The 72089-nt window shown below is 37.1% G+C and overlaps 1 protein-coding gene and 1 long non-coding RNA gene across 4 annotated transcripts; one reads left to right on the top strand and one right to left on the bottom strand.

Moving 5' to 3' along the window:
- Nucleotides 1–17374: 17374 nt before the first annotated feature.
- On the bottom strand, nucleotides 17375–19699 carry LOC139192372 (uncharacterized). Its single transcript, XR_011576507.1, has 2 exons — nucleotides 17842–19699; nucleotides 17375–17733 (listed from the first exon to the last, which is right to left on the bottom strand). It is a non-coding gene; the product is annotated as an uncharacterized lncRNA (long non-coding RNA).
- A 22159-nt stretch (nucleotides 19700–41858) lies between these two features.
- Nucleotides 41859–48393, top strand: LOC103401657 (uncharacterized). 3 transcript variants are annotated; one of them, XM_070813665.1, is made up of 5 exons: nucleotides 41878–42233; nucleotides 43823–44861; nucleotides 45132–46035; nucleotides 46783–46810; nucleotides 47848–48393. In XM_070813665.1, the coding sequence occupies exons 2-5, from the start codon at nucleotides 43893–43895 to the stop codon at nucleotides 47885–47887; spliced, it is 1941 nt and encodes a 646-aa protein (XP_070669766.1). In that variant the 5' UTR covers nucleotides 41878–42233; nucleotides 43823–43892; the 3' UTR covers nucleotides 47888–48393. The 3 variants fall into 3 exon arrangements, with proteins under 3 accessions (XP_008338593.3, XP_070669766.1, XP_008338592.3); XM_008340371.4 differs by lacking the exon at nucleotides 46783–46810 and having other exon boundaries at nucleotides 41859–42233; nucleotides 47874–48393; XM_008340370.4 differs by lacking the exon at nucleotides 46783–46810.
- The last annotated feature ends 23696 nt before the right edge of the window (nucleotides 48394–72089 follow it).

Here is a 72089-nt window from a genome sequence, read left to right as displayed (position 1 = left end):
CAAATTGAAACACATAACACTCAAGATTGAAGTCAAAGGTTGTAACGGGCTTGGGGTGTTGGCTAACAAATGAAGGATAGGGATAACAAACGTTCTTAAAGCAATAGCAAGAAAAGTAATGAAATCGAAACTTAGAATTCACTTAGATTGCAGTAATCAACTTTTAAACACGAAGGGAAGATTCAAGCAATATTTAGGGCCGAATTCAATGTTTTGGACCCTTTCTTCAACAAGCAACACTTTAAAACTCTTTTTCACATATTTTTCAACTCCTTTTCTTTTCACAGCTCTTCTTCTTTTCATTCTATTTTTCACGAATCTTTCTTTTCTACTCGTGCCTTATGAATGATTTTGGCATACACACACACACAAGAATCACTTCCCCCATACTTGTTTTCTGCCATACATTAATCAAAAGGAATTCAATTTGACTCATACTTCACTATGCTTCAAGAACAAGGGTGGATGGTCCTAAACTAGGATAGGTAAGGATAATGTGGTTTAACAAAGAATGTAGGCTATCAAGGCTCAATGGAGTTAACTTAAACATATAACGATATGGGATACATGGCAGTTTGGCTTTGGTGGTGGTAACTACACAACTTCATCTTGAATATGTGTTATGCAAATCAATAGCATGCTTTGAATGAAATAGGCATGAGTTCTAGCATTTGGAACTAAATGATGAAACGCCTTCTAAGTAATAACCAAGCAAAGAATAATGAGATCATGCAACGACTTTAGAAAACAATAATGCACAGATTTTAACTCTCCAAATAAACATTTAGGCTCAAGTCTCACAAGGTTGTAGCGTTAGTTTGAGTTCTTTCCTTCAAGCATGTTACAAAAAAAACTAATTTTTTTTTCTTTTATGATTACATGTGATTTCATAAGTTATAACCACAATCACGCATAAATAAAGAGTAAATCAAACTTTCATCCATGTTTATAACTCTCTTTAACAGTCATGCAATTACAAACTGAATCCTCATCATTGTGTTGGAAGGTACCCTAAGACACAAATAAGCACACAAAAACAACTCTTTTTGGGATTTTCAAAAACAATTTTTCAAATTTTTATGAATTTTCGGATTTTTATGTCAAAACACACTGAAATACTCCAAAACAGCTTAAAAAAAATACTTAAAACAGTAAGGAACAACACTAGAAGTAATGGGTGATAATTTTCTACGAATTTTATGCAAAACACTAGTTACCCCCCCCACACTTAAATCAAATATTGTCCTCAATGTTTCAAGCATATACTCACACCAAAAACAAGCAAATAACAAACGACAAATAAACATGACAAATATGGCAAAGTAAAAACCAGACAGAGTAGAGTTTAAGAACGCAAATCTGGTTTTGGAGATAGTTGATCTTGTTGACTTTCCACAGCTTTGATCTTGAACTGGTTTGGAATTCTGAGCGGGGAATATCAGAGTGCAGTCTGCATTCTTCTCTGCTTGTTTCTTCTGCACGGTGGGCAGGCACGAGGCAAAGGTGTTGGTCTGTTTCTTTCTTCAATCTTTCCAAGTGCCCCCACCTCTTGCTCTCTTTCTCCTTATCCCTAGTTGAGGATGAATCAGCACGTTGTCTCCACATGCTTCGAGGTATCATCTTCACTTCCCTTATGCGTGAGAGACGAAGCGGAAACATAAGATGATGAGTACTCGAGAGCAGGTGCTGGCTGGAGAAAGGACAGGGAGAAAGCATGATATGAGATACTCGTGCTCTCAACCTTTATGATATGAAATACTTGTGCTCTAGATGGGTTGTTTGCAGGGGTATCCCAGGGAATAAGGAACACTGAGTGACTCGAGAGGGTTTGTTGGAAAGCCATTTCAGATAGATGAAGAAGTGCTGAGAGGGTGTGCCTTTGCTGTGGAAGGCGAAGGTAGATACTTATAGGGCTTTTCTTCACAACCGGAACTATTATCTCACTCATTGTCGGCAGCCGGTGGATGGATGAATAGTACAAATTACGCGCTTTCTGACAAAGCTGCCCGTAATTTTCGCAAAGCTGCAAGTTGCATGTGACGAGTGACGACACGTCTGGACAAATTGATCTTTTGAAATCCGGGGTTCGGCTCGTGGTTTCTGAGCAAGCCCATTTTTTGAGAAATGAAACGCCTCTTTTGAGAAAAGAATCCGGCTTTTGAGAAAGGAGCCTCGACTCTTCGATTTGCGAGAGGACGCTTCTTCGATTTCTGAGGAGCGTCTCTTTGATTTCTTCTTTTTATAGAGGCGTTAATTTTGTTCCACAACACACTTGAGCTTCCTCCTGTAAACACTCCCTTCTTGCACTTCCAAAATCTTAATCAGTCCGACTCTCTTCTTTCTTCACCACCTCTGAAAAATGTCTGGCCCTTCCGATCGTCGTTTTGACTTGAACATTGGTGAAGAGGCAGCTCCGCCTTCACCAGACAACATATGGCGCCCATCCTTCATATCCCCTACCGGTCCTCTCACCGTTGGGGATTCGGTGATGAAAAATGACATGACCACTGCGGTGGTGGCCCGGAACCTTGTCACCCCCAGAGATAACAGACTGCTAGCTAGACGGTCTGACGAATTGGCGGTTAAAGAGTCTCTGGCTCTTAGCGTGCAGTGTGCGGGTTCTGTGTCCAACATGGCCCAACGCCTATTTGCTCGAACCCGTCATGTTGAATCGTTGGTGGCTGAAATACAGAGTCTCAAAGAGGAGATTAGAGGACTCAAGCATGAAAATAAACAATTGCATAAGCTTGCACACAGTTATGCCACAAACATGAAGAGGAAAATTGACCAGCTGCAGGAAACTGATGGTCAGATTTTACTTGATCACCGGAGGTTTGTGGGTTTGTTCCAACAGCATCTGCCTTCGTCTTCTGGGGCGGCACCGCGCAGTGAAGCTCCAACTGATCAACCTCTGATACCTCCTCCTTCCGTGGCCCCACCGACTGCTGAGACTCCGCCAACTACTGCAACTCCGCCGACTACTACGACCTCTTCCAAGCAGCCTTTGTGAAGGCTCTTCCTCTTGTATTATGCTATGTTTCTTTATTTCCCAGATTCCTATTCATTTCATGAAGTTTAATGTCAAAAATCCCTTGCATATTTGTTAATATTTCAAAATAGAAAATCATAACCAAAAATAATTAAACAAGTAATAAAATTGACAATCAGGCAGAATAAATGGGTTGCCTCCCTTAAAGCGCTTGCTTTAACGTCTTCCAGCCGGACGATGAACACCTTCACTTCTCCTTGGAACCCACGGCATGCAGTGGGATATCCTCCACAACATGCTCCACAAAGTTCTCGTAGATTACATCCTTGAACAGAAATGGATAGTGATGTTTGTTGATGGGTGCGTTGTGTTGCCTAAGGTTCATGTTCATACGCCCACCATCGGGGATTTGCTTGGGTACCTGCACCAAAGAAGGGAACCACCTATCAACTTTAAATGGCATTGGATTTGGATTAGGTGGCTTACCTATGTGATGTGATGAAGTGGCAGCAATGTGAACATTCTTCCCCATGGTGCTTTCGGCCACTTTGAGCATTTTGAGGGCAGTGGTCGTATGGTCCTTGTACTCCACTCCAATTCCCTCGTCTTGCATGGTTCTTGATGCATCCTTCGTGCTTGGTGCTGAATGGTCCAGTCTTATCTTTTCAATTTTACCAAGGGCACAACAAGAATGAACAATATTAGGAGTCTCAATGGATTCAGAAATTTTAAAACTAATCATGTCACCACCAAATGCCATAGTGACTAATCCTTTGGCCACGTCAATCTTCGTTTGAGCCGTTTTCATGAATGGCCTTCCAAGGAGGATGGGCAATGAAGGGGCATGGTCCGATTCATCCATTTCAAGGACATAGAAATCCGCTGGGAAGACTAAATGATCAACCTGCACTAAAACGTCTTCCAAAACTCCCTTTGGATAAGCGTTAGATCTATCGGCCAATTGTATGATTACACCATCATGTTTAAGTGCTCCTAGATTCATAGATGCATACACAGAATATGGCATAACATTAATAGATGCTCCTAAATCTAGCATGGCAGATTTGAAACGGGTATTACCAATGACACATGGAATTGTAAAACTTCCCGGGTCTTTGCATTTGGGGGGTAGTTTATGTTGCAAGATGGCGGAGACATTCTCACTTACATGTACCACCTCTTTCTCCCGGACACGTTTCTTTGTTGTACAAAGCTTCTTTAAACACTTGGCATACTTTGGGATTTGCTTTATGGCATCAAGGAGGGGAATGTTGACATGCACCTTTCTAAATGTCTCTAGAACATCTTTTTCCTACTCTTCGTTCTTTGATTGCAAAAATCTGCTAGGAAAGGGGACATTGGGCAGATTAGTGTTCGAAATCACAACATTTGGAACATTCTTACCTGAGGTGGACGGATGGGATGTCTTAGATGGCTGCGGCATGGGTGATGGTACCCTTGCCGTGGGGTAGGTGTTCTCATCTTCTTCGAGTTGTATCTTCTCATCTTCCTTGTTTCTCACCTCTTTTCCACTTCGTAATGTGATAGCCTTTGCAGATTCAAAGCCACCCTTTGGATTGACCACCGTAGTGCTTGGTAACTTACCATTTTCACGGAATTGCCCCAAAAATTCGGCCATTTGGCCCATTTGCTTCTTCAGCTCATTAACCTCCTTTGCTTGGTTCTGCATTCCCTGTGCCATGGTGGTTAGTAACTGATATGTTTTATCATCATTCATAGACGTACCTGTGTTAGTTTGGGAAGATTGTGCCTGAGGAGGTGGTTGTGGTTCCATTGGCCTTGGAAAGAAACCCGGGGGTTGTCGGAATCCACTTTGTTGGCCATATTGTGGTGCATCTCTCCATCTGAAATTGGGGTGGTCACGCCATCCCGGGTTGTATGTATTGGAGAAAGGATCATTCCTTGGTTGGTTTTGATTCCCATAACCCACAGCATTGGCCGATTCCCATCCTCCATTCTCAATTAATTGAGGGCATTGATCAGATTGGTGTCCTTGAATGGAGCATACACCACAGATTGTAGTTCCTTGCGTTTTGGGGCCTTCAACCAACTGCGATAACATAGACGTAAGGTTAGCCATTTGGGATTGTAACTCAAAAATAGAACTTACCTCATTGACATGATGTGGCCGTGGGGTGTCTCTTTGCCCAACACCTTCATATTGTTGTGCATTGAGTGCTCGATTCGCAATGAGAGTTTTGGCATCCCTAGGTGTCTTATCCACTAGAGCTCATCCCGCGGAAGCATCCAACATTTGCCGTTCAAGTGGTAAAAGACCTTCGTAAAAGTATTGAAGAAGTAACTCCTCCTTCATCTGATGATGTGGACAAGAAGCAACAAGTGATTTAAATCGTTCATAATAAGATGGAAAAGATTCACCTTGGCTTTGCTGAATTCCACTTATTTTTTTACGAAGAAGAATGATGCGAGAAGTTGGGAAAAACTTCTCCAGAAACGCCCTCTTCATACTCTCCCAAGATGTAACTGTACCGGGAGCCAACTCGTATAACCAATCCTTGGCTTTGTCCATTAAAGAGAATGGAAAAGCCTTCATCTTTAAAATACTTCCGTCAACGGTAACTGGAGTCATACTTGAGCATACCACTTCAAATTCCTTCAAATGTTTGTTCGGATCCTCCATGGACAGCCCATGGAACTTTGGAATGTGGTGGAGCAAACTTGACTTTAACTCGAACTCTTCAGTTTTACCTTGAGCAGCCATGGGATATTGGATACACAATGGTGCGGCATTATCCAAACCCGAGGCGGCAAGCTCCTTGAGCGTACGGTTGTCCATGGCTATACCTTGCTCTTCTCCACCCACTTGTGCCGTGGCCTTCTCTTCAACCTCAACTTCTTGCTCTTCTAATTCAGGCTCGGGACTAGGAGGATTAGACTCTTGCAATTTCTTTTTCCTTCTCAAAGTCCTCTCAAAATCACCGTCAAAGTCGGAGATATGCTCACGAACAGGTTGTGAGCTACGGGTCATAAACTAGTACCTAAAAACAAAGAAAACAAAACAAATCAGCAACTTAAACAGAAACTTAAACAAAATACAATAATTCGAAAGAAAACAATCCAAGAGATTAGCAAAGTTGCTAATCCCCGGCAACGGCGCCAAAATTTGATGCGTAAAATAACTAAACACACAAATTAAACCCTCTTTTTATCAATTGTAGTAAAGTATGTAAGTAGAGATCGTTCTAGGACGGGGATTAGGAGGGATTGCTAAACACTTGAAACTGACTTAAAAACATAAAAACAAAATTTAAAACACTAAACTAGACTCAAAGAATGCAAAACTATACTTTAAAATACTTAAACAAACATAAAACTCAAAACAGCAACCTAATGACTCAAAACTGCCTAAAAACCACTTTCTGGGCAGTTTTGAGAACCTAACAAGAACTTGGACGAAGTTGGATGAAAACTTGAATCAAAACACTTAGAAACACAAATCAAAACACTTTCTAACTAATCTAAGACTTCAAAATAAAGGGGGATTTGTTTTGGACGAAAATTGAAAACAAAACAGAAACTTTAAAACAAAACAGATTGTAAAACGTTTTTGGATGAAAAGGATGGATAAAAGGCTAGTTAGGAGGTTCTTCTCCACACATGACACACTTGCAAACAAAATGATTTTCAGTTGTTCTTTCAATAAATTATGAAACTCAACACCCCAAGTTAATTAGATACGCTTAAATTAACCTTCAAGTTCTCCTTAAGTTAATGAATTGGATGGAAAAGCGCATACAACAATTCAAAGCATTCCTCAAAGGTTCCTTACGTGATGAGCACAATAAAGATACAATCAAGAATCATGAAGCACAATGAGAACTATAAGTGTTGACGAGGCATTCGTTACTATGATGAGCATGAAACTAGTGCCAAGAATTCATTCAACGCGATCGTTTTCAAACGACCTTCACTACTTGTGATTATAAGATTGTAACTATTAGGTGAAACTCCCTCATAATCTAGCATCATATTCATGCATGAAAACTAAACGTGCACTCTCAATCAACATACACAAATAAGTTATCAATCAAGTAGATGAACGAATTGAATCCGCAACTTATGAAATAACAACTGAATGTAATCAAATCATAATGCAAGCATGTACATGGTTTCGAATCACCCCCCAACTAAGGGGGTTTAGTTCCTCATTCTTGCAATACAAAGATACATAAAATTAGACATTAAAATCAAAGGAAAGAAAACACCTAAAATGCTCCAACTTGGAAAACAAGTGCATCAATGGATCTCCCTTCCTCCTTGTTGCGGCATGAAGCTTGTGGACAGATTTTTGGGTGGATTTATGGTGTAGAATGGATGGGGAATGATATGGAGGGGTTTAGGGTGAGTGTGGAAGAGTGTTTGATGGTTGGAAGGTGGTGGAGAACTAGGCAAAGAGGGTGGAAGAAGGTGGAGTGGCTGTTATGTTTTCTAGGCACTAGAATGGTGTTTTTGGGGTGTTTTGCTTCCTAGGGTGTGTATGGACGAATTTCTGTGATAAAATGATGAATATGGGGGATTATTCTTTGGCCAAGGGGTGTAAACATGTATTTATAGGCCCCAAAAACCTTAGAAAATCAGGTTAGGTTAAGGATGAAATGCATGGCAATTTGTGTGTGTGGTGTGCAATGGAGGGTGAAAATGAAGTGATGATGCAAAGTGTGAAGGGTAAAATGGAGTGGTCTTGTAGCTAGGGGGCATGAATGATTGTGTACATTGCATAGAGATGGAAAGGGAGGTGAAAATGTGTCAATAAATGGGTCAAAGGTGCAGCAACATGTGGTACACAAGGCATGGGATTCCAAATGTGAATGATGAAGCATCAATTGGTGCATGTAATGGATGTAAATGTTGTCTAAAATCTAATGAGTGAAGGGAACAAGAGGTATTGATGTGAGAATTTCTTGACACACAAATTAAACCCTCTTTTTGACAATTGTACTATAGATGTAAGTAGGGTATCGTTCTAGGCCGGGGATTAGGAGGGATTGCTAATCTATTCTAAATTAATTTAAAAATATTAAACAAGACTCAAGGACACAAAACTAGGCTAAAAACTCTAATAACTCGAAACACACTTAGGATGACTCAAAATAATGAAAATAATCAAATTAAACACTAGGAACTGAAATGGACGGAAATCGAATTGAAAGACTAACAATAATGAAAACTAACTAAATAATATAATTTAATAATGGAAGGGTGTTTGGTTTTGACTAGAAGTAAATTAAACTTAAATAAATTACAGAATTGACAAAAACATGAAATTAAGGTGAAAGGATAAATGACGGACTAGCTAGCGGGTTTTTCTCCACACATGACACATATGCAACCTAAATTGATTTTCAGTTGTTCTTTCAATAAGTTGTGAATTTCAACACTTCAAATTAACCGTGAATAGCACTTTTTTAATCTTCAAGTTTTCCTTAAGTTATTGAATTGGACGGGAAAACGCATACAACAATTCAAAACATTCTTCAAAAGTCCCCTACGTGAAAAGCACAATAGAGATACAATCAAAGATCATTAAACTTTGTGAAAACTATAAGCATTGACGAGGCATTCGTAACTATGAAAAGCATGATACTCTTGCCAAGAATTTACTTAACACGATTGTGGATAGCAACCTTCACTACTTGTGAATATAAGTTCATAACGATTAGGTGAAATTCACTTATATTCTAGCATCAAATTCATGCATGTAAATTAAGTATGCATCCTTAATCGACATACAAAAATAAGTTATCAATCAAGCAGTTAAGCAAATTAAATCACAACTCAAAGATCACAACTGAAGGTAATCAATTCATATTACAAATATATTCATGGTTTCGAATTAACCTCTAGCAAAAATAAATTTAATTACACATTATTAAAAACAGAAATAAAATATAAGTTTGGAAAGATTAAACCGAAAGAAGATGATCTGCTGCTTCTGTCACTAGCTGCCAGGCACTGGAGCTTCGCCCTGTCAGTCCTCACATTTCCTTTCTTTTCTGCACGTTCTCACCTTCTGACCGTCCTCACTTCTACTGCCCCTGATCTCTCCTTCCTGCTGCTATTTTATTCTTCCCTTTTTTTCTTCCAGCTCACGCTGTCTCTCTCTACATAGCTGCCAACGCAGCCTTTCTCCCGCGTCTCACACGCCTCTGTCTTCTTGCTGCGCCCCCTGCTCTCTCATTCCTGCTGCTATTTTATTCTTCCCTTTTTTTCTTCCAGCTCACGCTGTCTCTCTCTACATAGCTGCCAACGCAGCCTTTCTCCCGCGTCTCCCACACCTCTGTCTTCTTGCTGCGCCCCCTGCTTTTCTGTCAATCCCTCACCTTTATTTCTTTCTTCTTTCTTATTCGCTTCCCTCACGTCTCTCTATCCTCTCTGACCCCGTGCTGCCAAAGGCAGCTCCATCTCTCCCCCCCAATTGCGTCTCTGCGAGCTGCTTTCTCCTCTCTATCTTATTATTTTATTTCCCACTTTTCCAAGTCTTCTCTGTCTCCCGCCTCTATCCCTTTCACGCCTTGGATTCTCCTTTTTCTTCTTCTTTCGTATATCTTTCTTTGGATCCCTCCTTTCCTGATTATTTCTCCCCCGTATGCCTTTGCTTTCCATTCTTTTATTCCCTTTTTTCCAGCTGCCCTTGGATTCTTTCACCGTTCTTTTCTGCTCTGACTCCTTCACGTGTCCAGCTCCTTCTTTCTCTTATTCTTTTCACCCTCCCGTGTGGACTCACTTCTCTCCCACGTCAGTCCTCTCTTGGATTCCCTTTTCTTTAGCTTTCTTTATTTTTATTTTTTTTTCATTTCTTTTCTTTATTCTTTCTACAAAACATAAATATGATGATGTTTCACAAAAATAACGTAAATAGCTCAAAAATATAAGGAACTAACTAAGAAAAGATGAGTGAATTCGAAGTAAAAATATATATAAATATGATCCGATCAAATACCCCCACACTTAACTTTTGCTAGTCCTCGAGCAAAACAAAGAAAATAAGAACAAGAAGTAACAAGAAAAACATTAGCTTCCTTCTATGTGACCCTCATAGAAATTCATTTAAGAAAACAAATCATCAAGAACCATAGCTAGCATCAAGGAACTAATCCAAGTTCATCTTCCTTATTCAAATATTAGCAGTAATCTTTGAATCATCCTTGAAGTGTAGTGTGTGAGATAGCCATGCTAATGCAATTTCAAGTTTTTATTTTTAAAATCATCATATGCAAACTAGTAACATTCTCACGGGATATACACTCAATCACATATGTGTTTAGTTTTAATGTGTTTCGCTCAAAGAATCAAATGTGAAATTTCTACCATAAGCTTGCATAAAGATCACTTCTCCACAGTCATAATTGCAAAACTTAAATCAAGAGGACTTTTATTGGACGTAATGAGGTTTAGGGAGAGGGTTATTGAAATGAAAGAATAGGTAAACACAAGTTCCAAGCTACATTGCAAGCAATTCTTTTGTTTAGATTTATAAGAACTCAATATTTCCAGCGATTCTTCTAGCACCTCCAACCACACCCTTAAACTGAAACTTTAAAAACTTTTTATTTTCTTTGTGTACAATTTTTTTTTCTTTAAATACAAACATGAAATACCCCCACACTTATTCTTTTGCCAAACACCTTCAAAGTACTTCACAAACATTTCTCATAAGACAATCTCACATTGCTCACTAGCTTGCTTGGAAAGGGTAAGGAAGAATGTTTCAGGTATAAGGGTAGACATATCTGGTGGTAAGAAATAAAAGGCTCAACATACACGGCTCAAATTGGCAATCTAATGATATCATTTTTATTTGGGAAACATGGTTATTTGGGCCATAGTGGTAAACCTAATGCCTCTATCATTTGCAAGTTCATGCAATCAATGACAAACATTTCGAAAGATCGTTACGCAAGTTCTAGAGATGTATCTCACATAAGTTCATCACACATGAAAGAATAGGAGTGTATGAAAAATGCACACACTTTCAATAGGCTCAAAAACTCACATAGGATGTATATGGTCACTAAATTCACATATGACGCTTTAATTCATACTTTAGTTTCACATTAACAAGGCTATGTGCATTTGGTTTTTCAAAGATGGTCAAACATGTACAAAACTAACAAGAGAATAAGGAATTTCATAAAACACATGTTAACTAAGTTCTTGATGATCATGGTTCGAATTTGATCCAATTATATCATTGGGTCGGGAAACTAACAAAAATCTAATTCAAAACAATAAGGGAAACAAGACAATATTTTTGGATTTTTAAATTTTCCGATTTTTTTTTTATTTTTTATTTTTAAAGAAAACAAAAAGCAACAACACAGAAACAAATAAAATTCTAGAGATTTCTACCCCCACACTTAAACTTGACATTGTCCCCAATGTCAGAAAACACTATAACGCAAATAAAAATAAAATAAAATAAATAAATAATAAGAAACAAAATAAAGCAATTGGACTGAAAACTTCCCTAATTTGCAGTAAAATCAAGCGATGACCCCCAAGCTAAAATTCTGCAATCAACTTCAAGGGTGGAAATAACCAAAAGTTCCTGCAAAGAAAAGAAATAATTCAGTTAAGTAACGCAAGAAAATAAAATAATAATAAAAAATAAATAAAAAAAATTGCAAACGAAAAATTGAAAATCACGATAAAAGACAATGAATAGAACTAATAAGTAATCATTGGTCGTGTTTGTTGACTTTCCACAGCTTTCCTCTTGAACGGGGTGACACTTAGCTTTTTACTTGCAAGTGATGATTTGATGATATTGTACGGCGAAGCTTTGCTCTTTGGTGATGTTGCAGTTCCTTATTTGTTCTCCAAGCAGATGTGGCAGCTTCTCTAGTTCTTCAGCTCAGATTCCTTCCGCTGGGATGATTGTGCAAGCTGCATTCTTCTCTGCTTGTTTCTTCTGTACGTTGTCTCCACATGCTGCTGGTATCATTTTCGCTTGCCTTATCTGTTATTCAGGTAGATGTGGCAGCTTCTTTGGAAGTACATCAGCAGTGGAAGACGAGTACTCGAGAGCAATTTCTCCATGTCCTGCAGGTTAGAACAAAGACAAGGAAAAGGACATGGAGAATGCATGATATGAGATACTCTTGCTTTCAACCTTTATGATATGAAATACTTTTGCTCTGGATGGGTTGTTTGCAGGGGTATCCCAGGGAATGAGGAATACAGTGTGACTCGAGAGGGTTCTTTGGGAATGCATTCTCGGAGATGAAGAAGTGCTGAGAGGGTGTGCCTTTGCTGTGGAAGGCGAAGGTAAATACTTATAGGACTTTTCTTCACAACCGGAACTATTCTCTCACTCATTGTCGGCAGCCGGTGGATGGATGAATAGTACAAATTACGCGCTTTCTGACAAAGCTGCCCGTAATTTCCGCAAAGCTGCCAGTTGCATGTGACGAGTGACGACACGTCTGGACAAATTGATCTTTTGAAATCCGGGGTTCAGCTCGTGGTTTCTGAGCAAGCCCATTTTTTTGAGAAATGAAACGCCTCGTTTGAGAAAAGAATCCGGCTTTTGAGAAAGGAGCCCCGACTCTTCGATTCGCGAGATGACGCTTTATCGATTTCTGAGGAGCGCCTCTTTGATTTCTTCTTTTTATAGAGGCGTTAATTTTGTTCCACAACACACTTGAGCTCCCTCTTGTAAACACTCCCTTCTTGCACTTGTTTAATCTTGATCATTCCGACTCTCTTCTTTCTTCACCACCTCTGAAAAATGTCTGGCCCTTCTGATCGTCGTTTTGACTTGAACATTGGTGAAGAGGCAGCTCCGCCTTCACCAGACAACATATGGCGGCCATCCTTCATATCCCCTACCGGTCCTCTTACCGTTGGGGATTCGGTGATGAAAAATGACATGACCTCTGCGGTGGTGGCCCGGAACCTTGTCACCCCCCGAGATAACAGACTGCTCGCTAGACGGTTTGATGAATTGGCGGTTAAGGAGTCTCTGGCTCTTAGCGTGCAGTGTGCGGGTTCTGTGTCCAACATGGCCCAACGCCTATTTGCTCGAACCCGTCACATCGAATCGTTGGTGGCTGAAATACAGAGTCTCAAAGAGGAGATTAGAGGACTCAAGCATGAAAATAAACAATTGCACAAGCTTGCACACAATTATGCCACAAACATGAAGAGGAAAATTGACCAGCTGCAGGAAAATGATGGTCAGATTTTACTTGATCACCGGAGGTTTGTGGGTTTGTTCCAACCGCATCTGCCTTCGTCTTCTGGGGCGGCACCGCGTAGTGAAGCTCCAACTGATCAACCTCCGATACCTCCTCCTTCCGTGGCCCCGCCGACTGCTGAAGCTCCGCCGACTACTGAAACACCACCTGACCAATGAATGCTGTTAGTTTACACATCATTGTAAAATATTTTTACTTTTATGTGTTTTTTTTTTTTTTTTTTAGGTGTGTTTTGTTTTTTTGTTTTTTTGTTTTTTTGTTTTTTTTTATCAATGTAAAATATGTAAATCAATGTAAAAAGACTTTGTTTAACCTTCCCCCACACTTAAACTAAATAACACAAACTCACAGAAATCAACCAAATAACACAACTAACTGAACAAAACAAAATGAAAGCAGTAAAGATAAGGGTGTAAGAATGCAAATCTGATTTGGTTAGCGATTCCAAAGTCTCCCTTCGTTGAATGCTTGGGTTGCCTCCCAAGAAGCGCTTGATTTAACGTCTTTAGCCGGACGAATCTTTCCTTTAAACTCCCCTCGGCTCCAAAGCATGGAATTTATCTTTTAATGGGAGGTGATACTTGAAATGATTCGGCAATGGTTTAAATTCAAGAGTGGGTGCCTGAATCATCAAAATCAGAAAAATGTTAGTATAAATAAAAATTAAAATTGGAGAAGATGGCTTACTTTCTTTTTCTGACACAAACTCAATGACAAACACCACATTTTTGAACATTTCCGGGACTTTGAACTTGGCCAGGTTTACTATGATGGTTGTGGCTTGTCCTGGGTCATCAAACTCAACTGCTTTGGGCTTGATTGTCTCATGCACAGCCCCTTGGATGAATTCTTGATCTGCTTCAACCACTTCATTCTCTTGAATCGTTCTTCTTGGGAAACAAAGGCCTTTGAAATATTCAACACGATCTAGAACTTGCTTTGTTGCACCAAGAATTGGAATATCCTTTTGTACCTTTGGAAGAGCTTCCACAATGTCTTTTTCACTCTCTTCTTGTTTGGGAATCAAAAACCTGCTAGGAAAAAGGACATTGGGAGGAATATCATTAGAATGAAGTGAATTTAGAACTTCCTCACCTGAGTTGGATGACATAGGGATTTGAGGAGCTTGCAGCAAGAATTCTTCTAAACTGCCCAAGTCGTCCTCCTCCTTTTCTGCTTGCAGCAGCAATTCATCCATGTTCGGGATGTGTTTGGATGGTTCTGGTACAGCTTCATCCTCCCTGTCACCTTCCAAGGTGATGGCTTCATCGATTTCAACTTCTGCTTTTGAATTTTCAATGTTTGAGTTGGAAAGTTCACTTTGATCTCGAATCTGTGCCATGAATTCCACAATCTGCCCAACTTGCATCTCCAATTCGTCCACTCTTTTGACTCGGTCTTGCATCTCCTGGTTTTGATTTTCTACTCCCTGATTCAAAGAGGTGAGTAACTTATTAAGTGTATCATTATCCAAGGATGTACCTGAATTGAATTGGGTTGATTGTTGTGGTGGCTGTGACGGTTCATATGGCCACTGATAGAACTCTTCCGATGGCGGCAATTGTTCATCTTTTTGTGAACCCTGCGCCAAAGAAATTAGTCCTTCAAGAATTTCATTATAATTCATGGGCATACTTTGATTTGATTGGAATTGTTGTGGGGGATGCTGTGGTGGCTGCATAGGTCTTGAATAGAACTCGTCTTGCTGCCAATATCCACCTTGTTGAAATTGTTGAGGTTCATCCCACATATAATCTGAATTACCTCTCCAATCTGAATTGCAAGCGTTGGAAAACATGTTGCCCCTTGATTGGTTATGGCCTTGATATCCCCAAACATCTTCATTTGCAGAAAATTGAGGACTTTGATATCCTTGCCCATAGGGCACATCAAGTGTAGGGACACTTGGCATTGTGGTCCGTTCGGCATTATGAGTTAATTGAGCAGTGAGCTGTGCCAATTGAGCTTGAATGGTCGCAAGTGCCATGTCTTGCTCCATTTGTACCTAAAATCAAAGAAAGAAAAATAAATCAAATATCAAAAGTAAAATACACAAACACCAATATAAACATAAACAAAAACAAAAATAAAGGGATTAGCAAAGTTGCTAATCCCCGGCAACGGCGCCAAAATTTGATGTGAGAATTTCTTGACACACAAATTAAACCCTCTTTTTGACAATTGTAGTATAGATGTAAGTAGGGTATCGTTCTAGGCCGGGGATTAGGAGGGATTGCTAATCTATTCTAAATTAATTTAAAAATATTAAACAAGACTCAAGGACACAAAACTAGGCTAAAAACTCTAATAACTCGAAACACACTTAGGATGACTCAAAATAATGAAAATAATCAAATTAAACACTAGGAACTGAAATGGACGGAAATCGAATTGAAAGACTAACAATAATGAAAACTAACTAAATAATATAATTTAATAATGGAAGGGTGTTTGGTTTTGACTAGAAGTAAATTAAACTTAAATAAATTACAGAATTGACAAAAACATGAAATTAAGGTGAAAGGATAAATGACGGACTAGCTAGAGGGTTTTTCTCCACACATGACACATATGCAACCTAAATTGATTTTCAGTTGTTCTTTCAATAAGTTGTGAATTTCAACACTTCAGATTAACCGTGAATAGCACTTTTTTAATCTTCAAGTTTTCCTTAAGTTATTGAATTGGACGGGAAAACGCATACAACAATTCAAAACATTCTTCAAAACTCCCCTACGTGAAAAGCACAATAGAGATACAATCAAAGATCATTAAACTTTGTGAAAACTATAAGCATTGACGAGGCATTCGTAACTATGAAAAGCATGATACTCTTGCCAAGAATTTACTTAACACGATTGTGGATAGCAACCTTCACTACTTGTGAATATAAGTTCATAACGATTAGGTGAAATTCACTTATATTCTAGCATCAAATTCATGCATGTAAATTAAGTATGCATCCTTAATCGACATACAAAAATAAGTTATCAATCAAGCAGTTAAGCAAATTAAATCACAACTCAGAGATCACAACTGAAGGTAATCAATTCATATTACAAATATATTCATGGTTTCGAATTAACCTCTAGCCAAAATAAATTTAATTACACATTATTAAAACAGAAATAAAATATAAGTTTGGAAAGATTAAACCGAAAGAAGATGATCTGCTGCTTCTGTCACTAGCTGCCAGGCACTGGAGCTTCGCCCTGTCAGTCCTCACATTTCCTTTCTTTTCTGCACGTTCTCACCTTCTGACCGTCCTCACTTCTGCTGCCCCTGATCTTTCCTTCCTGCTGCTATTTTATTCTTCCCTTTTTTTCTTCCAGCTCACGCTGTCTCTCTCTACATAGCTGCCAACGCAGCCTTTCTCCCGCGTCTCACACGCCTCTGTCTTCTTGCTGCGCCCCCTGCTCTCTCCTTCCTGCTGCTATTTTATTCTTCCCTTTTTTTTCTTCCAGCTCACGCTGTCTCTCTCTACATAGCTGCCAACGCAGCCTTTCTCCCGCGTCTCACACGCCTCTGTCTTCTTGCTGCGCCCCCTGCTTTTCTGTCAGTCCCTCACCTTTATTTCTTTCTTCTTTCTTATTCGCTTCCCTCACGTCTCTCTATCCTCTCTGACCCCGTGCTGCCAAAGGCAGCTCCATCTCTCCCCCCTCAATTGCGTCTCTGCGAGCTGTTTTCTCCTCTCTATCTTATTATTTTATTTCCCACTTTTCCAAGTCTTCTCTGTCTCCCGCCTCTATCCTTTTCACGCCTTGGATTCTCCTTTTTCTTCTTCTTTCGTATATCTTTCTTTGGATCCCTCTTTTCCTGATTATTTCTCCCCCGTATGCCTTTGTTTTCCATTCTTTTATTCCCTTTTTTCCAGCTGCCCTTGGATTCTGTCACCGTTCTTTTCTACTCTGACTCCTTCACGTGTCTAGCTCCTTCTTTCTTTTATTCTTTTCACCCTCCCGTGTGGACTCACTTCTCTCCCACGTCAGTCCTCTCTTGGATTCCCTTTTCTTTAGCTTTCTTTATTTTTATTTTTTTTTCATTTCTTTTCTTTATTCTTTCTACAAAACATAAATATGATGATGTTTCACAAAAATAACGTAAATAGCTCAAAAATATAAGGAACTAACTAAGAAAAGACGAGTGAATTCGAAGTAAAAATATATATAAATATGATCCGATCAGGTATCAAGCAATTGAGTGTAATAATTAAATGAATTGAAGCATGAAATTAGAAATTATGTAGGGGACAAGAGTGATCAAGCATGGCATGGAATCCAAAGGGAATTCTATGTGGTTTGCATGGCAAGGAATGCAAGTTGGGGTGACAGATTTTTGGGCTGTTTTCTTCATCTTTTGGACCATAATTCTTCATATTCTTGGCCTCTTTAGTTCTCAAATTCGTCCATCCACTTGGCCCATGCATTTGCTATCCATTCCAAGCCCGAAACATGCTCCAAAGGCCTCCAAAATGCATCTTCTTGCATACTTTGTACTTAGAGTCTGAAAACACACGAAAATGACTTTAAACATTAAAATAACTAAGGAAACACGACATAAATGCACAAGAACAAGCCAACTAAGTCGCATAAATATGCTCCTATCATTTACCTTGAGCAGCCATGGGATATTGGATACACAATGGTGCGGTATTATCACCGCCAACTAACTCTTGCAATTTCTTTTTCCTTCTCAGAGTCCTCTCAAAATCACCGTCAAAGTCGGAGATATGCTCACGAACAGGTTGTGAGCTACGGGTCATAAACTAGTACCTAAAAACAAAGAAAACAAAACAAATCAGCAACTTAAACAGAAACTTAAACAAAATACAATAATTCGAAAGAAAACAATCCAAGAGATTAGCAAAGTTGCTAATCCCCGGCAACGGCACCAAAATTTGATGCGTAAAATAACTAAACACACAAATTAAACCCTCTTTTTATCAATTGTAGTAAAGTATGTAAGTAGGGATCGTTCTAGGCCGGGGATTAGGAGGGATTGCTAAATCACTTGGAAACTGACTTGAAAACGTGAAAACAAAGTTTAAAACACTAACTAGACTCAAAGAATGCAAAACTATACTTTAAAACACTAAAACAAACCAAAAGACTCAAAACAGCCCCTAAACACTCAAAACTACCTTAAAAACACAATCTGGGCAATTTTGGGACTCTCACACAAACCTGGACAAATTTTGGTATTCTAATGAACTAAAACACTTAAAAACATAATCTAAGACAAGTTCTAATTAATATGACTCAAAGAAATAAGATGGGGTTGATTTTTGACGAAAATAATTAAATTAAGACAAGAACAAAGTAAACAAATTCTTAGACAAATTTGGGTGAATCAAAACACTCTAACACACAACCAAAACAGAAATTAAACACTTTGAAACAATAAAGTAAAAGGGGGATTTTGGTTTTAATGAATTTGAAAACAAAACAAACTTTGTAAAACAAAACAGATTGTAAGTGAATTTGAATGAAACGTATGGATGGAAGATTAGCTAGGAGGTTCTTCTCCACATATGTCACACTTGCATACAAAACGATTTCCAGTTGCTTTTCGATAAGCTATGAATACTCAACGCCCCAAATTAACCGTGAATTGCACTAATTAACCCTCAGTTTTTCCACAAGTTATTGGATTGGATGATTGCATACGACAACCCAAAACATTCCCTACAAGTTCCCTACATGAATTGCATAATAGAGATACAAGCAAGAATCATTAAGTTCTATGAAAAACATAAGCATTGACGAGGCACTCGTTACTATGATTTGCATGAAACTTATACCAAGAATTTACTTAACGTGATTGTGACTAGCAACCTTCACTACTTGTGAATATAAGTTCATAACGATTAGGTGAAACTCCCTTATATTCTAGCGTCAAATTCATGCATGAAAATTAAGCGTGCACTCTCAACCAACATACACAAATCAGTTTTTATACGAACGGATAAGTAAATTGAATTCACAACTTATGAATCACAACTGGATGTAATCAAATCATATTGCAAGCATGAACATAGTTTCGAATCACCCCCTAACTAAGAGGGGTTTAGTTCCTCATACTTACAAAGCAAAGATGCATAAATTTAGACATTAAAAACAAAGATAGAAAACACCTAGAAACGCTCCAACACTCCCGAGGCTTGGGCATAGGCACAGCACAAGATGTTCCTTCTCTTTCCTTCCTTGCAAGCAGCGGCACTAGAGGTTTTGGACGGTTTTGGGTGGTTTTTATGGTGTAGAATGGATGGGGAATGGTATGGAAAGGTTTAGGGTAAGTGTGGAGGAGTGTTTGAGGGTTGGAGGGTGGTGGAGAACTAGGCAAAGAGGGTGGAAGAAGGTGGAGTGGCTGTTATGTTTTCTAGGCACTAGAATGGTGTTTTTGGGGTGTTTTGCTTCCTAGGGTGTGTATGGACGAATTGTTGTGATAAAATGATGAATATGGGGGATTGTCCTTTGGCCAAGGGGTGTAAACATGTATTTATAGGCCCCCAAAAACCTTAGAAAATCAGGTTAGGTTAAGGATGAAATGCATGGCAATTTGTGTGTGTGGTGTGCAATGGTCCAAGGGTGAAAATGAAGTAATGATGCAAAGTGTGAAGGGTAAAATGGAGTGGTGTTGTAGCTAGGGAGCATGAATGATTGTGTACATTGCATAGAGATGGAAAGGAAGGTGAAATGTGTCAACAAATGGGTCAAAGGTGCAACAACATGTGTTGCACATGGCATTGGATTCCAAATGTGAATGATGGAGCATCAATTGGTGCATGTAATGGATGTAAATGTTGTCTAAAATCTAATGAGTGAAGGGAACAAGAGGTATCAAGCAATTGAGTGTAATAATTAAATGAATTGAAGCATGAAATTAGAAATTATGTAGGGGACAAGAGTGATCAAGCATGGCATGGAATCCAAAGGGAATTCTATGTGGTTTGCATGGCAAGGAATGCAAGTTGGGGTGACACATTTTTGGGCTGTTTTCTTCATCTTTTGGACCATAATTCTTCATATTCTTGGCCTCTTTAGTTTTCAAATTCGTCCATCCACTTGGCCCATGCATTTGCTATCCATTCCAAGCCCGAAACATGCTCCAAAGGCCTCCAAAATGCATATTCTTGCATACTTTGTCCATAAAATCTGAAAACACACGAAAATGACTTTAAACATTAAAATAACTAAGGAAACACGACATAAATGCACAAAAACAAGCCAACTAAGTCGCATAAATGTGCTCCTATCAACCTAGTACTTCACCTTGGGGAGCTCCGGTATTATATGTGAGAAAGAAAGATGGAACTCTGAGATTATGTATTAATTATAGGCAATTGAATCGGGTAACGATTAAAAACCGTTATCCATTGCCTCGCATCGATGATTTGTTTTATCAGCTGAAAGGTGCGTGTGTGTTCTCTAAGATTGATTTGAGATCTGGTTATTATCAGTTGAAGATTAAAGACGAAGATGTACCCAAGATGGCTTTCAAGACCCATTACGGACATTATGAATTTCTGGTAATGCCATTTGGATTGACTAATGCACCTACAACTTTCATGAGGTTAATGAATGAGGTATTCCAGCAATATCTTGATAAATTTGTTAGTGTTTTTATAGATGATATTCTGGTATACTCTAAGCCTAAAGCAGATCATATTCGACATCTTAACTTGGTATTAAAGAAATTGAGGGAGCATCAGTTGTATGCCAAGTTCAGTAAATGTCAGTTTTGGTTAAATGAAGTGGCATTTTTGGGGCATGTAGTATCGGCACAAGGAATTCAAGTAGATCCTCAAAAGATAGCAGTAGTAGAAAATTGGGAACAACCACGAACCATCACTGAGGTACGGAGTTTTCTTGGTTTAGCAGGTTATTATCGACGGTTTGTTCAAGAAACTTCTATGATTGCGTTGCCATTAACGAAGTTAACCAGGAAGGATGTTAAGTTCGAGTGGGATGAGAATTGTGAGCAAAGTTTCCAGCAATTGAAATATTGCCTCACTCATGCTCCAGTATTGGTACTTCCTGATGATAGCGGTAACTTTGAGATTTACAGTGATGCCTCTTTGAATGGTTTGGGATGTGTTTTGATGCAGTATAATAGAGTGATTGCCTATGCTTCTCGACAGTTGAAGATTCATGGAAGAAACTATCCTACTCACAATCTTGAATTGGCAGCCATTGTTTTTGCTTTGAAGATTTGGAGGCATTATCTCTATGGTGAGAAGTGTAAGATCTTCACAGATCATAAGAATCTTCAGTATGTATTTACTCAGCATGATCTTAACCTTCGTCAGCGAAGATGGATGGAATTGCTAAGTGATTATGACTGCACTATTGAGTATCATTCGGGTCGTGCTAATGTGGTAGCTGATGCACTGAGTAGGAAACCTCAAGGTCGCCTCTATGCTTTGTATGCTTACCGTGTTCCTCTTCTTGCAGAATTGAGAGCTACTGGAGTAAAGTTGGAGTTAGAAGATCGAAGAGAAGCTTTTCTTACTAGTTTCCAAGTCAGGCCAGTTTTGGTTGATTGTGTACTTGAAGCTGAGATGGTTGATGAAGAAATTAAAGAAATGATTCAATTGAGAAATGAAGGGAAAAAGAAAGACCTCAGGATTCGAGAATCAGATGGCATGCTTATGCAGGAGAACATAATGTATATGCCGAATAATGAGGAATTAAAGAAAGAAATTTTGGACGAAGTACATTGTTCAGCTTATGCGATGCACCCAGGAGGAACTAAAATGTATCATACTATTCGACCATTTTATTATTGGCCGGGTATGAAAAGGGAAATTGCAGAATATGTAAGTAGGTGTATTGTTTGTCAGCAAGTCAAAGCGGAAAGAAAGAAGCCTTTTGGGCGAATGCAACCATTTCCTGTTCCTCAGTGGAAATGGGAAAATATAACTATGGATTTCGTGTATAAGCTCCCTCGTACACGAAATGGATTTGATGGTGTTTGGGTGATTGTAGATCGGCTTACCAAGTCAGCGCATTTCATCCCCGTAAGGGAAAAGTATCCCCTGAATAAATTGGCTAAATTGTTCATCACGAAGATTGTGAAGTATCATGGAGTTCTAGTGAATATTATTTCTGATAGAGATCCAAGATTTACTTCTAAGTTTTGGGTAGCTTTTCAGGAAGCTCTTGGTACGAAATTGCTTTACAACACTGCTTATCATCCTCAAACCGATGGACAATCAGAGAAGATTATTCAGATGTTGGAGGATATGTTGAGATCTTCAGTATTACAGTTTGGTGATTCTTGGCATGACCGCCTAGACTTGATGGAATTTGCCTATAATAATAGTTTTCATTTGAGCATTGGTATGTCACCATTTGAGGCGCTTTATGGTAGAGCTTGTCGTACGCCATTGTGTTGGTCAGAGGTTGGCGAAAAAGTGTTAGAAGGCCCAGAGATTGTGGATGAGACTACTCAAAATATTCAAGTGATTAAGTCTAACCTGAAAGCAGCCCAGGATCGACAAAAGAGTTTAGCAGATAGACAAGGTACTGATCGAGTTTATGATGTGGGTAATTTGGTGTTCTTGAAATTGTCACCTTGGAGAGGTGTAGTGAGGTTTGGAAAGAAAGGCAAATTAAGTCCTAGGTACATAGGACCTTATGAGATCACTGAGAGGGCCGGTGAAGTTGCTTACAGGTTGGAGTTGCCTGGTGCGAAATATATAAGCACACAAATTAAACCCTATTTGTGACAATTGTAGTAATGATGTAAGTAGGGATCGTTCTAACCGGGGATTAACTAGGGGTGCTAAACACTTGACTCAAATAAATAAAACTAACTTTTAAAACACTAAGACAAACCAAAAGACTCAAAACAAGTTCAAAAGACTCCAAATACTTAAAAGCATAAAATAAGATAGATTTGAACGACTAAGACTTTAACAAAATATGGGGAGGGGGAATTGAGTTGTTTTTGACGAGATTAAATTAAATGGACAGATTATAATTAAGGGCAAAATGTAAATATGAATGCGATGAAAAATATGGATGATGGAATAGCTTAAGGGGTTCTTCTCCACACATGTCACACTTGCAATACAAGATCGATTCTCAGTTGGTCTTTCGATAAATTATGAAACTTAACACCCTAGGTTAATTAGGTCCGCTTAAATTAACCGTCAAGTTCTCCTTAAGTTAATGAATTGGATGGGTTTGCGCAACGCAATTCACAACATTCTCCAAAAGTCCTTTACGTGAAAAGCACAATAAAGATACAATCAAAGATCATTAAGCATCATGAAAACTATAAGTGTTGACGAGGCATTCGTTACTATGAAAAGCATGAAACTAGTGCCAAGAATTCATTTAACGCGATTGTTTATAAGCAACCTCCACTACTTGTGAATATAAGTTCATAACGATTAGGTGAAACTCACTTATATTCTAGCGTCATATTTATGCATGAAAATTAAGCGTGCACTCTCAATAAACATACATAAATAAGTTATCAATCAAATGGTTAAACAAATTGAATCCACAACTTATGAAATTCCAACCAAAGGTAATCAATTCATATTGCAAGCATAAACATAGTTTCGAATCACCCCCTAGCTAAAGGGTTTAGTTCCTCATACTTGCAATTAAACAAAAACAATTGATATTAAACATAGAGAAACAAAGTAGAATACACCTAGAATGCTCCAACAACTCCAATGGAATGGCTAGCACAACTCCAAGCACTCCTCCTTCTTTGCAAGCCTTGGAACTAATGGAAATGTGTATGAATTTCTGTTTTTTTTCCTTGAAGGCTGAATGGTGCTTATATAGAGGTTGGAAATGAAAAGAATTGCAAGGCAATGGACATGACAACTCACGGCAAAGAAGAAAGGATGCTGCCAGCTTTGTTTTTGCATGTGTGTGTGCTGTTTTTGTGCTCTTTCCACCTAGAAACAATCATTCCAAAGCCACCCAAAGTTATAAGTGGAAGACCAACCAGAAATCCACCTCATAGTGGTCCAATTTCTGCCATTCCTTGCTGTCCATTCACTACCAAAGTTGTAGAAATCTGCCAACTCCATTCCATTGCCGTGTGTGTGTGTTTGTGTTGTCATCATCACTTCCCACTCTTCCATGCTTTAATTTCTGATTCCTTGCTGCCCATGTGGTGTGTGTGTTGCTGTTTTCTTTCCTTCTTGCTGCCCATGTGGTGTTTATACTTGCACATGCATGTTCTTCATCCATTTAGCTAGCAATAAACACATTTTCTGCCATCACATGGCAGCTATGATGTTTGAAGTTGTAGGCCAACACTTTGCACACACACATGTAGATTTCTAGCCCATTGAATCATCAAATTCGTCCATCCTCATGTCTCCATGTTTGCACCATCCAATCTTGGCCCAAAAATGCTCCAAAGTGCTCCAAAATGCATCTTCTTGCATCCTTGGCCCATAGAACCTACAAACACACAAAAATGGCTTAAACTACTAACATAACTAAGAACTAAGAACATAAATGCACGAAAACAAACATACTAAGTCGCATATTTATGCTCCTATCATTGCCTCCGGAGTTATCTAAGTACATAATGTGTTTCATGTCTCGATGCTTCAACATTGTGTCTCAGATCCTTCACACATGATTCCTCCTCAACCTTTAGAGATTAATCCGGATTTGACGTATGATGAGGAACCAGTGACTATCTTGGATTGGAAAGACAAGGTTCTAAGGAATAAGACAATGAGCTTGGTGAAAGTATTGTGGAGGAACCATTCAGTAGAAGAAGCTACTTGGGAAACAGAACATCGAATGAGAGAGATGTATCCAAGGTTATTTTATGGGTACTAAGCGGATTGTTTGGTCGTATGAATTTCGGGGGCGAAATTCTATAAGGAGGGGAGATTGTCATAGCCCCCGTTCCAGGATTCTATATCATGGACATAAAATGACGGAAATACCCTTGACGGGTATTAAGGTATGTATGTGTGGCATATTATTGGACTAAATTCATTCCTAGACTTTAGGAAAAATATTTAAGTTAGATTAAATTGGGTTGTATGTTTTGTGTGGTTAGGGAGTTAGGAAAAAATTAAATGGATGGTGATGGTTGAGGTGGACCACACAACACATACACACAGTCCACCCTTCTCTCTCCCTCCCCCGTGCCCTCTCTCTCTCTCTCCCTTCTCCGTTCAGTCTCTCTCCCTCTCGAATAATACGAACAAAGGCCAATGCCCTCGAACTTACACAGATCGACGCCAAAAAGGTATGGTTCTTCATCCTTTCGACCTCCTGAGTCGTTTGGTACTAGTTTTAAGACGTGAAACCTTACAAATTACGTGAAACCCGAACCCCCATTTTATGTCACTATTCATGCAATCGTAATATGTCGATTTTCAAGGAATTCTAAGCTTGTAGTGAGCTTAGTGAGGTCCCAAGGAAGCTCGGAGTGCTTCGTTTAAAGGTTTTGGACGTCGGGATCATTGGGTTCGAATTTGGCCGGTTTTCTTGGAAATTCTCCGGTGAGATTTTGTAGTTTTTAGAGCCTTAAAGTAGTATAACGTGAAACTACATGCTTAGGGCTTCATTTTGATATAAAATACGAAGAAAACGGTTGAGAAACGACGGAGAACAAGGAGATTGAAAAATCTCCAGTTTTCCGGCCATCGGAAAACTCAGTCCGGTGAGCTCGAGGAAGAAGACGCGCATGGGGGCGCGTGAACCCGTGCCTGTCCAGGCGCGTGGGGGCGCGTGCCGCTTCAAAAAAAATTGCTAAAAATTTCTCGACGTCTGTGACGTCGAGTAGGTTAATGTGGTATATTCATATACCTAAATTGAGCACCGTATGAGAAGTTATTTCGAATTGTTGGTTATGTGCATGAAATTAACGTTTTTATAGTTGTTTCGCATATAGGTGGCACCTATCTCGAGGACGAGCGCATCCAGGGTTGTCACAGGGGTTACGACCCATCAACTTACCAGTGAGTGGGCAGTTTTGTTTTCAGTATATACCTATATACTATTAATTTTCCCAGAAATTGAATTTATATGAAAGTATGTTTTCAATTGCCATGCATGCATATTATGAATTATATGAATTGATATTAATGCATATATATATGTGAATTGGTGCTGTGGACGCACATGTGAGTTTTACGTTACTCATGTGAATCATTGATGATGTGAATTGTGTTGAGAGCTCATAACCTGCACCCCTGGTGTTAGTGCTTATATTATTCACCGTACCGCACGCTCACCTTGGATCCAAGTAGGTGCATGTCGTACAAACCATGAGAGGGTTCCAACATGCTAGTCGTACAGATCACTAGAGGTGGTTCCGACTAGTGGGTGACCTTAGATTATGCGCGCAGATGATTGATGAGAGAAGCCCTAGAGTGTATTAGTACACCATTCTTGTCGTACAGACTACTTCAGGTAGTTTCGACTTACGTGCAGAGTAGTGTCGTACAGGTCACCGTGGTGACTCCGACTGGGTTGGATATTGAGCTATGGAATTAACTGTACAGGACCAACTACAGGGTCTCCGGTTGATTCATTATGTCACCTGTTATTTTGATGCATCTATGTTTTGTTATTGACATTTATGGCATGGCATATTCCTGGATTTGTGATAGATTGGTGACTTGTGACGTATGAGGTTTTATATGCTATTATGTTATTTTATGGGAAAGTATACAGGTTTTACAGTGAGGGGTTAGAAATGTTTTAAATGAAATGTTTGGGAAAACTTTGGTTTTACTGACCCACTCAATTTTGTTTTTGCGCCCCTCCAGGTTCTAGTTAGCAGTTGGTGGCTCACGAGGTTTTCTTCGGCATTCTGATAGACTTCCTGCATGTAGGACTCACCTGCGGGTGTTGTAATTTAATTATAGTCCTACTTGAATGCACCTAGTTTTTTTTATGCTCTGAAATTGTGTGCTGCACACTTAAACTCACTCTAGCATGCTAGTTGGATATTACTGCTAGTAGTTGGTTTTATTCCTTCGTATTTCTCATATCTTTTGCTTCCGCATCGTACTTTTGGTTACGTCACACTCACGTGACGACCAGCACGCCTTGATTCTAGGATCGGGATGTGTCATAACGGGTTGGGTCATATTACTTAATAATATTAACGATTCGATTTCGGGTCGAGTAATATTACCTGTTTACTTTAATGAGTGTTACACGACACGACCCGTTAAGATATCGGGTATGTCACAAAAATGACACGAACACATAAAACACAACACAAATGTCAGGTTTAGATAGATTGCAAGTTTGATATATGTTCTAGATTAGGAGTCTAAGTAGAGCATACTTTAGGAAAACATAACCTTCAAAATATGTATGTACAAGTCATAAGTGATTGGGGGTCCAAGTACAGCATACTTTAGTTCTTTTACAACTTAATTCTAAAAACTGGTTTCTTTTCTTTCTCTTTAATATTGTAGATTTTTCTAATCTTTTTAATTAAATTCATTTTTGTTATTATTATTATTTTTTTTAACAATCGATATTATCTACACTAAGGGGAGGATGTGGGCTTAGCCTCACAATGAGCTAGCAATAATGTGGTTCAAATTCGCCTTTGGTGAGAATCAAACCTAAGATCTCTCACTTACTAGTGAAGATGAATACCACTATGTCGTAGTGGTAAGTGGCTTAAGTTAGGTCATAAATCAATTTTTCCAAAAACCTTGTTTTTAAATAATTAATTGAGATTTGGTTCAATACAAATTGTTTTAATAATTCTTGTGGAGAACGACATTGCTAGAGCCATCTATACTACGATAACCTTATTTCTTTTGCAAGTATTTCAGGTATTTTTAACCCTTTTGACTTTTGTGGTAAAAATCCTATCAATTAGAATTTAAACAAATAATAAAACACCAAAGCATTTCTTTTATTTTTTTTGTCAAAAGATAGATTTTGTTAGATTAGATGTTAGATTAGCCACCGACGGAATTTGAACCTACGCCGTTATGCAAGGACTCAACTTTTTTTCACCACTGCGGTAAAGAGCCACTTGCTAAAACACCAAAGCATTAGATTCAACCTTTATTCTCTTAATCATGCAAATGGAATAAGTAACCAATCCAACAAGTCAACAAAAACTTAGTACTTAAGTTATTGGTCTGACACTTGAGCCATTAAGTTCTAAAAAATTAGGAGTCATAATACATGGAATCCACGATCAAGCATCAAATAAGTTTGTAATTCACAATCCCAATGAGAAAACAAAATATGCAATTTAGTCCGTATACATACTTCTCCCAAATACCAGCTTCACCATCGCCCTCGTTGTGACCTCGCTTTTCGGTTTTTAGGCCAATAATATTTTTTTTTAGTACAACGATATATTTTATATTAAATGAAGGGATGAGTTAGGTTAAGTCAGATAATGAGTAACCTAATTTTATATCGAGTTCGCTATCTACGAGATTCGAACCTAAGCCCTCTCACTTACAATTGAAGAGAAATACCACCAGACTGTAGTACTAAGTGACACTTTTTAGGCAAATAATTGGTGTGTAGAAAACACAGCCGTAAGTGTGCTGTCAAACTCCCCCTCTGTTCGGGATTTTACTTTCTTCTTCTCTGCTACCGACTTTGATTTTTTTACCAAATAAAATCTCCAATTAAATCATGAAATCCTCTAAAGCCCAATCGACCTTCAAAAACCCTTTTTCCATTTTCAATCTTCGGTTGTGTTAAAGATATTGCTGACCACTAGCAATTTGAATTAATTATATGACAAATTACTTCTCTAATTACTGTGTAGATAGCTTAACATTGAGCAGCAACCACTAAAACTTCAATAGTTTTTCAGACATCAAAATCACGAACGGTAAAATCTTCTATAAACTCTAAATCTTTCCATCATTATTCATCATCTCATATTTCCACATTGAGAAAACCGTACATTACCAAAAATTAAAAAGTCTTCAAGGGTTGCAACTATATGCCAGGGTGATTGGCTAAACAAGGGTTCAACAAAAATTCTAGAGAAATATGAGTTTGATAGATCGTCCGTACACATTGCGAGAGAACATAAGGAAGACACCTTGAGAAATTTATGTTTCACTTATTGCTACAGTTGAGCATCAATTTTTTCTCTACTGGTATATTGGTTGTACAACTTAGAAGATACATGGTGACGTTGTTGGACTACTAACTATGACAATGTCTCAAATAATAAGTGATGTCTAAGGGAAATTATAGGGCTTGTTTGTTTATAAACTGTTAACTCTAGAAATTACGAAGTCTACATGGCGTACATATTGAGTAACTACTGAGCTAACTACATCATTCTTGTTAATGCGGGGTGTGCTTGTGACCAAGCTCAGTCGAGCAAGTAGAATAGATATGGTGATACGGTGGTGAAATGCGTCGCCGGCTTATGCATTGAGTGACTACGGCTGAGGAAGGAAAACTCTTAGCCTAGGGTTCTAGAACCAGAAGACAAAGTTATGCATTTCACTACTAATTTCAGGTTTTCTACATCAAGTTCGGCAACTATTACTATATTTATGAAAACATAGGTACGCCAAATCGATTTCAAGTTTTATATGTGTTGGAAATGTGCCCTAAAGCCAATCATTAGTTGATACTTTACGAATATTTCACATATTAAACTAATCTAGTTTAAGCTAATGGCTGTTTAAAGTCGTCTCATTAAATTGTACACGTTTATGCGATAAGTCTAAGGAATATGTAATTAAGAAAATATAATCTAAAGAAGTTAGATTCATGAGAACAAAAGAGAGATAACATTTTTCTCTCTTTCCTTCAAAGAGGCTGGCCACCATGGGAGAACTTTGCTAGCATTTTGTTCTTCCATGGTCACTCATCTTCTTCTTTCACTCATTCTTGGTGCCGGAACTTGGATGACTCCACCTTAGGTGGCTTTAGAGAATCCTTTCAACCTTCCGAGTCCTAGAATCCAAGGAGCAAATAGGCAAGGAATGAAGGCACTCTCACTTGGGTGATTAGCCTTTGCTTATGCAAAGAGGAATCTACAAAGGTATGTGAAACCTCAACTCTTTCTCTTTGATTTGAGTTAAAGTCTTTGTTCACAACTACTAGACTTTTAATTAAATGAGTAAATTGTTTTTAGTGCATATGAGTTAGCTTTCGCCATTTAATTGTTGAATGCTATATGTATGTTGCTCAAATAAACTTAGTTTACTCAAGTTTTTCCTTCAGTACGTATGGACAAAGATACTCAAAGAAGATAAGCGTCTTTACTATGAATGTTGTTTGACCATCTGAATGTTGAACTCTGAAGTGCACCTAGGAATAACCAATCATTGAACACCTCACCTCGTTGGAAAGCTAATGAAGTGTCCTCATTCGGAAAAAGAATCAAAGACTCTTCGTCGGATGAGACTTTGATAACTAACCAACCAAACTCGAAGTAATACCGTTAATCCAAACTGAAGGTACTTCTTGATTGACTGGTTATACGGCTCTAGTTATGTTAATCCAAACTGAATATGTCGTCAGTTGCCAACATAGTGCTAGTAATCCAAACTGAAGATGTGTTGACAAAAGGGTTAAGGTAATTAGTATTTTCTCAGGTTATGTTTTGCGTGTTGAGTTGGTCCCCTTTCATTATTTACAACTTTGTATCTATATCCAAGTCTTTCCCTTGTTGGAAAAATTAGGGTTTAATTGCTATATTAAATCACATGGAAAATCAAGAAATAATTCATGCAATTATATATCAAAGTGATGCATGCACATGAGTAACTAATGTTAAAAGAACATGATATAATGGATTAGAAAAACCTGAAAATACGATCGAGCCAAGTGTTGGACACTTTGTCCTTAAGACAAGTTTACGCCCCACTACGGTGCTCATGGTTGATCGGCGCATGTCTCTCAAGATACAACGACCATGTCCTTGTAATAGTAGCACTCCAAATCACAAGGCTCCATGAACCACAGTTGTGTTGAAAACTCTCTCATATGGACTCAATGAGACTCTCTAATATTTAATGCACTATATCTATGTATGATTATGTAAACAATGAAAAGTTATTTTGTGATTATAGGGGGCTTCCCTATTTATAGAATGTCAGATACCTCTTTGGAAACATATGACTATTCATGAAGAGTCAAAAGTTGCAACTCTTAATTTAAGTAGACACATCTTTCTACCAAAGGGCTTCAATTATAATTTTCATTCAATTAATAAATTTAATATAATAATAATATTATTAAATTTTCCAACATCCCTGGTCACCAATCCATAGAGATCTTTTCAGACTACACTTCTAGAAAATAATATCATAGTAATAATATATTATCTTGATATATCTTGATATATCACAGTAATAATACCACCGAAACTTGAGGTGGTAAGATGTAATTTACCCTTTTTATTTTTTGGTTACATTTAATTTATTTTCTTAAAAATGTAGTTTACCCTTTTTTTGTTACGTTTAATTTATTTTCTTAAATTAAAAAAAAATATTTAAAATATTAAAGTTAACTTTTGTAAGTTAGTGGGAGACGTGGCAACCTATAAGATGGGTGGTGAGCATACCCTAGAGTTAATGTGGTAACAAAAAATTCTAATATCTAAGCTTTATCATGTTAACTATGTGCTAATCCCATCTGATTGTTATTTGGATGATAGTTATCTCATCACCACCACAACTCTGCATCTCCCTCATTAGATAATCTTTCCAGACCTTACTCCCCCAGCTCCAAATATATTTTCAAGATAATTACTATGATTAAAATCAATGGTAATGTCAAGAACAATATCTTTATTTTCGAAGTCATCCAATGGCCTAATTTTCATGAGCCAATGGTGCAACATTGGGTCCAAATATAAGCGTAAAGCAAATTTTGCAAGAATTCGAAGTCGAGAATTGACAAGCGTCCAGACAATGGTAAACGAAAAATTATAATTTTGTAAGCCATCTCTCCATTCAAGTAAATGAATGGTCGTTAGATATTGGCTTTAGCTACATTAACTCAAGAGAAAGCGAAACAATTGATGAATTGCCATTGTAAAAAAAAATGTTGGATGAATTCGATCACTATGTACAGAAAAAAAACATCAATTTAGAAACACGACACTAATTAAACATATTTGATAATTATGCAAGAGGATGATGGCAAAGATATTAAATGTAGCAATACTTTGACTTCAAGTCAACAAATTACTTCATAATTGATGAGTCCAAATTGTACTATATGTTTTGTCCCAAATTTAGTTGTGATATATTGCACCTAAATGAACAAAATAACATGTTTTGTGAGTTGAAAGAGTTCCTACTAGTTTCTTCAATTTTTAGTCAAATCACATGGTTGGAGTTTTGTTTGAATTAAAAAGGATGTCTTTGACCAATTGTTTGAACAAGTAGATTTATGTGTCATTGAAATTCAATATTTTATATTTTCAATATTGAACTTATACGCAAAATGATAGAGAAAGGATTTGCACGTGACTGGCTATAGCCCTTTATTTTTTTCATTTGCACTGAAAAAATGAAAGAAGGTTTTGCTCTCTCTTTTAATTTGTATGAGCAGCACGCCGACAACACTAGTTCAAGAAGAAATTAAGCTGAAAGGATTTAGCAAGATGGGCACCCAAATTTCCATCTCAATTTATAGTTTGTGGGTTCTTAGCAGGAGCATGAATTTGAGTTATTGGTTCATTACTTATTGGTGTCAATTGATTTGGGGATTTAGCCACTTCATGACTTCTTGGAAATCGAATTAGGCGATGAATTTTCAGTTACTAATGAAATGGAGAGTCCAAAGAATCAGTGGCATACTTTTACCATAGCGAGTAAACCTAAGAGGTACAAGATCAACAATAAATGGGCTTTAAGGTTAAGTTATTTGTCAGTTACGGAGAAGGAATGAAAGAAGAAGTAGAAGTCAAATGACACACCCTGACCCATAATGTCCACCTGGACTTTGAATCGAGTTGCACTGGCCGACACCATAAAGGAAGCCATAAAGTGTGGTGATGTGAAAATATGTAAATTTAAACCTAAAAGTGACTAAATGCAAGAGTACGCATGTGAGTGGGAATGAACCAATTTCACATGTGATGTCAAAGCATAAGTATAGTAATAGTAGAATGAGAATTATACCATCAAAGGTAATCTCCTATTCCAACATTTGTCAAGAATCCTCATCAACATGAAAGCTCTGCCACTAAAACATGGAGGGGCGAAAAACAAGGGTGAGTGGGCCTAAAAATAAAAGCATAGTTTCTAAATATATATACTACATATGGCATGAAAACACTTATCGTAAACAGTAATACTTCAGAAATACGATAATTCACAATATTTCACACATAAAACATATAACATCCAATAAGCACAATATCTCGTGTAAACTGGGTGCTCATCAACATAAGCTCATGCAAAGGTATTCTGACATGAACATGACTGGGTGTAATAATGATTTACGCTCTAGTACTACAATCACGTGAAAACTGGCACAAAGTGTGTCACATATGAGTCCCAATTGCCTATAGCAATCTAAGACATGACTGACACCTACAATTGATCCAAAGTGAGAGTACCGTGCGATGTGAACATACATGTGAAGATTGGCCCTGGCTTTGGCAAGTACTAACACCAGTGCAGCACACAATGAGCAGATAACGCAAATATGATCATGTAACAGTAAATCGATAATTCGATAATTCTAATCAATGAAATATTATTCATGACTGTAAAACACAATTAAGGCATCCATAATAATACGCATACATGTGCATCCCATATGACGTAGCATGATTTCATAAATTTTATCAATATGCTAATTCTATAAACATTAATCTAATCTAGGCATAACGTAGAAAATTATTTATCAAATATATAAATAGAAACTAAATAAATGTATAATATTTAAAAGAAAAGACCCACTCAAAGTAACTTGCAAAGTCGTAACCATTTGAACGAGTAAATACGGATTGCCGATGCTAATCGTACCTAAGAATAATAGAGACCCGTTAGTACAACTCAATTTAAACATTCAAATTTGCAAAACATATGACGGATTCAGAATTAGCGCGCTAAAATATCCTAAGAATAGTCCTAGGCAATTTCCGTAAAAAGTCCACGAAATGTTAACCGTCAACCAAAAAGTCAACCGAGCCGCCGAGGTGGTCAACTACGTTAAAACTTTAAATTTCACTAAAAGGATGCCAAAAATGGACTCGGGACATCGAAATTTGCCTAGGAGGGCTTCAGAGAAAATTTTGAAAAAGTCAACCAAAGTCAACTAACGGTCAACAGTTAACTTTAACGGAATATTCTGTTAAAGTTAACTGGAAATTAACGAAATATTCTTTGGAATATTCCTTCCAAATTCTGAAATGGATCCGGGTTTGGATCCCAGTTTAGGCCTCGGTCACCGGAATCTGCAAAAAAAGGCAGGATTTTCTAGGTAAACTTTAAACAACGATATCTTACTCGTTTCTCAACCATTTTTTAAGATTCAAAAGCCAAAATGAAGCTTGACATGAGGGGAGGAGATTAATACTAAAAAGAGACCAAGTAGTAGCTAAAGTTGGATGAAAAATGCTTGCAAAATGAGGTCGCCTCATTGGAAAACTGGGGAAGGCTTTCCCCGAGGTATTTTTGCGTCCAAAGATCACAAAACTTCTCAAAACTACTCCAAATGTACACCAAAACATGATCTACTAGGTTTTAAAGGGTTTTTGAATGTTACCATTGTCGAGAACTGCGAGAACTTGTCTAAGAAATTTTTGAACAGTGACTGTGAGTAGTGAAGCGAATGAGAGGAGTTTGTGGGGTCCTCCTTCGGTCCTGGGTTCGTGGGTTCTCAATGGTGATGGTGGAGTTATTGTTGTTTATGCCTTCCCAGAGAGGGAAGGTTATAGAGAAATATGATAGAAGAGAGAGTGTTAAGGAAAGAAAGAGAGAAAGTGAAGATAAGATAGATGGACCGAGAAATTTAGAGATAGGGGAGACGAGACAAGGTAGGAGTAGGGTGTGGGTCCCACTTAGCTCACCTTTAATCCCATAAAAGATAAAACAGAAAAATATCTCCCGTAATCCAAATTAGATTCTGCTTGTGCCCACTCGTTCTTATCGTCGAGTACTACACAAATACGTTAAAAGAATGGGTCATACGTCTCTTTAAATGATGATCAACGAAAGTCAAAACCCTTGCCTCTAGGGCATTTTCATAAATTCACTTTTTAAAATTAATAAAATCGTACAGGGATGGGTTGTTACAGCAAAGAAACATAAAGGAACTGGCTGGAGTGCTTGGAATTAATTCATCAATAGTGATGTTGATCATTATTAATCAAGAAGGAAGGAAAGCGAAAAGGCTACAGTAAACTTGGTAAGGCAAAGCAAGGGGATTTTCAGGATTTTTCTAAACTACTTTGCCTCGAAACAAATTTTTTTTCACTAGGGCTATGATGTAGCCTAACTATGAATTCTTAATTTCTCAGTTTAATTATCATGAATTTTCATTCACTTTGAGTATCATTTTGCTGTGCTTATGAACTTGATTTTAATCTTGGCGATTGGCCACCACTTTTGTTAATTCGGTTTTAGCTCCTGCAAATGGTACCATGAATTCCTTGATGTAGATGCCATACATTAGGTTTCATGCGGTCCTTTAGTTAGTTCCCAAATTGTTAATGAATTTGTATATGTTCAATAATCTAGATGCCATAGATTGTTAGCACATATGAGTATACGTAGTAATCTAGATGCCATAGATACTATATGAATTAGGAGAACTAGACTGTCAAATTGGATGATTACTCACTAATAATTAACTATTGGAATTAAGTTGGATTGGGTATGGTGAATCGAATGCTCTAGTGTCTTTCACAATTGAGTTATAAGTTGTTTTCTTTGTCGTTCACCTCACTTATTAAAGCTTATTTCATGTTATTTACAATTCCAATTTCAAAGTTCTTTCTCAAATCATCAAACGTTTAATTCAATTCAAGTGCAATTTAATTAGGTTAGATAATAGACGTTTATCAATCTTAGTTGGAACGATCTTGTGCTTGCCTACTATACGATTCGTACACTTGCAAACATTAAAATTTGAACTTAATTGGGTTGATTTTGGTTAATTTAATTTTGGCAACAAGTTTTTGATGTTGTCGACGAAGACTGAATTAGTTCTATTTCTAGCTTATTTGTGTTGATTTAAATTTTTGTTTTTGTTTTCTTTTCTTTTCAGGTACTTTTTGAAGTTCATGTACGGTCGCCGTTCTTGGAGTTTAGAGCTTCTACCATATGATTCAGAAATTGAGAGAACCTTTTGACACCTACAGAGAGTGCATGTAAAGCCATAAGAACGGATTGACGAAATGGCTCTCCGTAATCCGAACAAGAATCGAATGTTGATGGAGTATTCTACTCCTTCTGTGACATTCTCACCTTCATGCATTGTTTGTCCGCAAATTGTTGCCAACAATTTCGAGTTGAGCCATCTTTCATTTAAATGATGCTGTCATTTTATGGCTTGTTATCCGAATAGCCTAATTTGCATATCAATGAGTTTCTTGATATTTTTGACACACTAAAGATCCATAACATGACTGATGAACCCATTAGATTGCGTTTGTTTGCGTTCTCACTGAAAGACAAGGTGAAGACTTTGCTTCAATCTCTTCCACCCAACTCGATTACAACTTGGAATGACTTGGCAAGCAAATTTTTGCAAAAATTCTTCCCTCCTTCCAAGACTGCTAAGTTGAGGAATGCCATAATAACTTTTGCTCAATTCCATGGCGAGCCCTTTTATAAGAGTTGGGAGCATTTCAGAGATTTGCTGTTAAAATACCCATATCATGATCTACTAAAATGACTCGAATTTTAGAATTTCTATCAGGGTTTAAGTTATGATAACAAATAGATGATAGATACTGCTAGTGGGGGTGCTCTAATGACAAAGACCGTTGACGAAGCTTCTGCACTATTCAATACATTGGCTGCTAATTCTCAAAGTTAGGGTACATATAGAGAATTATCGAAGAAAGCTGGAGTACATTAGATTGATTGACACCTTGTCGGCTATGGCTGCACACATTTCTAGTTTAAATAATAGGTTTGATAATTTAATGGCTGTAAAATATGTGAAATCTTTTGATGTCATTTGTGAAATTTGTGCAGGCATACATTCAAGTATCAAGCGTCCAATGAGTAGTTCTTTTCCAGAGTTTATTCAAGAACAAGCCAATCAAGTGAACAACTTCAACCGCTAATAGTTTGATCCATTCTCAGATAAATATAATCTTGATTGTTGTCATCACCAAATTTTGTTTGGAAGAATAATCAACAAAATCAAATGAACCCCTCCTTTACCGTTCCAGAACAATAAAGCCAAAAAGAATTCCATGGAAGATTCAATTGGCACAAATTACCAACACTTTTTCTCAGAACACCAACAATTTCATGCAAACAACTCAAACTTCTCTACAAAATCAACAAGCATCCATATGTAAGCTAGAGGATCAGGTTGGTTAGACTGCCAATGCAATGGTTGAGAGAGAAAATTGCCAGTTTTTGAGTCAAACTAAGATCAATCCCAAGAATCAAGAGCAAGTAAAAAACTATCACACTTCAGAGTGGTAAAGTTGTAAAGAACAAGTACATGAAAACAAATTTTCCCTTCCTATTCCGTATCTTCAACGGTTACAAAAGGCTAAGAAAGATCAACAATTTTCTGACATTTTTTATTTGCTTAAAAAAGTTCACATTAACATTCCTTTACTTGATGTAGTGGAACAAATTCCGAGCTATGCAAAGTTTTTGAAAGACTTGCACCAAGAAGAAGAAATTTGTTAAGCATGAGATGGTGATGTTATCTAAAGGATGTAGTGCGGTGTTACAAAAGAAATTATCACCAAATTGAAAGATCCAAAGGGGTTTTACTATACCTTATACAATTGGCACATATTCTTTTGAAAAAACTTTGATTGATTTGAACTAGCGTTAATTTGATGTCATTAACTATATTCAAACAACTTAGTTGGGGAGAAATGAAATCAACTTTTGTTTCTTTGTAGCTTGTTGATCGTTCAATTGCCTATCCAAGAAGGATCATGTCAAGGTTGATCAATTTATATTACAGGTTGATTTTCTAATACTTGGCATGGAGGAGGACAAAGAAATTCCTATCATTCTTAGCAGTACATTCATGGTATATGTTGGAACTTTAATTGATGTTCAACAAGGTCATGTCACTTTGAGGGTACAAGGCAAATAAGTTGTCTTCAAGGTCTTTGAAGCAATGAAACAATCAAATGATTTGAAGAATGTTTTCGAGTTGATGTTTTGGAGGAGGCTGTACATCATAAGTTTATGGAACAACATTTTGAAGATCCATTGAAAGTATGCTTAGCTCATCCAAAATTGAGTGCTAATATGAACAAAGACATTGTTGTCATTTCTTCCATGCCTAATTTAGCCATTCCACATAATCAGCAATTGAAAGATTAATGTGAAGATCTAGAATCATCCACAATGAGAATCAAGCAATCTATTGAGGGTGCACCAAAGAGAAAGTTAAAGCAATTGTTGACACACCTGAAATATTCTTTTCTTGGTAATGCCGAAACTTTACTTGTTATCATTCATGTCAATCTCAGTGAGTTGGAGGAATAAACTTTTGATGAAAAATGTATATTTCCATTTTAACTTGTAATGGGAGAGTAGTAGGTGCTACTTGTTTTGTTGGGTTTGCTTCCAAATTAAGGTTGTTGATGTTGGAAAACTTCTAATGTGTACTTTTTCAAAAGGTTTTCATTTCCATATTCGTTCTTTCATTAGCCTATCACTTTTAGCCACATTACAACTCAACAAAAGACTTTTTGATCCAAAGAATTATTTGAATTTGATAGTGAGTTAGGTGGACAAGCAAGCATATGGTGTCATGTTTTAATGAAATCATTTGAGTGAAACACATTAACCCAGAAATATGTGTGAAAGAATTTATGCTTGTGAGAAGGTCATTTGTTTGCATATGATGACGTTAAAGAAGTTTGGAATTCTATTGACATGGCTATTACACCTCAGGGAAGATTGAAAGGTTTTTGCTAACACTTGGAATATGGTAGATTTACTTGCTTTGTGCTTACGAAAATTCTTGATTGTTATTAACTCTTGATTGAGATTCTTTGAGGTCCACATAAGAGGAAGGTAACATTTTCCATGCTATTACTTTTTCATGTTTTTTTTTTCTTTTGCTTGACGACTAGCAAAATGTAAGTTCGTGGGTATTTGATGCGTGCAAATTGTACTATTTTTTTTTGTTCCGAATACTACATTTTTTGGTGATATATTGCAACTAAATGAATAAAATTACATGTTTTGTGAGATGAAAAAGTTCCTACTAGTTTCTTCAATTTCTAGTCAAATGAGATGATTGGAGTTTTGTTTGAATAAAAAAAGATGCCTTTGACCAATGGTTTGAACAAGTAGGTTTGTGTCATTGAATTCAATATTTTATATCTCCAATGTTTAACTTATATGCATAATGACAAAGAAAGGATTTTCACGTGATTGGTTATAGCCTTTTATCTTTTCATTTGCACGAAAAAGAGAAAGAAAGCTTTGCTTTCTCTTTTAATTTGTACAAGCGGCACGCCGACAACACCAATTTAAGAAGAAATTAAGTTGAAACGATTTAGAAAGATGGGCACCCAAATTTCCGTCTCTATTTATAGTTCGTGGGTTCTTAGCAAGAGCATGAATTTGGATTATTGGTTCATTGCTTATTGGTGTCAATTGATTTGGGGATTTAGCCAATTCCTAATTTCTTAGAAGTCTAATTGGGCGATGAATTTTCAGTTATTGATGAAATGGAGAGTCCAAAGAACCAGTGATATACTTTTACTGCAGCAAGTAAACATAAGATCAACAATAAATGGACTTTGAGGTTAAGTTGTTCGTTAGTTACAGAGAAGGAAAGAAAGAAGGATAACGCAAAGATACATAAAAGGAACGAATAGTGAGGTTGATCATTATTGATCATTAAAGAAAGGAAATAAAGGGGAAAAACAACTTGATCATCATTCAAGAAGGCAGGAAAGCAATAAGGCTACATCAAGCTTGGTGTGGCAAAGGAATGGGATTTTTAGGCTTTTTCTAAACTAGTTTTTCTTCTCAATTTTTTATGGATTCAGTACTAAATTTCGATTATGGCTTGGAACTAATTTCTTTTCGCTAGGGCTACGATGTAGCCTAACTATGAGTTCTTAATTTCTCAGTTTAATTATTCATGTATTTTCATTCACTTTGAGTATCATTTTGTTGTGCTTATGAACTTGATTTTAATCTTGGCGATTGGCCACCACTTTGGTTTGAATTAAGTGTATTTGATGCAAATTATCACAGATGTCATGTTGTTAATTCAATTTTAGCGTTCTGCAAATGGTACAATGAATTCCTTGTTGTAGATGCCATACACAAGGTTTTATGCGGTCCTTTAGTTAGTTCCCAAAATTGTTAATGAATTTGTATGTGTTTAGTAATCTAGATGCCATAGATTGTTAGCACATATTAGTACGCGTAAATCTAGATGCCATAGATCCTATATGAATTAGGAGAATTAGACCGTCAAATTGGATGATTACTAACTAATAATTAACTGTTGGAATTAAATTGGAATGGTTATGGTGAATCAGATGCTCGAGAGTTTTTTGCAATCGAGTTATAAATTGTTTTTTGTTGTTCTCCTCACTTATTAAAGCTCATTTCATTTTGATTTACAAATACAATTTTACAAATCTTTCTCAAATTAGGTGGTGGTCATCCCATGGCAAGAAAAACATATGAGAGAACCCCAATTGGGTATTTATAACCCTTGCTGCACCCCATAGGTTTTTCTAGCCATGGGATGACCACCACCTAATCATGAGTTGCGACTTGCGATGACCACCACCCTCGTCTTTGACATCGAGAACCACGGTCCAGACTCCATTTGTCCACCATTATCGTCCAAACCTTTATGTAATTTATGAATTAGGGTTTAGTTTCATCAATTTTGTAGTTGGTCAATTTTGGGTTTTAGGGATTTTGGATTTGGTAAATTAAATTAGCGATTTTGGTTTGGTAATTTGGTTTGCTAAATTTTCCCTTATATCAGTTGTATGATTTCATTGTTGTCTAAAGTTCCCCCGCATTTGGGGGCCTAGTTCGTGCTCTGTTTTATTGTCCTTTTTTGATACGTCAAAGCCTACACATATCAAGTTTACATACAATGAATGGGAATCATAATCATTTTGATTCTTGAGTTCCATTGTCTACTAAAATATAGGTATGTAAATCATCTCACTTCTAAACTTTCCCTTGTGTTTACTTACACGCAAGGACTCGAAAAAGTGTTAGCTTCCCTTTAAAATCAGTAATCAAATACCTAAAAGTTATGAATTAAATCAACTACAAGGGCCAATTGATCCAATTCCCTTCCCTTACTCTCTATTTCTAAGTTCTCCCATTCATTACTTTCTCTATTTCTTTCTCCGTGTTGTTGTTGTCCATTTATTTAAACCACCCAACGTGTATTATCAGCTTAATTTGCATCTCGCCGCCATGCGACCTTGATATATTGTCGGCTTATACATTATTTTTTTATTAAAGTACCCTACACGGACACTCATGACTCAACAAATACATTGTTGTTCTTCTAGTCTTTGGCGCTCGAGTGTCTGCCGCAATTAACAATCGACAAAAATAGGTTTGTAGAATGCACGCGCTGTTTGTTATGCATCTCCAGTGGAAGCCCGGCGCTCCACTCCAAACCCCGCGCGTGGCGGAAGAGATTAAAGTGCATTCTCGTCGGCTGTCCGAATCGAAACCCCTAAAACACTGTCGTTTTCGTTTCACAGCTGAACTTCTCCATTCACTCTCTCTCTCTCTCTCTCTCTCTCCCCCTCCCCTTGTTTGCAACGACGGCGGAAGTAGGAATCGAAAGAAAAGCAGATTTTACTTGCTTATTTTTTATAGAGTGTTAGATCATCTCAACTGAGCGGGGTTTTCCGAGGTATCTATCTATCCACCTATCTATGTCCTCCTTTTTTGGTTTTTGCTGCCAAATTAATGCTGTTTTGAATATGATTTTGGATCTCATTGAACAAGTTGAATTGCCTTTTGTTTTTCCTTTTTTTTTTAGATCTAATTGTTTGTGTTGTGATGCTTACTCTGAACTTGGCCTTGGATATTCCTTTACTTTGATGAAGGGTGGACTGTTTCGAATGCCGACAAGCCAAGGGTTTAGCTTTAGAGTTTAGAGTTCATAGTTTAGTATTAGGTGGATTACCAATTTCCAGAGAGGCCTATGAGGCTAGGAGGTTTTAGATTCACTAGGTTAAAGACCGACTACTCGTCGAATATTCAAATGCCGGTTTACCAACCTAGAGAAAAGTGATTTGAGGAATTTTACAAACTTTTAAAGAGTCGAGTGATTGCTTTTTCCATCTCGGATTAGTGGCGGCTTTTTCGTTTCGGCCAGTTATTGTTAGAATTGAATACCTTAAAGTTGAAGTGAGAGTCTTATGCCTGTGTTTTAGGGTTTAGGATTAAGCGTTGGGTGGTTTAAAAATCACTTCTAGAAAAGTGTAACCAAGATGCAAAATTTTAAAATGAATCAACAACAACAACATGGAGAAAGATATAGAGAAAGTAAGGAAAGGGTATTGGATCAACTAGGCGCCCCCCCCCCCCCTCCCCCCCGCGGGGTAATTGATTTGATTCCTGACTTTTAGATATTTGATTACGGATTTTAAAGTGGTAGCTAACACTTTTCCGATTCCTTGCGTGTAAGTAAACACAAGGGAAAGTTTAGAAGTGAAATGATTTACATACCTCTATTTTAGTAGACACTGGAACTCAAGAATCAAAATGATTCCAATTCCCATTCATTGTCTGTAAACATGCCCTTATATAGGAACTAGGTATTGGGATAGTATGGGTTTACGGTGGGTGTGGAATCAAATTCGTAAATGAAAAATGCATTGGTGGCATATGCTGCTGTTTATTTATAGTTCTTCATATAGCTTTATGATTACTCATGAAGATAATTGTTCTGACCCATTTTGAATTTGAATTGAGAGGAAACGGAGGGAGTAATTTTGGGAGCACTTGTAAACTGCTATGTTTTTGTTGGCAAGAACAAAATTGACCTGGGAGCACTTGTATCCTGCTATCTTTTTGTTAAAATCACAGAAGTCATCGTAGGCAATGCGATCTAGGAACTAATAGGACAATTTTAGAAAGAAATTGGGTGGAATAAAAGAGAGGAAAATGAAGCATGGGAGTAGGTTCTTTTGTCTCACTACGATATGTTTCGTGTATAAAATTATTTGATTGGGAGTCTTGGATATTCTTATTTTAGTGAAATCCACTCCTAAATCTTTATTTTTTATTTTTTTATTCATTTATTTATTTTTGAATCAGAGTCAATTATTTTCAGTTTAAAGGATTTAAACATGTGGACCTTTTTGTACTGAATAAGGAATTAAGCATTGGGTGGTTACTTGCTGTTGTAGTATTTTCTTTGATGTTATTATGTTTACTGTTTCTTTTTCTTATAAATGCCAAGCTAATATGTTAAAAAATGGTCTATTGGTGTAGTTATTTGATTCAGCAAAGAGATGAAGAGGTGACCCGCCCTGCTTTGTATAACATTAAGTTGTATCTGAACATGGATAAAGTGTCTTCTGACTGTCCATACCCAGGATGTTTCTTTTGTGTCATGAAGGAAGGGAACCCAAGTAAGCGAAGAGCCAGCATCCTGAAGTTCTTTAGAGAGCTTCCTGCACAGGATGACGATGGCCAGGTTCTTCCTATCAGTGGCCTTTGGAACACTGCCATGGCACATCCGAATGACCCTGAGTTCATTGAGCTTGGCATCTTTGAATGTATGGCTGCATTGATATGGAAGGGTCTAAAGAACCGTCGCTGGCTTTCTCATGATCAGAATATATACATTCCTTATTATGCTGCTCATATTATTGGATCATACACCATGAACATGGAAGAATTTGCTGAAAGTTCTGTTCATGCTGGGGTAATCCCTCCCTTAGTTGAGCTTTTGAGAGGAAGGTTAACTTGGGTTGAACAGAGAGTGGCAGTTCGAGCTTTAGGGCACTTGGCTACCTATGCCAGCACTTTTCCTGCCGTGGCAAGTCATGGCGAAATTCTTGAGCTTTCGATTCAACTAGCAATGAGCTCACTGGAAATAGTCTATTCTCATTTTTACCAGTATGTTGACAGAAGGTTAAGCTATCACTGCGATCTGCTCACCCGCGGTATGGGAGGTGTTGAAATGGAGTCCAGAAAGGCAGAAGAGTGGGCGAGTCAGTTACAGTGCTGGTCCCTCCAGCTTATTAACTGCTTTGCCTTTAAACCGGAGTTTCTTCCTACCATATGCAATCCTGAATTCTTAACGAAACTACCTGGCATGTGGGGTGGGCTTGTTAATGAAAACTCACCAGCTGGTATCGGTTTATTAAGGACAATTTGCCATCATAAGCTTGGTAGAGGACCAGTTGCTGGCTGTCCCAGTATCATCGAATCTTTGTGTAATATATCTAGGTCATCAGATGATTGGCAGTATATGACTATTGATTGCCTTCTGTGGTTGCTTCAAGACCCTAGTACCTGCCATAAGGTAATTGCATCACTAGTTTAGTACCTGCCATAAGGTAATTGCATCACTAGTTTAGTACCTGCCATAAGGTAATTGCATCACTAGTTTTTTTTCATCTTTTGGTTTTTGTATTGTATGAACATGTTACATGTCATATAACTGATTTTCAATTAATGAGGTTTTCATTTAAACTGCACTGCATAAATTAACCTTTTTTTCTTTTTTTTGTTTTGAATGATATCGCAATTTGTATATTATAACATAATTAGTGCTACTGAAATCATTAAATAGGTTGTTGATAAGGCCGTACCTGCACTTGTTGACCTTGCTGAGATTACAACTCTGGGTGATCACAAGAAACTAGGAGATTCCATTGTTAATGTTCTTGAGGAATGTGTCCAGTCCCAAGGGACAGGACGTAACTCTTTTAGTAACCGAACGAAAGAATTGATCGAGGAACTTTTGAATTCCAGACAGAGATTGAAATGGGAAAAGAATATGCCTAAAGAGGATCTCCATATTAAACAGGCTGCAGCACTAGTGGTCAAGCTTGAAGGAAATTCTCTGTTCTCATCAGGAAATATATCTGGAGCTGCATCAAAATACTCAGAAGCTCTGGCATTGTGTCCGATGAGATCCAAAAAGGAGAGGGTTGTTCTGTACAGTAACCGAGCTCAGTGTCATCTTCTGTTGCAACAGCCCTTGACAGCTATTAGTGATGCTACTCGTGCACTTTGTCTTCACAACCCACTGAACCGTCATGCCAAAAGTCTTTGGAGAAGAGCGCAGGCTTATGACATGCTTGGGTTTGCAAAAGAGAGTTTGCTAGATGCCATTCTGTTCATAAACGAGTGCTCTCAGTCAAATGATCCTGATCTCTCATTGAGGCAGAATAAAGTTCCAGACTATGCTGAACGATTGGTTAAAAAGCAGATGCGTGCAGCGTGGTTATTTAGAGAAGCAGCTATCAAACATGGGGGTGTCCATTGTGAGGGTGATGCTGGTGACGTCTTTGGCCGAGAGACTGATGATTCCGAATGGGAGACTGCAAGCGAGAGTGATATAGGAAATGATGGAAGAGATGAAATGGGAAATGAAGAGGAGGAGGAGGATGATGATGATGATGATGATGATGATAGCGAATGGAAGAATAATGATGAGAGGAAAGAGAAATATGATAAGTCTTCAATTAAAGGTACCATTTAATGTGTTCAGTCGTGGCATTTGAGATTTTCATTCTTGGCACGTTTAAAGCATTTCAATGTTTTAGATGTTTTAGTGAAGTAATGGTGGAAAATAAGCAAAAAGCTATATTAATATTGCACCACCATACATGTTTATGTTATCAGTTCCTTCATTTCCTCTGATCCTGCTTGCTTCACCCTTCCAGTGCCTGACCATCATTTCGTTGTAGCTTCCTTTATCGGTAAAGTAGCTTTTCATAGCTAATGTGATTGAACCACCTAATATTGTTTAGTGAATATATATTACCACCAAGCCCTCTCTTTTAAAACCAAGAAAAAAACAAAGGTACTTGCGCACATGCACACATATATGTTAATCTCTCTCTTGTTCTCTCTCTTTCTGTTTACGTTGTCCTGTAAATTGCCCCCATCTACTTTTACATCATGTGGGAACCACATAATATGTGAAAATGTAAAAAGCTGAGTGAACAAAAATTTAAAATATAGGAAGTGAAGAAGTGTTCGATTTTGAATTATGACCTCTAACTGGCTTTCAATTGTGTGGACGGGCTTTATTAATCTTAGAACTAGTTCTCTCATTTGTATTTTAAAAATAAGTTAGAATTTTGAACCTTGATGTTCAAGCTTAAAGAATAATAAATTGATTAGCCTGATGTATACCATCTGACTTACTGATTGATTCAGTTTGCATACTCCTCCAAAAATCGGTGATGAATTTCCGGTAATCTTGTTTGTAGGTGGAATGGAACTGCCCAGAATGTTAAAGTTAAGTCTGAAATAAATTTTTAATCTTCAACGATTTTTTTTAAACAAATCTTTCTAAGACTGAAATAGATATTAGAAATTTTAATCTTTGATGTACATTGTGATAGAATTGTCTGGCATATTATGTATCATTAGCTGTAAACAATTCCATTGTTATAGTTTTCATATACTCATTCCAGCCAACAAAGAGAACACAAAACAAAGTTTGCCGGCTCGACCCCTGCTTGGTGGTGAGCTTTTCCATGAGTTGTTGCCAACCCTCATAACCGACAATCATATTCTTGTGCAAGTGGTATATCCATCATATAGGGCTACCCAAGTTCGTCTTGTGTCCTAGAGATTTCTAATATCTAATCAACAAAAGCGGGCTTTCAGAGCTGTCATATGCATGACCATAATCTGACTTATTCTTGTGTTCCCAGTAGAAGAAACTTTGTATTATAAACTTTTAGAGTGATTATCACTTGTGCAAATACCATGCTTATTTAGCAATGACATGGATTACGAATTGCTGCATCTTATCACTTCTGACTTCATATTAGAGTAGGTTTAATGTAGATTACATTTATGCGTTTTGGCTGCCCGTTCGCAGTTTTCTCTGTACACTAGTAGTCGATTATTCAGGCAAGCTTGAACTTGTTATTTAGAATTTTGGCTCATATAAAGTTTGACATTGATGAAATTTATGTTTGGCTGCCTGTTCACAGTTTTCTTTTTTTTTTGGTCCATTAATTAGCTAAGCTTAAACCTGTAACTTAGTATTTTATGGTGTTAAAGCGTTCACCTAGCAGTCATATAGTTCTACCAGTTGATGATGCTATTGAGGTTTTTTTCAACTTTGAAGCTTTGTTGCCATCTTACCTTGATTCCTTGTCGTGTCTATCATGTATTTTCTTCCGTCAACCTTTTGTTTTTTCTTTTTAAGCTTTAGCTAAATGTACCAATGTTCAAGCCCGAGCCAATCCTTGCATTTTCATGGGGAAATATGAGATCATTGAACATCTAAACATTCTTCATTGGAACCTTGATTGTTACAGACCTAAAGCATGGATACAATGTGCAGCTTGCGGAAGATGAGCCATGAATTTGGATGTGGTTACCACCATTCAGACTAGAGCACGATGCAACGACAAGGACACAAAGGAACCTTGGATGAATCTTTGATCCAAGTGATTGCATTTTCAGCACCACCTAGCCTTCCAGAAGTTTCGACCGTAATTTTCGTGAGGTGTTTGTCTTGTAAGAACCTTGGATGAATCTTTGATCCGAGTGATTGCATTTTCAGCACCACCTAGCCTTCCAGAAGTTTCAACCGTAATTTTCGTGAGGGATTTGTCTTTAAGAATGTTGAAGGAAACATGTTTTGGTCAATTTGTGTCAAATATTTAAGGTTGTTTGTGTTTATTTTGTTGTTGCTCTCAATTTTTTGTGTAAAAGTGTAGAAAATGTGATATTTTTTAGCATAGAGAGGAGGTGAGATAAGAAACTGTGGAGGTTTGAGTAATTTAAGAGGATTGCGTGTATACAACTTTTGGGAGGGTTTTGCTTAACTTTTGAGTGGCAATTGTGATTTTACTGTGCTATCTCCTTATCTTATCTCTACTATTGCGCCACTTCAGACTTGTCCTACCAACTATTATAAAGGTGATGTAATGTAATTCACTAAAATTGTGGTCTCCCTGACTAGACCCGGTAGTTTCTGACACGACACGAAAATAACGGGTTTCGAGTTAATACGATAACTAATCAAGTGACCTATTATGAACCTGTTAATAACGGGTTCTAAACAAGTATACACACGGATAACACGTGGATAACTCGTTTCGACCCGTTAAGAAAAAAATTATTTTGATAATTTTAAAGTTTAATTACTAAAAGATTTATTATAAAATACAATAGCCATATTAATATATACAATATATTCTATATTAAATATAGTTTTTATTATTATTCTATATAAGTTAAAAAAAAAAGTTTTATTCATTATATTATTTTTATTATGAGAGTTCCTTATTATCATTACTAGGATAAATTTTACTTAACATGTTGTTGTCCAAAATTAAAATAAACTAGTATAGTATTTGTATAGGCAAGAATTAAGAAGACATACATACAAGTATGAAAAATATGAAAGAATATATAAACACTCATGATTCATCGTTATTCCTCCACGAGTAGATAATGGACACTTACATTATCGTTTAGATTTTTAAAATCCTCCACACCCTCATGAATAATATTTTTTATTTGAGGGAAAAATTAATAAAATTAATAATAGTTATTGTAGAAGTGTAAAAAATGTAAAAAATATATAAAATCACTCATAATGACAAGCTTTACAACTTTTATGAAGGGGCCAGCTTTGAAATCCAACACTATAATTCATAAACCTTAAATTTATATTTAACCGTCGATTGTCATTTACGCTTTATTTTTCTTACTAAATTTCATTTTTAAAATTTTCTTTTTTGAAAACATCATCATCTGGCGGATGTAAGAAGATGAACGGTTCAGATCTTTGATATCACGTTTCGATATTTAAGATTAACTGAAATATGAGTCGATGTCGAAGTTAAGTTTAACTGAAAACCATGAAGCGTAAATGTAAACAACAATCAACGGTTTAATTTTATGAGAACAAAATTTGAAAAACAAAATTTGAAAAAACAAAATTTGAAAAAACAAAATTTGATGAGAACAATGAAGCGTAAATGTAAACAACAATCAACGGTTTAATTTTGATTTATGATTTATATAATTATAGTGAGGAATTTCGAAGTTAAGTTCTTCATGAAAGTTGTAAAGCTTGTTATTACGAGCGTTTATATATATTTTTTATATTTTTTACACTTCTACATTAATTAAAAAACTATTAAAGACTTTACTTAAATACATTTTTATTTTGGGAACTTTAATAAAAAGGGCTTGGACTAAGTTTATTTTAACAAAAAACCATGCTATAAACTTTATTTAATGAAAAAAAATTAAATTTTAATGAAAAACCCTTAAATTTTAATAAAAATGACAAAAAAACTTAATTTTTAACGAAAAGGACACAATTTAAAAAAAAACCAAAAAAAAAACAAAAAACCTGACGCGCGCGCAATACATGTACACTATTTATTAAATTGAACACTGTTTATAAAACTAAACACTATTTATGAAACTGAACTATTTATGAAACTGAACAGTACTATATTATTTATTGGTTCAATTTTATAAATAATGTCTAGTTTTTTGTCCACTTTCATAAAATGATGTCTAGTTCTTGATCATGTTTCATAAATAATGCCTAGTTATTGGGTCCATTTTCATAAATAATGTATAGTAATTGGTACAATTTCATTAATAGTCTCTTTCTTAGTTTGGTTTCATAAATAGTGTTTAGTTATTGGTCCACTTTCATAAATAGTGCCTATTTCTTGGTAATAATTCATAAATATTGTCTAGTTCTTACTCCAGTTTCATAATCAGTGTATAGTCCAGTGTTCAAATTATGCCTAATTCTTGTTTTCGTTTCATAAATAGTGTCTACTTATTGATTCAGTTTCATAAATGATGTCTACTTATTGGTCTAATTTCATTAATAGTGTATACTTACTAGTGAAGTTTTATAAATAGTGTTTAATTCTTGGTTCAGTTTCATAAGGTTTGAAACTTAGATCCTTGTTGGTTAAGTTTTATAAATAGTGTTTAATTCTCAATAATTATATTTAAAAAGCTGTTTTCAATTACCAAATTAAAATTTCCTCACCTTTTTCATATACCTACAATAATAGATGTAGCTTTCCATCCAATTTCTTGAGCTTAGGTGTTATCTTCGAGAAAATTTTCCTTGTGCCCGTAACACAAATGATATACCACATGTTATTATATAAGTGTGGTGGAAAATTTTATTTTTTTAACACAAGATTCTCACAACTTGTATGGAGTGTACCATCCCGTGTTCTGGGCACATTGAAAAGTTTCTCATCATCATGACTACTATTAGAAAACAATACCACAAAAATAAAACAAGAGAATGTAATTCAATTCAAAGTTTTTATTTTATTTTTAATTCTATGCAAAAAAAAAAAAAAAAAAAAAAAAAAAAAAAACTATTAATGTAGCTGAATGATGAGACAAAAGGTAGGAGAAAAAAAGTGGACTTAGGGGGGTACGTGCCCAGCACTAGTGGGTTTGTTATGTTTTTTGTTTTTTTTTTAGTCTTTTGTCCTTATTATTAAAATAAAGTTAATGAGTGGTTTTTTATTAAAATGTAAAGATTTGAAACCCTTTTTCATTAGTTTTCCTTTTTATTTTTTGGATGTGACAATATGGTATGTATATACTTATTTAATATTATGTTTTTCATTTGATTATTTATTGGTTTAAAATATATTTTCCTTAACGGGTAACAGGTCGGATCATATTACCTGTTAATATTATCGAGTCGATTTCGGATCGGGTCATTTTACCCGTTTATTTTAACGGGTGTTACACGACACGATCCGTTAAGATATCGGGTATGACACGAAAATAACACGAACACGAAAAACACAACACGAATGCCAAGTCTATCCCTGACATTATCCTTTATGAAAACACTATACACTAGGATTGTTATATTAACTACAGTAAAGAAGGTATGAAACTATCCAAATCATAGTGAAACATAAAAGATGAAGAAGATGAAGGTCAGCGCCAGCTTTGTGTGTATGTTAATGGGCATTAGATAAACCTATGCCTTCGCAAAAAGAAAAGCATAATTGTTTGTGATCAAATTAACATATGCCTTATGGGATTGATCAGACAAATTAATTGGATTATGTTTTGTATGTGACGCGTTTAACGTCAGCTCTACGTGTATGTATTACCAGAGTGCACATTATTACACTTAGTTTGTTCATGTAGCCACTTTCTATATGATTTGTATGTCTGCATATTTTGATGAGCATACGATATTACCTATTGATGAGATATTGTGATTTATCATACACTAGAAATATTTGATTTTTACGGTAATTGATTTTCATACTATTATGGATTATGATTTCGTGATGAGCATATTATTTACAGCTATTTAGACATTATGGTTACCCGTATAACACTGAAATGACGGTTTTATGTTGATATTGGGTTTTCATACTATAGATATTATGATATTTTGGAAACTATACATGTTTTACAAAAAACAAAGGTTTCTTATTAAACCTTTATTTTTGTCCACGCACAACTCTCTGTTTTATGCCTCTTCACGTCTTAGCTGATTTACTTGGCGAGCAAAGGTTCTTTGGCAGTTTTGACATCCACACCAATCAATATAGGAATTTTAAATTCCTATATTTTCTTTTGTAGTATTATCCATCTACCCAGGATGAGAATATTCATACTGTTTTTGCACTTCCATATATACTTTGACGTTACATTTATGTAATATTGGTACACCCGCAATCAGCACTCTCACTAATAGTTTTATATCTTGTTTTAATTTATTCACATTTTTACCCAACATTTCTATAATATGGCTTCATCACCTTCCAGATGTCAGCTAACACTCATTTACACACTGGATGTTCAATCACGGTGTGTCATCCTTTTTTTTTTAGGTTAAGTCTCAGTGTGTCATCTTGGAAGTCCATTATCAAAAACTCAAACCATCAAAAACTAACTGTTTCTATCATTTTGACACATGAACGGAAAATTGCTAAAAAGAATTTGATAGAGTATAATTTGAGCCTCTTCCAATTGCTTTACTCACAACAACTTTATGTTTTCATCCTTTTTAAAATGTCTACTAAAGGCCACATCAAACTACATTATTATGGCTAGTCCAGTGTGAGGCTTAGCTTACTCTCCAATCCCTTAGTGTAGATAATATTGTTTGTTCAAAAAATGAAATGTCCATTATAGAGCTTTTATGTCTTATACATCAATAATGCTCTTACTATGATACATCCAAAGACAAGTTTATTCTACAAATAAAATTTTGGATTAAGTACCTAATACCCTTAAATATTTTAGTGTTGTTTGTACCATACTTGACCAATTTTGAAGCTATCGAGCACCGGTCAACGTCATACCTTTAAGGACCCACTGAGGGGTTCATGTTGAGGCAACCCTGCCGAAGCAGAAGAGTTTCCCTCCAACCAGGAGGCCAATCACAGCTCGACACATGTCAACATCAGAATAAAGCTCATAGAGTACCACATCGACCACAAACAAAAGCTAAAAACTCTCCTCAACTATAAAAGGAGACCATTCTCCTACAATGAATCCCTAATGTCATTATTGTACTTAAACTAGTCATTAGAACTCACTAATGATGATTATGCTTGAACCTATGTATTTGTGTAAACCCTTCACTATTAATGAGAACTCCTTTACTTCGTGGACGTGGCCAAACTTAGGGTGAACCACGTACATCTTGTGTTTGCTTCCCTATCTTTATCTCTTTACATATTTATCCTCACCAGTGACCGGAGCAAGCGAGCGAAGGTCACAAACTTGATATTTTACGTTGTTCCAAAGTCTTCACTGATTTTGTGTATCAACATTTGGCGCCATAAATGGGAAAAGACACTTATTCCTACTCTCTTCAGCTTGGTCAAGCTAGTTTCCATCGTTCGTACACTCTTCTTTGGCCAGGCACCCCTCTCCAATATGGGGAGTGAAAGAAGCCATAACACACAGAACGACACTCCCCTCGTGCCTAGTGTGAGACAGCTAAAGAATGAACGAAAGAAGTTTGCTCTTCAAGCTAAAGTCGAAGAACTGGAGGCTTAGAACAAGAAGATAGCAATGAAGAACGAGATCCTCTAAGAGCAGTATGAGAAGCTCTTCAAGATGCTCCACGAGGCTAGGCATACTTAGTCATACAAGCTCCTTGCCCCTATGGACGTCAACCATCACCTGGGTGCCCCTCAACACGGAGGGTCATCGGTTTTCAACATGGATATTCCTAATGAGGAGCAAGCTACTCATCAATGTGTTGATCAACATGAGACTTCTCTTAACCCAGCTGCTTCGACCCAAAATAGGAGAAGTGGAAGGAGGCAACTTCTTGTAGAGGGAGCAAAAAGATTGAAAGGTGTTTATCGCTACTGTTGAGACTTCTTGAGGCAACATCGAGATAACCCCATCCATCTAAGCTCAAAGATCAATGACCCAAGGGTTTCTAAAAGACTCGGTCCTCTACCACGGCTCAAGCCAGTTACTAATCTAGGGAAGGAGCAACAAGTCCTAGAGAAACATGAGGGTATAGAGGACTTAAAGGTGTTCCGATAGACACGCCCTTTAAGCTAGTACAATGAATCCAAGGAAAGACCACATGCCCTTGATCAAACTTCCTTACTTCTAAGAGGTGATGGAAACTTACGAAGGAAAACTCCAATAGTACATGACTCCAATCACGACCCTCTTGTCCTACAACTTCTTGAGGAAGTAAACAAGTTGAAGGTGAATGTCAAGCCGAGATACCTGACTGGAATCAGCCAAGGCCCGACCCTCTTACAAGGAGGATCCTTAACACACCCCTTCAAGCAAAAACAAAGCATAAGCTCGGCTTATAACTCTATACTAGAAATGAGGATCCAATCGAACACCTTAACCTCTTTGAGTCCACCATGGCATACCATATACATACTGATAAAGAACGATGTCTTCTCTTCCCCTCCACTCTCTCTGGTAGAGCTCTGAACTGGTATTGCCACTTTCCACCTAAGACAGTAAATTCCTTTGAGGAGCTGAGGAAACTGTTTGTTTCTCAACACATTTTCCAGACCGATCGTTTGCACTCTGCATATGACTTGTACACTATTCGCCAGAAGCCAAACGAGTCACTACGTGAGTATGCCGGCCACTTTAGCCATGAGTATTCTCATTGCATTGAGGCAGATGACAAGATTGCCCTTAAAGCCTTCACAGTGGGCCTACATAAGTGTTTCTTCAAGTACATGATCAATGCCAACACTTAGAAGACTTACTCTGAGGTGATGGCATAAGCTTACAACCATGCATTCGCCGAAGCAAGGACATATCAAGGGAAGCCCCCTATGGCTATCCCCTATCAACAAGTGGGAAATGGGAGCCAAATCCAACCAAATGAGAAAACCTTGACCTTCCAGACGGTAGTTACATCTTCCCCTGCCTTACCTAGCGCGTCGCCGGGACAATAAACATATCAATCTCAAGGCAAGAGGAAGGATTTCCATCCTCAACAGTCTCATTTTAATAAGAAGAGTAAGGGACACTATCGAGATAACCAAGGTTCTTGATATGATAATGCCCACTTTCAAGCAGTCAATACAGTAGGCCAAACGCAAGTTAAGATAAGCCCTACCCTACGGTATGAGACATACACACCTTTGAATACCACATGTGTAGCCATTTACCCCAGTATAGCTCATTTGATACCAAAGCCAAAGTCGAGGCATCCAAATTATAAGTCCATGAAGAACACGGGCATGTTTTGCTGTTACCATGAGTATAACGGCCATGACAACGAGAACTGTATCACCCTCCATGACCATATCGAAGCTTTGGCACGCAAAGGGAAAATTGATCAATTCCTTATTCACCCTCTAAGGGATAACTGTTAAGAGCGCCAGGTAAACGTGATATATTCTATCAACAGTGGCACACCCCTCTTTGAATCTTCCAACAGGGTCATGAAAAACAGTGAACAATTTTTAAGATCTGGGCAGCCAGGTGTTTCATGTGGAAGATATCAAGGGAGACAATTATCAAAAGCCTAATTAGTATCCGATATGTTTCTACCTTGAAGAGGAAAGAAACATCATCTACCCCTATAATGGCCCACTGATCGTGGAGGCTCACATAGCCAACTTTGATGCGCGACAGATCTATGCAACCTTTAGGGAGCATACACTTACCACTCACCATTGGTACAAGCCCTTACATAGCTATTATTACCACTAATTTCTTTGTGGTTGACTACCCGACGGCGTATAATGTCATCTTTAGGCACACAGGCATCAATGATCTTAAGGCCATGGTATCCACACATACGTTGTTGATGAAATTTCCAACACCTTCTAGCAATGATTACATCAGATGAGATCAACTTAGTGCACGATCATGCTACAACACTTCAGTCAAGCAACAACATTTGCATGTGCCCAAAGAGACATTCTCTATACATGGCCAAGTCATAAAGACTAGCCTGAATGAAGCCAACTTGGCTTTTCGTGATGGCAACAGTCAACCCGACAATCCACGAGATGACTCATTCACCCAGCAAGCACAGTCTACTGAAGAATTTGAAAAGGTCTCTATCTCAAAGAACTATCTGGATCGCATGGTGAAGATTGGCACCACCTCTTCGATTAGAAAAGAACGTCAAGGTCTTTGTTTGGTCATACGAGGACATGCCAGGCATCTCTCCTGACATCATTTGTCATCGCTTGAGCATTAATCCTAAGATCAAGCTGGTGAGACAGAAGCGAGGATCTTATGACACTGAACGATACGAGGCAATGAAGGTAAAAGTTGAAAAACTCAAAGACATAGGCTTCATCCGTGAAGTCAACTATCCAACGTGGGTAGCAAAAGTTATCCTTGTTAAGAAAAATCCGACCAAGGAAAGCCTCATGCTTCAAAGATTGTGTGAAGAATGTGTGTCGACTACACTAACTTCAACAAAGAATGCCTGAATGATAGCTTTCCCCTCCCTCTCATTGATAGATTTATCGACGCAATGGCAGGGTGTGAACTCTTGAGCTTCATGGATGCTTACTTAGGGTATAACCAAATCCTCATGTACCCTTCGGACCAAGAACACACAACTTTCACTATTGACAATGGACTATATTAGTATAAAGTTATACCTTTTAGCCTCAAGAATGCAGGCCCAACTTATCAAAGATTAGTCAACTCAATGTTCGCCAAACAGATTGGCAAAAGCATGGAAGTTTATGTTGATGATATGCTAGTCAAAAGTAAGCATGTTGACCAACACATCACCAACCTGTTTGAAACCTTCACCATCCTGAGGAGATACCAAATGAGGTTGAACCCTAACAAATGTGCCTTTTGTGTAGGCTCGGTAAATTCTTAGGCTTCCTAATTAACCAAAAAGGAATTAAAGCTAACCCTAAGAAGATCAAAGCAATCCTTGACATGAAAGAACCAGTAACTTCAAAAGACATCCAGAACCTTACTAGCAAGGTGGCAGCCTTGACCATGTTCATCTCTAAGGCCACAGACAGATGTGCTCATTTCCTCAAAGTGCTTAAGGGAAGTAAGAAGTGCATTACATATGCTGATGAATGTGTTGAAGCATTCAAGAACCTCAAGGAGTATATAAGTAAAGCCCCTTACTCTCCAAACCTGAAGTTGGTGACATTCTCATTATCTATTTATCTATTTCGGCTTCAGCAGTCAATTCTGTTCTCATTCGAAATGATAGTCATGTTGAAGGACCCATCTACTATGCTAGTAAGGCCTTACAAGATACAGAGACATGATACTCTAACATTGAGAAATTGGCTCTAGCATTGTTCATGTCTGCTTGAAAACATCGCATTTACTTTCAAGCACACTCCATCATCGTGCTTAGTAATTACCTCATTCAACAGATACTCCAGAGTCCTGACACTTTGGGATGAATGATCAAGTAGGCAATAGCATTGGGTGAGTTTGACATCTCTTACCAACGAAAGCCAGTTGAGAAGGGTTAGGCAGTTGCAAACTTCATCGTCGAATTCACATATCCAGTTAACATTTCTCCTACACCTGAGGCATTGGCTTCGTTACCCTCAGAAGCTAAGAAAGTAGAACCAACCTTCCTAGTATGGTCTCTATATGTTGATGGCTTATCTAACCAATAGAGGTGTAGAGCAGGACTGGTTCTTACTACTCCTTGAAGGAAATTTTGTGAAAAACATGTTCATTTAAGCAACATCTATAGCATGCAATCAACAATTAAAAGGCGGAATCATGCTTGTATGCACTTAAAAACAAAACATTAACCATGAAATTCAAAGCCTAGTAGATTGGTGAACCTTGACTCAACTTAAAACAACATTTGTTAGTTGAGAAATTATACCTTTGTAGATTCCTCTTGGCATAAGCAAAGGCTAATCACCCAAAAAGAGGGCATTCATTCCTTGCATCTTAGATCTATAGATTTGGATGGATGAAAATGGTTCTCCAAGTTCCCAAAATTGAGAACCTCTAAGTCTCTTCACCAAGGTTAGATTGGAGAAGAAATGAGTGACCTTGGAGTAGTAGGATTGCTAGCTAAACCCTCCAAGGAGGCCGGCCACTTTAGAGAGAAAGGAGAGCTTATGTTCTCATCCTTTCCCCAAAAGAAAACCCTAAATGAATTTTGGCTATAAAGTCATATTTATACCTTAATTCATTGGAGTGGTAAACTTGTAAATAAGTCCAAAACTCACTCCATCTCTAAATGGCCGGCCTTAGGGTATTATTGGGCTAATTGGGCCTTTGTGAATCATTATTCATTAAGTTGTCATACAACTTAATTCAATGGGCTTGACGTTCGAAGCCCATTGGGCCTTAAGGTCCAAAACTATCCTGAGGTCTTTAACGAACTTATTCGTTTGATTAATTAACATATTAATTAATCCTTGCCATAAATAATTAAACCATTTAATTATTCTTACTCATCTCCATTGTTTCTTCAATCTCCACCTTACACGGTGTACGATCCATTAGGTTCCTTTTAGCGAGGTAGTGGGCAATTAAAACCATTTCAAATTGATTGTGAATTGAAACTTACTTTCAATTCTCCCTTTAGTGATTATACACGTTTAGGGCTTCCACAAACCATGAGTGACACCTAGCAGCATATCATGGTTACCCAAGCTAATCAGAAGAGGTGGAGAACCTATTCAGTTTAGGATTACAAATGCAATACGGTATTTCTCTAATACAATACTCTTGACCACATTGTTTGGTTTGATAGTTTATTCATGTCTACTATCCAATGTGATTCGTGTGCTTATATGATTACCTTGAATGTGATTTGGAACGACTTCCTAAATCTCATTCATACTCTGGCCAGAGATTCTTAATCATATCATAGAGTATTCTCCCCCAAACGGTTTGAAGGTTAGAGATCCCTTGTTGCGCATTCACTTGCCTCCATGGCTAAGTGGCTTAACCCCGACGATGCCGTGGACACCCTCCTGATGGAGTGACTTTGACATAATCAAAGGTCAAGGACTTAACCACAAGACAACTATGATACCTCAGGTCAAATGACTACTTTGTATTATCCCAAGCATGAGTTCTCATGTGACATGAGTATGAGAACTCCTCGTTGATCGTGTTCAGTGGACTCATTCATTATTGAGCACCTACATGCTTGTCTTGATGTCACACAAACCAATGACTCGAGACTAGTCATTCTCCCTGAGAGAAGACACAACACGTACTGATCTTAACGAACTGTCAATGCCCAATTGGCAATCTTATGATCAGGAACGTTTAGGATGTGTCTACGAAAGAATGGTCTCATGAATCTAACTTCTTTAGATCGCATTCTCCCAATCACATATTCCTTGGACTTATCGTTTAAGTGTATAACATTTATATGAGACGACTCAAACAATAATCTTTGCCCTTAATATTAAACTAGATTAGTTTAACATGTGAAATGTCCGTAAAGTATCATCATATGATTGGTTTTAGGGCACATTTCCAACAATCTCCTACTTGCACTAGAGCCAATCAGCTTGGTCATCAATGATGATACCTCTTCTGTAGTCATTTCATAAATGGCTGAGTAGTAGGCCTAGACAATGGATATCTATATGTTATCCATAGAAGCAACCTTGAGAATAACGACGTCACCATTATACATGATTCTCAATCATGTGGTTCAATCTCTCATATGAGTTCGGATCTTAATGAGACCTTGATTCCCTGGCTTGAGCTATCGCCCCATTAGTGTCGTAGTGTCGATACACTAGAGACACTTTCTGGTTGGAACCGAATAGAGAGTTCATAAATGAACTTTCCCATCCAAACAACATTGTTGTAAGCTTCTATATGGCAATATATTTTGCATTCATAATGGAACACACTAAAGTCATTACTTTTAATGTTTCCATCCAAATATCTCTTTAGTCATAATAAAGAGATATCTGTTTATCTCTTCATTCATAATGAAGAAACATCCAATGATGGGTTAGATTCATAATCTAATACATTTACGCTTCCTTTATGTTACTCTAATTCTTCCTCATTCTTTGAGGAATCTATCCTTTAGTATTTCTTAAATACTCAAGGACTCACTTGACAGTTACCATGGTTCTGATCCTGGGTTTGCACTGATATCGTTTTGTACCGATCTAGGTACAATTCATATCAATGTTTTTCATACAATATGAAATACATAACTCACCTTTCTGCGTATGCATAAAGGATTCTATTTAGGCATTATTTCTTTGGGAGTCAAAGAGTACGTTCTCTTTGAGAAGAGCAACTTCTTAGTCTCACTAGAGTTGTCCTTTTTGATTGAAGTTCACCATCATATGAGAAACTTCCTATCATCTTTTGTCTATATTTAGGGCTTGATATAATCCAATTATATCCTAAAATCTATCAATATAGATTTCCATCCCATGTATATGGACTATGTCTCCCATATACATTCTATCTTCATATAATGTTTTAAAGTCATAACTTTAATGAAGAAGTATTCTTTTCATTTCCAAAATCAATATATATATATATATATATATTCAAATTTAGGAACATGATTAACTCCCACTAATCTTTTGTAAACCTAGTAAACAAAAGATTCATTTACATCTTTATGAGAAATCAAACGTTTTGATCTTTCTCTCATAAGACGTTTACAACTCCCACTAGCTTACTAAGATCCATGATGGTTGGATCTCTACAACTTACATATCTTGTGATTCATAGTTTTAGACATATATTATCAAGACTATCTTAATAATGGTTTCGGAAACCTATATTATGTCCAAACATTGAATCACCATTTAGTTGTAGCTAGCAATCTTCGAAGTAATTGAAAACAAGACTATGTCAAAGATGGTTTCTTCAAAGTCAACCATTCTCTTTGATTGTAGTCACCTTAAGCTACCAATTAGCTATTTAAGGTTTCATTATTTCGGGTCAAATGGTACTTTACCATTTCCTTGAGTATATATCGTATATACACTCAATGTAGTCATAAGGATTTTCATTCTTATTTCTTTCGAATTAAGAGGTGTAACTCTATGACATAGTCATAAAGTTCAAACCATTCAACTGAGACAGTTTATAAATCCTTCTCGACTACCTTGGAGCTTGTGGTATAGGAACTAGGTTGTTATATTTGTTGATCACTATCTCGTTTCTTAAAGAACCATTCTTTGAGTTCTATCCCTCATTCATTTGCTCTATCTTGGGCAAATCCTAGTGTAGGATTACAATGAACTACCCAACAAACAACATTTGTTAGTTGGTTTATAGAAGTGATATCCAAATGTTAATTTAAGGATATCCACAAGATAATTCTCAAACAAATATTGCTTATTAGAACACAACCCCAAATCTTAACATGATTAAGATTTGTCTTTCTTTCCAACTACATCTTATGGAGTCATGAAAATTTTGGAAGATCTTCTAATTGACAATCATATTGTCTTAGAAGCATATATCCTATATATGGGTAATTGATAACATCCAACGAACTAAATCTTATTCAAGTTCGTTCTTCTCCTAATGGAGAAATCCATTATCTTTTGATGCTTCTTTCCTTGATATTTTTCAAGGAAACTGTTCTAAAGTGTTATCTTTCCTTGGATCAAATCTAAGGAGGCAAATACTTTAGACGTCTTACTCATCAACTTACATTTCTTGAATTCTTTGAAACCTTTTGCAAAGTATTCGGACTTGTGTTTATTCAAAATAAACTATAGTCCAACTGAGAGTGATCTTCGGTGAATGTCATACAACATGAGTAGTATTATGTTGTGGACAAGTGCCACTAACATCTAAGTGGATTAACCTCAACAACTTTGTGATTCTTTCTTCTTTCCAAAAGAATAAAGATTCGAACATTTCGCCTCTATACAATTTTAATAAGAAGGTATTGGATCTGGATCTAATGATCCAAAGCATCCATCTATGACCAACTCGTATTTTATGTTTTTGAGGTATCACAACTCAATTGGGATTAGTCACTACCTTGCAACCTTTTGGGTTTTAAGCATCGTTATATTCTAAACAGTTAACACTACCATATCATCTCTACTACAGAGACAATCAATTAGATTACTATAATCCAATCATTGACTAATAAAGAACAATGTTTTGTCAAACAAAACATTCATCCATCTCTACTATAGTGATGGAATTAAGTTCCTTAAAATTGGAATGTAAAGACAATCTTTGGTTTTTCCAATTTCTTTGGTAGTTCATATGAGGAAGTAAGTACTATCTGCTTTCGCAGAGATCTTTATTTTATTCACGTTCCGAATGTGAAGCACCTTTTTCTTCTCTCATATATCTTCTACTTCTTATTAGTCACACTTTTACAACAATTGTAAAACATAGTTACTAATATGGAATCAAGCATTCAAGTAGAAGAACCAACTGTTTTGAACTATTCAAGAACAATTTACAACACCTTCGAAAGGTGTGTTCTTGACACTTGCAAGACTTTTCTTGCAAATACCCCTTCCAATGTCCATCCTTTCATAAAGAAAGTTTGTTCCCTTGGAGTTATTTCGCTTTCTTCATTTGACTTCTCCTTTGACTACAATAGTCATGGTCCCTAAACTCCCACTATCTCTCTTGAAACTTATTTCAATTGTGTTATACACATCAAACATTTTGGAAAGTATGTGTTTATTGTTCACTACATAGTTTACAATAAACTTAGTGAACCATTAGGATAGGGACATAAAGGTGAAGTCCTAGCCTAGTTTCCGTTTCTAGAAGTGGTTTAACACTTCAACACTCAATGATTCAAAATCATCATAAGTCCATGTTGATGGACTATTTTTGTCAACCAACCATTATGTTCTAAACATAATTACAAACTTTCAAGAGTTGTTCAAGGCAACTCTCATTTCTTCATACAACAATTTGTAAGTGAAGAATCATGGCACATAAAGTGTCCATGCCTTTGTGCTTTCTTCTTAAGTTCCTTGTTCATGTAACAAAGAAACAAGCACTAATGTTTGTGTTAGTTAAGGGTTGTTCAAAGCAACTCTTATTTCTTCATACAACGATTTGTAATTGAAGAATTATGACTTTAAAAGTGTTGTCCTCTTTATGATAGACTTATCTAACATGTTCTTCCAATGGTACATTATCAATAGGAAGATTGTGAGGATGAGACTACTTAGGTACATATACAATCCATTTAAGACAATCTTTGGGATTGTTGTACCAAGTCCGGAAACTAAAGCATTCGGCTTTTCTTTGTCAAGTTTTGGATAGCGTTTGCAAATATATTGGTAAACGAATACATAACGAATATAAATTGATTGATTTTAAGCCATATGATCCGGGTCTTTAAATCAAATAGCACCACCCACTATTTTTGGCAAATTCCATATCCCTCATTGGAATTCGAGAGTTATGGAGGAAACTCTTAGTAGGGTATGGGAGACTCACTATTACCAAGCCCACCTCACAATGATATGATATTGGCTAGCATTAATAATAATGAGAGAGTACGCTTACTCATTTGCATCTCTTGCAAGTACCCATCTTATTTGGCCTCTAGAGAATGTAACCTCACAATGATATGATATTGGCTCCATTGCACTTAGTTAAGTCATTCCCACCATGCAAGTTTAGGTAGGGGTTCAAGAACAACCTCACAATGATATGATATTGATCATTCTCGTTGCCTACCTTTCACAACATCAAGTATGCATATAGACTCCTCTTGAGTGTAAGCACGCACTTTGTACTCCCCCATGATAGGGTGAAGCCGGTGTACGAGTCACAAACGATCGGAGCCTACCACGGTGGAAGGTCACGAAAGAGTGTTCAAAGCACTCTCACGCTTCTCAACTTAATAATGGTTTGGTTGAGGGTTTTTAGGTCTCATCACATATAAATATTCATTTTAATCTTTATTAAAACAATTTTGGTCCTATTACAAATATTGGTCCATTTGATTGAATTTAGTTGTATATAATACTTCCACTATGCTTATAAAATGGTTTTTAAAGTAAGAGTATATGATACTACTAACATAAACTTTGCATTCATTTGATGAACTATATAGTTGCCTTAGGGCCTTAGGATGACTATGAACCTTTGTTTAGATTCAACACGAGCCTAGTGTTGAATCTCGGTCTAGGGATGGTGATTGATTTTAGTTACGCGTTTAATCACATTAAGGCGTGTTGTCTTAGGGGCGTTGGACCCTGTACTCCATTTTCATGCATATCAAATAATACAAGAAAGGAGTACTTCAAAGTAAAGATGAGCTTATGCTCTTTACAACATTTGAATAAAACAAATTACTTTAAAGTAAAGAAGAGCTTATGCTCTTTTACAACATTTGATCAAATCAAATTACAAACAAAATCTAATCTACACATTCCCATGGTTCAAACAAATTTGAAACGGCATTTCACATAGCTCAATTATCATAGGCTTAGGTTCATAATCACCCTTTAATTAATTAACACTTTAACTAATTAAATTGAATGCAACATTTTCATTTGGTTTTTGTATCCATAAAATTGATTTAAATGGAGCTAAATGAAATGAAAATCCAATTCTCATTTAAAGAGACAAAACAATTTTGTTCTCAACTTAATTTGGGCCAAAATGCAATAACCTCAACTTTTGGGCTATATTTCAAAAACATAAACTTTTGGGTTCACTTTGTAAAAACACAAAAGTCCACTACTTCATGTAATTACAACTAGAACCCAAAAATTTCAACAAATGCAAAACTTCATTAAAGGAGCAAAACAATTTGTCCTTTAGCGTTTTTGGACCTAAACGTAAAAACGTAAATTTTTGGGCCAAAGTGCAATTACACAAAAGTATCAAAACTTTATGTAATTGCATAAAAGCCCCAAAAGTACTCCCATTGAGGGAGTGGCTGGTTTTGGAGAGGTGAAAGGAGTGATGTGTGTGTTGATTGGTAAGTTTGACATAAAGCATGCAAGTGGTGCAAGTGGTGTGTGTGAAAGGGAATTAATCCTTACACACCCACCAATAATTCCATCACCTTTCTAAACAAATATCTAATACATTTAAACATATGAAAAACATAAAACATAAACTTTATGAAATAAATCAAAACTTTGAATCAAAACACCAAACTTTTTGTTCTTGGCAAAAATGTCAAGAACAATGAAGAACACTCATGAAAAACTCAAAAAATTTCCATGAACATTTGTTCACCCAAAAACATCCCAAAACCATTCAAACTTAAGGGAAATAACATATAACCAAATTAGGGTACATAGGGGTTCCAAAAGTCACTTGAAAACACTTTTAACAAGTCAAACATGAACCCAAAAATCCACCCTTTGGATTTGGCCGAATTTTCCCAAAAACATGGCACCAAATTTTAGCTCCAATATTCATGCTCATATGAACTACATCTACAACATTTGAGATGGCAAATTTTCTAACAAAATTTACATTCAAAGAAACAAGAATAAAGCTTGTAACGTATTACAACTTTTAAATCAAAGACTATGAACTACAAAACCCAAAAGGATTCACCAACTACTAGACCTAGGCTCTGATACCACTTGAAGGAAATTTTGTGAAAAACATGTTCATTTAAGCAACATCTATAGCATGCAATTAACAATTAAAAGGCGGAATCATGCTTGTATGCACTTAAAAACAAAACATTAACCATGAAATTCAAAGCCTAGTAGATTGGTGAACCTTGACTCAACTTAAAACAACATTTGTTAGTTGAGAAATTATACCTTTGTAGATTCCTCTTTGCATAAGCAAAGGCTAATCACCCAAAGAGAGGGCCTTCATTCCTTGCATCTTAGATCTATGGATTTGGATGGATGAAAATGGTTCTCCAAGTTCCCAAAATTGAGAACCTCTAAGTCTCTTCACCAAGGTTAGATTGGAGAAGAAATGAGTGACCTTGGAGTAGTAGGATTGTTAGCTAAACCCTCCAAGGAGGCCGGCCACTTTAGAGAGAAAGGAGAGCTTATGTTCTCATCCTTTCCCCAAAAGAAAACCCTAAATGAACTTTGGCTATAACGTCATATTTATACCTTAATTCATTGGAGTTGCAAACTTGTAAATAAGTCCAAAACTCACTCCATCTCTAAATGGCCGGCCTTAGGGTATTATTGGGCTAATTGGGCCTTTGTGAATCATTATTCATTAAGTTGTCATACAACTTAATTCAATGGGCTTGACGTTCGAAGCCCATTGGGCCTTAAGGTCCAAAACTATCCCGAGGTCTTTAACGAACTTATTCGTTTGATTAATTAAAATATTAATTAATCCTTGCCATAAATAATTAAACCATTTAATTATTCTTACTCATCTCCATTGTTTCTTCAATCTCCACCTTACACGGTGTACGATCCATTAGGTTCCTTTTAGCGAGGCAGTGGGCTATTAAAACCATTTCAAATCGATTGTGAATTGAAACTTACTTTCAATTCTCCCTTTAGTGATTATACACGTTTAGGGCTTCCACAAACCATGAGTGACACCTAGCAGCATATCATGGTTACCCAAGCTAATCAGAAGAGGTGGAGAACCTATTCAGTTTAGGATTACAAATGCAATACGGTATTTCTCTAATACAATACTCTTGACCACATTGTTTGGTTTGATAGTTTATTCATGTCTACTATCCAATGTGATTCGTGTGCTTATATGATTAACTTGAATGTGATTTGGAACGACTTCCTAAATCTCATTCATACTCTGGCCAGAAATTCTTAATCATATCATAGAGTATTCTCCCCCAAATGGTTTGAAGGTTAGAGATCCCTTGTTGCGCATTCACTTGCCTCCATGGCTAAGTGGCTTAACCCCGACGATACCGTGGACACCCTCCTGATGGAGTGACTTTGACATAATCAAAGATCAAGGACTTAACCACAAGACAACTATGATGCCTCAGGTCAAAGGACTACTTTGCATTATCCCAACCATGAGTTCTCATGTGACATGAGTATGAGAACTCCTCGTTGATCGTGTTCAGTGGACTCATTCATTATTGAGCACTTACATGCTTGTCTTGATGTCACACACACCAATGACTCGAGACTAGTCACTCTCCCTGAGAGAAAACACAGCACGTACTGATCTTAACGGACTGTCAATGCCCAATTGGCAATCCTATGATCAGGAACGTTTAGGATGTGTCTACGAAAGAATGGTCTCATGAATCTAACTTCTTTAGATCGCATTCTCCCAATCACATATTCCTTGGACTTATCGTTTAAGCGTATAACATTTATATGAGACGGCTCAAACAATAATCTTTGCCATTGATATTAAACTAGATTAGTTTAACATGTGAAATGTCCGTAAAGTATCATCAAATGATTGGTTTTAGGGCACATTTCCAACACTCCCGACAAAGTTGCAATAAAGTATGCTCTTCGTTTCAAATTCAAGGCGTCAAACAATGAGGCCGGGTATGAAGCGCTCCTGGTAGGCTTATGTTTGGCCAAACACCTTGGAGTTAAACAACTTGATATCTTCAGCGACTTTCAGTTGGTGGTTTACCAAGTCACGAACAACTTTGATGTTAAGGATAGCTCTATGGCAGCATATCTTGTGCAAGCACAACCTTTGCTCAAGAACTTTCCTTACCAAATTACCCAAGTCCTTCGAGCGGCAAACAACCATGTAGATGCCTTGGCTCGCCACGCATTAGCAGTGGAAGACGAGATTGGAAGAAACATTTATGTCGACTTGTTGGCAGCACCAAGCACCATAGCCATGGAAGTGTGCAACTTACAACAAGATGATAGTTAGATCACCCCGATTTATAAATTCTTTTCTCATGGCACCCTCCCAGATGATAAAGTCCAAGCTAAGAAAATTCGATACAAGTCTACCCGCTACCTGATCATTAATGATAACTCTACAAGCGAGGTTTTACCCTGCCATACTTAAGGTGTCTTACACCTGTTGAGGGGGAAATTGTCATTCGACAAATAAATAAAGGGGTCTGCGGAGATCATGTTGGATCTCGGTTCCTAGCATATAAAGCTTTTTGCCAGGGATATTATTGGCCAACACTTCAACAGGATGCCATCAAAATATCTCGCACATGTGACAAGTGTCAACGCTACGTAACTATTCCTCACTCCCTTCTTAAGCCTTTCACTCCTATGATTAGCCTTTGGCCCTTCGCCCAATGAGAACTTGATTTGATTGACCTAATGCCAGCGGGGAAGGGCAAGGTACATTATGCGATCTTTGCAGTTGACTACTCCACAAAGTGGGCCGAATTAAAACCATTGGCAACCATTATTGAGGCAAAGATAGAAGACTTTGTATGGAAGAACATCCTTTACCGATTCGGCATTCCTAATGCAATTGTCACAAACAATGGGCAACCGTTTGACAACAAGAATTTCAAGATTTTATGCTCGATGTTCAACATCAACTTATGTTTCGTCTCCCTAGCTCATCCTCAGGCTAATAGACAAGTTGAGGCCATTAACAAGATAATCAAGCACACCTTGAAGACTAGCTTGGACAAGGCTAAAGGTTGTTGGCCATAACTTGTACCCCATGTTCTTTGGTCATACCGAACTTCATATCAGATTTCAACAGGAGAAACTCCATTCTCACTTGCCTTTGGTACAGAGATAGTTGTCCTAATTGAGCTTAAGCAAGCAACATACCGAGTTAAGAACTACATGTAAAGAAAAAATGACAAACAATTCACCCTCAACTTAGATCTAGTTGAGGAACATAGGGACCAAGCTCACTTGAAGAACATCGCTTACAAGCAGCGCATCTCCAACTACTGTGACTCTAGGGTCAAACCTTGCTTTTTCAAATTGGGGGATTGGGTATTGAAGAAAATACTACTTTGTGATAGAGTCTTAAGCAAAGGCAAACTTAGTCCAAACTGGGATGAACCATTTGAAGTCGTTGGCATCAATCGCCTTGGCTCCTACAAACTCAGAAGTTCCGATGGTAAGACCCTTGGCCATCCACGGAATGCTGATCACCTAAAGTACTATTACAAGTAGACTCACATTCTACAAATGTTGAGCTATAGCCATTCGACATCTTTTGTAAGGAAAGCCATCTGGCACAAACTTAATAAAGAGGTGATTCAGACAACTTCGTCCATTCCTAGCACTGAAAAACTTGGTCTCACCCTAACATGATAAAATTTTAACTCAAAAACTTAACTTAAATGACACCGCATACTCGAGTTCGAAGCTTCAACATGAATGCTTTCAACATGAAATAAAGTCTAAGTATCTGTCAACAAGACTACGCAAATAAACAAAGATCTTCAAAGTGTATTCATTCAATTATACCTAAGTCATAGATTGTATCCAAATTGGGGATCTATTCGAACATAGACAAGTACTAATAAATGATAGTGCAAATACTTGGCACTTAACATCAAAATAAATGGTGCAATGTTGTAAACATTCATACACAAAAAGCCCTTAGGCACCTAATTTAACACACAACATCTATACAACAAACTAGTGCATGTAGGAAGTGAAGGTATTACTAATCATCCTCATTTGAGGTCAAACTTTCCACAATATCATGTTGTGTCTCGCCTCCATCGCCATCACTGCTATCCTTGGCATTTTCGGGACTATCCTCACCCTACTGAGTCTGCTCATCAGCAGTGGTGTTATCCTCAGACTCCTCACCATTACTAGGATCGAGTTCGAGGATGAAGGGTTCACCCGTTAATCGATGTTCCTCCATCTCTTCACGGTACTTGTCGAGAATGCCTTCGTCATCGTATCGCTTAAGGATGGTCATCTGTTTCCTTTTCTCAAGTTAAATCCCCCGAGCGCAGTGGGGCCCGATGACATAATGAAAAGCTTGGGTGTCTAAGAACTCATGCACATCAATTTCCCTCTCAGCTGGGAGACTCTTCTTCAGCTTTTCAACCTTAACCAAGGCACTATCCTGCTTCCCTTTGACCTTGGAAACCTCGAGAATAGTTGCCTCTAAATGCTTTTTGGGCCGTAAGTTCTCATCATTCGGCCTCTTCAACCTCTCCAAAGATTGGTTCTTGAGCTAGACAACCTCAATCTAAGCTTTGCTCTTCTGCCTAACTTCATCCACAAGCTGCTTGTTCTCTTGAAGCTTCACTTTGTATCGTTCGACCTTTCACCGTCTATCATCATACTCAGTCATGACCTACATGACAAGATGATAGTCAATACCAAAGGAAAATGAAGACAAAGGAAAAAATAGGAGAAAGTAAGGAAATAACAAAGTAACACTTACATAAGCATATAGCCTCATCATCTGGTCACGATCTAATTTGTTCTTAATTAGAGGCTCATCGAACTAGTTAACAGTGGCTCGACGCCCTGCAAGGCAATTGTTGACGAACCTAAAACTATTTGGCTACATGGCAAACTTCAAGTCCTTTTAATGGATGTTACCACCATCTTCCTTGTACTTCCTTTTGCAGCTAGAGCTAGGGTCACCTTCCTGGCCAGTGCGTTCCATGACTGGAGGAAATATGGGATCGATGTTAGGAAGAGGAAGTGATGCAAAAATTATCTTAACACACAAATTTAACCCTCTTTTATCAATTGTAGTAAAGAATGTAAGTAGGGATCGTTCTGGACCGGGGATTAGGAGAGTTTGCTAATAACCTCTAAACTGACTCAAAAACATAAAACTAAACTTAAAAACACTTAACAAGACTCACAAGACTCAAAGCAAACTTAAAATACTCAAAACAACTTAAAACAACTAAATAAACTTAAACTAGACACTAGGAATGACTTTGGACAAAAATTGACTTTTATTGAATCAAAACACTTAAAAACACAAACTAAAACAGATTTGAAACATTTTGAAACAAGAAACTAAAAGGGGGGGTTTTGATTTGTATGAAGTTGTAACAAACAAACAAGTATGAAAAACTAGACAGATTGTAAAACAAATGTGAGAAATAAGATGATGGATGGGATAGCTAGAGGCATTTTCTCCACACATGACATATATGCAAATAATTCAATTTCCAGTTACTACTTCATTGAATTATGAACGACAATGCTCCAAATTAACTGTGACATCACTAGTTAACTCTCAGATTTTCGTTGTTTTATTGGATTGGATGACATCATTCGACAACCCAAAACATTCTTCAAAAGTTCCCTACATGACATCATAATAGAGATACAATCAAAGATCATTACATTTAATGAAAATCATAAGCATTGACAAAGCACTTGCAGCTATGATATCATGTCACTTATGCTAGGAATTGAACTTAACGCGATCGTTTATAAGCGACCTTCAATACATGTGAATATAAGTTTGTAACGATTATGTGAAACTTCCTTATATTCTAGCAACGGATTTATGCATACCAATTAAGTGTCGACTCTTAATTAGCAAATACAAATAAGTTATCAATCAAATAGTTAAGCCAATTGCATTTACGATTCAAGAGTTCATAACTGGAATTTATCAAATCATATTACACACATAATCATGGCTTTGAAATCACCCCTAGCCAAGAGGGGTTTAGCCACTCATATTCACAACAAAACAAAAGAAATGAATTTAAACATTGGAAACAAAAGAAAGAAAACACATAAATGCTCCAACGATCCAAGTTGGACAACAAGCACGTCCAAGCAATTTCGTTCCCTTCCTTTGCTACGGCACAAGGTGTTGGTAAGTGTTTGAAGGTTTGTTTGTATGGAGGAATGGATGTGAAGATGCATGGATGTGTTTGGATGAAGGTTGTATTGAATGTGGCAAAGAGTGGAGAATTATGTAGATGATGTGTGTGTGTTTTGGATTGATCTCTTTTTTTCTCCCTTGTTATGGTGAAGGGTGGATGTATTTATAGGCTAGGGAGAGGATCACCATCTAATTAAGGTGGTAGTGGTGTATGTTGTGGTAATGAGTGGATGTAATGGGTGTAGTGGGTGAATGTTTGGTAATGAGTGGATATAATGGGTGTAAAGGATGGATGTTTGGTAATGAGTGGATGTAATGGGTGTAGTGGGTGAATGTTTGGTAATGAGTGGATATAATGGGTGTAAAGGATGGATGTTTGGTAATGAGTGGATGTAATGGGTGTAGTGGGTGAATGTTTGGTAATGAGTGGTAATGAGTGAATGTAATGGGT

Source organism: Malus domestica, chromosome 15 (assembly GCF_042453785.1).
Source record: "Malus domestica chromosome 15, GDT2T_hap1".
NCBI lineage: Eukaryota > Viridiplantae > Streptophyta > Magnoliopsida > Rosales > Rosaceae > Malus > Malus domestica.
The sequence above is the reverse complement of the archived record's forward strand: the minus strand, read 5'-3'. Positions and strand labels throughout refer to the sequence as shown.

What these genes read in the sequence shown, in the direction of transcription:
- LOC103401657 (XM_070813665.1), top strand. Translation starts at nt 43,893, where the DNA reads ATGGATAAAGTGTCTTCTGACTGTCCATACCCAGGATGTTTCTTTTGT. An exon ending in TGATAAGTCTTCAATTAAAG is followed by an intron (nt 46,036 to 46,782) that starts GTACCATTTAAT and finishes TCTTGTTTGTAG; the next exon opens with GTGGAATGGAACTGCCCAGA. An exon ending in GAACTGCCCAGAATGTTAAA is followed by an intron (nt 46,811 to 47,847) that starts GTTAAGTCTGAA and finishes TGATTGTTACAG; the next exon opens with ACCTAAAGCATGGATACAAT.